General features: G+C 37.9%; 1 protein-coding gene across 1 annotated transcript; it reads left to right on the top strand.

Moving 5' to 3' along the window:
- Positions 1-17603: 17603 nt before the first annotated feature.
- On the top strand, positions 17604-68485 carry LOC128638257 (5-hydroxytryptamine receptor 3A). Its single transcript, XM_053690113.1, has 9 exons — positions 17604-17846; positions 22241-22401; positions 26676-26720; positions 33116-33225; positions 34223-34392; positions 55359-55504; positions 58890-59100; positions 60121-60348; positions 68176-68485. The coding sequence occupies exons 1-9, from the start codon at positions 17780-17782 to the stop codon at positions 68448-68450; spliced, it is 1413 nt and encodes a 470-aa protein (XP_053546088.1). The 5' UTR covers positions 17604-17779; the 3' UTR covers positions 68451-68485.
- Positions 68486-72089: the final 3604 nt, after the last annotated feature.

Below are 72089 nucleotides of genomic sequence, written 5' to 3'. Positions count from 1 at the left end.
GCTTCTTGCATTGTTATACTGCGTTAGACATGGTGCGCTTCTTGCATCTTTACACTGCGTTACATGTGGTGCGCTTCTTGCATTGTTATACTGCATTACACATGGTGCGCTTCTTGCATTGTTATATTGCGTTAGATATGGTGCGCTTATTGTATTGTTATACTGCGTTACACATTGTGCGCTTCTTGCATCGTTATACTGCGTAAGACATGGTGCGCTTCTTGCATTGTTATACTGCATTACACATGGTGCGCTTCTTGCATTGTTATACTGCGTTAGACATAGTGCGCTTCTTGCATCTTTATACTGTGTTACACGTGGTGCACTTCTTGCATCGTTATACTACGTTACACATGGTGCGCTTCTTGCATTGTTATACTGCGTTAGACATGGTGCGCTTCTTGCATCTTTATACTGCGTTACACGTGGTGCGCTTCTTGCATTGTTATACTGCATTACACATGGTGCGCTTCTTGCATTGTTATACTGCATTACACATGGTGCGCTTCTTGCATTGTTATACTGCATTACACATGGTGCGCTTCTTGCATTGTTATACTGCATTACACATGGTGTGCTTTTTGCATTGTTATACTGCGTTAGACATGGTGCGCTTCTTGCATTGTTATACTGCGTTAGACATGGTGCGCTTCTTGCATTATTATACTGCGTTAGACATGGTGCGCTTCTTGCATCGTTATACTGCATTACACATGGTGCACTTCTTGCATTGTTATACTGCATTACACATGGTGCGCTTCTTGCATTGTTATACTGCGTTAGACATGGTGCGCTTCTTGCATTGTTATACTACGTTACACATGGTGCGCTTCTTGTATTGTTATACTGCATTACACATGGTGCGCTTCTTGCATTGTTATACTGCGTTAGACATGGTGCGATTCTTGCATCGTTATACTGCATTACACGTGGTGCGCTTCTTGCATTGTTATACTGCATTACACATGGTGCGCTTCTTGCATTGTTATACTGCATTACACATGGTGCGCTTCTTGCATTGTTATACTACGTTACACATGGTGCGCTTCTTGCATCGTTATACTGCGTTACACGTGGTGCGCTTCTTGCATCGTTATACTGCATTACACACGGTGCGCTTCTTGCATCGTTATACTGCGTTAGACATGGTGCGCTTCTTGCATTGTTATACTGCGTTAGACATGGTGCGCTTCTTGCATCGTTATACTGCGTTAGACATGGTGCGCTTCTTGCATTGTTATACTGCATTACACATGGTGCGCTTTTTGCATTGTTATACTGCGTTACACATGGTGCGCTTCTTGCATCTTTATACTGCGTTACACGTGGTGCGCTTCTTGCATTGTTATACTGCATTACACATGGTGCGCTTCTTGCATTGTTATACTGCGTTACACATGGTGCGCTTCTTGCATCGTTATACTGCATTACACATGGTGCGCTTCTTGCATTGTTATACTGAATTACACATGGTGCGCTTCTTGCATTGTTATACTGCGTTAGACATGGTGCGCTTCTTGCATCTTTATACTGCGTTAGACATGGTGCGCTTCTTGCATTGTTATACTGCATTACACATGGTGCGCTTCTTGCATTGTTATACTGCGTAAGACATGGTGCGCTTCTTGCATCATTATACTGCGTTAGACATGGTGCGCTTCTTGCATTGTTATACTGCATTACACATGGTGCGCTTCTTGCATTGTTATATTGCGTTAGATATGGTGCGCTTATTGTATTGTTATACTGCGTTACACATTGTGCGCTTCTTGCATCGTTATACTGCGTAAGACATGGTGCGCTTCTTGCATTGTTATACTGCATTACACATGGTGCGCTTCTTGCATTGTTATACTGCGTTAGACATGGTGCGCTTCTTGCATCTTTATACTGCGTTACACGTGGTGCGCTTCTTGCATCGTTATACTACGTTACACATGGTGCGCTTCTTGCATAGTTATACTGCGTTAGACATAGTGCGCTTCTTGCATTGTTATACTGCATTACACATGGTGCGCTTCTTGCATTGTTATACTGCGTTACACGTGGTGCGGTTCTTGCATCATTATACTACGTTACACATGGTGCGCTTCTTGCATCGTTATACTGCGTTAGACATGGTGCGCTTCTTGCATCGTTATACTACGTTACACATGGTGCGCTTCTTGCATCGTTATACTGCGTTAGACATGGTGCGCTTCTTGCATCGTTATACTACGTTACACATGGTGCGCTTCTTGCATTGTTATACTGCATTACACATGGTGCGCTTCTTGCATTGTTATACTGCGTTAGACATGGTGCGCTTCTTGCATCTTTATACTGCATTACACATGGTGCGCTTCTTGCATTGTTATACTGCGTTAGACATGGTGCGCTTCTTGCATCCTTATACTGCATTACACATGGTGCGCTTCTTGCATTGTTATACTGCATTACACATGGTGCGCTTCTTGCATTGTTATACTGCGTTAGACATGGTGCGTTTCTTGCATCTTTATACTGCGTTACACGTGGTGCGCTTCTTGCATCGTTATACTACGTTACACATGGTGCGCTTCTTGCATCATTATACTGCGTTAGACATGGTGTGCTTCTTGCATCGATAAACTACGTTACACATGCTGCGCTTCTTGCATCGTTATACTGCGTTAGACATGGTGCGCTTCTTGCATCGTTATACTACGTTACACATGGTGCGCTTCTTGCATCGTTATACTGTGTTAGACATGGTGCGCTTCTTGCATCGTTATACTACGTTACACATGGTGCACTTCTTGCATCGTTATACTGCGTTAGACATGGTGCGCTTCTTGCATCGTTATACTACGTTACACATGGTGCGCTTCTTGCATCGTTATACTGCGTTAGACATGGTGCGCTTCTTGCATCGTTATACTACATTACACATGGTGCGCTTCTTGCATCGTTATACTGCGTTAGACATTGTGCACTTCTTGCATTTTTATACTGCGTTACACATGGTGTGCTTCTTGCATCGTTATACTACGTTACACATGGTGCGCTTCTTGCATCGTTATACTGCGCTAGACATTGTGCGCTTCTTGCATTGTTATACTGCGTTACACATGGTGCGCTTCTTGCATTATTATACTGTGTTAGACATGGTACGCTTCTTGCATTGTTATACTGCGTTACACATGGTGTGCTTCTTGCATTGTTATACTGCGTTACACATGGTGAGCTTTTTGCATTGTTATACTGCGTTAGACATGGTGCACTTCTTGCATTGTTAAACTGCGTTAGACATGGTGCGCTTCTTGCATTGTTATACTGCGTTAGATATGGTGCGCTTCTTGTATTGTTATACTGCGTTACACATGGTGCGCTTCTTGCATCGTTATACTGCGTTAGACATGGTGCGCTTCTTGCATCATTATACTGTGTTAGATATGGTGCGCTTCTTGTATTGTTATACTGCATTACACATGGTGCGCTTCTTGCATCGTTATACTGCGTTAGACATGGTGCGCTTCTTGCATCGTTATACTACGTTACACATGGTGCGCTTCTTGCATCGTTATACTGCGTTAGACATGGTACGCTTCTTGCATCGTTATACTACGTTACACATGGTGCGCTTCCTGCATTGTTATACTGCATTACACATGGTGCGCTTCTTGCATTGTTATACTGCGTTAGACATGGTGCGCTTCTTGCATCTTTATACTGCGTTACACGTGGTGCGCTTCTTGCATCGTTATACTACGTTACACATGGTGCGCTTCTTGCATAGTTATACTGCGTTAGACATGGTGCGCTTCTTGCATCGTTATACTACGTTACACATGGTGCGCTTCTTGCATCGTTATACTGCGTTACACATGGTGCGCTTCTTGCATAGTTATACTGCGTTACACATGGTGCGCTTCTTGCATCGTTATACTACGTTACACATGGTGCGCTTCTTGCATCGTTATACTGCGTTAGACATGGTGCGCTTCTTGCATCGTTATACTACGTTACACATGGTGCGCTTCTTGCATTGTTATACTGCATTACACATGGTGCGCTTCTTGCATCGTTATACTACGTTACACATGGTGCGCTTCTTGCATCGTTATACTGCGTTAGACATGGTGCGCTTCTTGCATCTTTATACTGCATTACACATGGTGCGCTTCTTACATTGTTATACTGCATTAGACATGGTGCGCTTCTTGCATCTTTATACTGCATTACACATGGTGCGCTTCTTGCATCTTTATACTGCGTTACACGTGGTGCGCTTCTTGCATTGTTATACTGCGTTAGACATGGTGCGCTTCTTGCATCTTTATACTGCGTTACACGTGGTGCGCTTCTTACATCGTTATACTACATTACACATGGTGCGCTTCTTGCATCGTTATACTGCGTTAGACATGGTGTGCTTCTTGCATCGATAAACTACGTTACACATGCTGCGCTTCTTGCATCGTTATACTGCGTTAGACATGGTGCGCTTCTTGCATCGTTATACTACGTTACACATGGTGCGCTTCTTGCATCGTTATACTGTGTTAGACATGGTGCGCTTCTTGCATCGTTATACTACGTTACACATGGTGCACTTCTTGCATCGTTATACTGCGTTAGCCATGGTGCGCTTCTTGCATCGTTATACTACGTTACACATGGTGCGCTTCTTGCATCGTAATACTGCGTTAGACATGGTGCGCTTCTTGCATCGTTATACTACATTACACATGGTGCGCTTCTTGCATCGTTATACTGCGTTAGACATTGTGCACTTCTTGCATTTTTATACTGCGTTACACATGGTGTGCTTCTTGCATCGTTATACTACGTTACACATGGTGCGCTTCTTGCATCGTTATACTGCGCTAGACATTGTGCGCTTCTTGCATTGTTATTCTGCGTTACACATGGTACGCTTCTTGCATTGTTATACTGCGTTACACATGGTGTGCTTCTTGCATTGTTATACTGCGTTAAACATGGTGAGCTTTTTGCATTGTTATACTGCGTTAGACATGGTGCACTTCTTGCATTGTTATACTGCGTTAGACATGGTGCGCTTCTTGCATTGTTAAACTGCGTTAGACATGGTGCGCTTCTTGCATTGTTATACTGCGTTAGACATGGTGCGCTTCTTGCATTGCTATACTGCGTTACACATGGTGCGCTTCTTGCATTGTTATACTGCATTACACATGGTGCGCTTCTTGCATCGTTATACTGCGTTAGACATGGTGCGCTTCTTGCATCATTATACTGTGTTAGATATGGTGCGCTTCTTGTATTGTTATACTGCGTTACACATGGTGCGCTTCTTGCATCGTTATACTGCGTTAGACATGGTGCGCTTCTTGCATCGTTATACTACGTTACACATGGTGCGCTTCTTGCATCGTTATACTGCGTTAGACATGGTGCGCTTCTTGCATCGTTATACTACGTTACACATGGTGCGCTTCTTGCATTGTTATACTGCATTACACATGGTGCGCTTCTTGCATTGTTATACTGCGTTAGACATGGTGCGCTTCTTGCATCTTTATACTGCGTTACACGTGGTGCGCTTCTTGCATCGTTATACTACTTTACACATGGTGCGCTTCTTGCATAGTTATACTGCGTTAGACATGGTGCGCTTCTTGCATCGTTATACTACGTTACACATGGTGCGCTTCTTGCATCGTTATACTGCGTTAGACATGGTGCGCTTCTTGCATCGTTATACTACGTTACACATGGTGCGCTTCTTGCATTGTTATACTGCATTACACATGGTGCGCTTCTTGCATTGTTATACTGCGTTAGACATGGTGCGCTTCTTGCATCTTTATACTACATTACACATGGTGCGCTTCTTGCATTGTTATACTGCATTACACATGGTGCGCTTCTTGCATCTTTATACTGCATTACACATGGTGCGCTTCTTGCATCTTTATACTGCGTTACACGTGGTGCGCTTCTTGCATCGTTATACTGCATTAGACATGGTGCGCTTCTTGCATTGTTATACTGCGTTAGACATGGTGCACTTCTTGCATTGTTATACTGCGTTAGACATGGTGCGCTTCTTGCATTGTTATACTGTGTTAGACATGGTGCACTTCTTGCATCGTTATACTGCGTTAGACATGGTATGCTTCTTGCATCGTTATACTGCGTTAGACATGGTACGCTTCTTGCATCGTTATACTGCGTTAGACATGGTGCGCTTCTTGCATCGTTATACTGCGTTAGACATGGTGCGCTTCTTGCATTGTTATACTGCGTTAGACATGGTGCACTTCTTGCATTGTTATACTGCGTTAGACATGGTGCGCTTCTTGCATTGTTATACTGTGTTAGACATGGTACGCTTCTTGCATCGTTATACTGCGTTAGACATGGTATGCTTCTTGCATCGTTATACTGCGTTAGACATGGTACGCTTCTTGCATCGTTATACTGTGTTAGACATGGTACGCTTCTTGCATCGTTATACTGCGTTAGACATGGTGCGCTTCTTGCATTGTTATACTGTGTTAGACATGGTACGCTTCGTGCATCGTTATACTGCGTTAGACATGGTTAGCTTCTTGCATCGTTATACTGCGTTAGACATGGTGCGCTTCTTGCATCGTTATACTGCGTTAGACATGGTGCGCTTCTTGCATCGTTATACTGCGTTAGACATGGTGCGCTTCTTGCATCGTTATACTGCGTTAGACATGGTGCGCTTCTTGCATCGTTATACTGCGTTAGACATGGTGCGCTTCTTGCATTGTTATACTGCGTTAGACCTAGGGGGGTAGTTATCATGCCGTCAACCTCAAATACGCTGGAATTCTGCAGCGTATTTGTGGCAAGGCTGATTCGCCTTAGTTATCAAAGGCTAGAGACCGTCAAAAGTAGAATTTTGTGACGTAAGCGTCGATCCACCGGACTCAGTCCGACACAGATCGATTCTTACGTCACTCCAGATGTTCCGCACACAAGTGCGGCACAATCTGACTACTTTTGCTAGTTATCAAAAAACTAGCAGGTACACTCGGCACTTTTCCGGCCCAGCATACCTGGTTTTCAAACTGCCACCCTGGAGGCGGCGGATCCCATAGGAATCAGTGGGAGTCTGACCATAGCGAAAGTACAAGTTCGCTGCTGCCAGACATCCCATTGATTCCTATGGGAAATGTCTACACCTAACACCCCTAATCTGCCCCCCTACACCACCGCAACTAAATAAAATGATTAACCCCTAAACCGCCGCTCCCGGGAGCCCACCGCAAGCTACTCTATACATATTAACCCCTAAACCGCCGCTCCCTGACCCCGCCGCAACTCTTATAAATGTATTAACCCCTAAACCGCCGCTCCCGGACACCACCGCAACCTACATTATACCTAGTAACCCCTATCCTGCCCCCCCTATACCGCCGCCCTCTATAATAAAGTTATTAACCCCTATCCTGCTGATCCCGCACCTCGCCGCAACTAAATAAATAGTTTAACCCCTAAACCGCCGCTCCCGGACCCCGCTGCAACCTATATTAAATTTATTAACCCCTAATCTGCCCCCCTACACCGTCGCCACCTATAATACATTTATTAACCCCTATCCTGCCCCCCACTACACTGCCGCCACTGTAAGAAATTTATTAACCCATAAACCTAAGTCTAACACTAACCCTAACACCCCGCTAACTTAAATATTAATTAAATAAATCTAAATAATATTTCTCTTATTAAATAAATTAATCCTATTTAAAACTAAATACTTACCTTTAAAATAAACCCTAATATAGCTACAATATAAATAATAATTATATTGTAGCTATCTTAGGATTTATTTTTATTTTATAGGTAACTTTCAATTTATTTTAACTAGGTACAATAGCTATTAAATAGTTATTAACTATTTAATATCTTACCTAGCTAAAATAAAGAGAAATTAACCTGTAAAATAAAAACTAACCTAAGTTACAATTACACCTAACACTACACTATACTTTAATAAATTATTCCTATTTAAAACTAAATACTTACCTATAAAATAAACCCTAAGATAGCTATAATGTAATTAATAATTACATTGTAGCTATTTTAGGATTTATATTTATTTTACAGGTAACTTTGTATTTATTTTAGCTAGTTAGAATAGTTATTAAATAGTTATTAACTATTTAATAACTACCTAGCTAAAAGAAATACAAAATTACCTGTAAAATAAATCCTAACCTAAGTTACAATTAAACCTAACACTACACTATCATTACATTAATTAAATAAATTAACTACAAATAACTACAATTAAATACAATTACATAAACTAACTAAAGTACAAAAAATAAAAAAGCTAAGTTACAAAAAATAAAAAAATAAGTTACAAACATTTAAAAAATATTACAACAATTTTAAGCTAATTACACCTAATCGGAATTAAGGTAGGAAAAATCTGATTGGCTGATTGAATCAGCCAATCGGATTGATCTTCAATCTGATTGGCTGATTCAACTGGACCGGTAGACATCTTCATCCAGGCGGCATCTTCTATCTTCTTCCATCCGGCGCGGAGCGGGACCATCTTGAAGCAGCCGACGCGGATCCTTCCTCTTCTTCCGGCGACTCCCGACGAATGAAGGTTCCTTTAAGTGACATCATCCAAGATGGCGTCCCTCGAATTCCGATTGGCTGATAGGATTCTATCAGCCAATCGGAATTAAGGTAAGAAAAATCTGATTGAATCAGCCAATCAGATTCAAGTTCAATCGGATTGGCTGATCCAATCAGCCAATCAGATTGAGCTCGCATTCTATTGGCTGTTCTGATCAGCCAATAGAATGCAAGCTCAATCTGATTGGCTGATTCAATCAGCCAATCAGATTTTTCCTACCTTAATTCCGATTGGCTGATAGAATCATATCAGCCAATCGGAATTGAAGGGACGCCATCTTGGATGACGTCCCTTAAAGGAGCCTTCATTCGTCGTTAGTCCGTCGGGGAAGAAGGATGTTCCGCGTCAGCGGGATGAAGATGGATCCTGAAGAAAGAAGATTGAAGACCCCGCTTGGAAGATGACATCGCCCGGATAGAAGACTTCTTCAGCGCCGCTTGGAAGATGACATCGCCCGGATGGAAGACTTCTTCAGCGCCGCTTGGAGGATCACTTCATCGGATGGAAGATTTCTTCAGCGCCCCTTGGAGGATCACTTCTGCCGCTCCGGGTCTCCTCTTCGGTTCCATCGCTGCTCGGCTGAGTGAAGACGACTAAAGGTAGGATGATCTTCAGGGGATTAGTGTTAGGTTATTTTAAAGGGGGTTTGGGTTAGATTAGGGGTATGTGGGTGGTAGGTTTTAATGTTGGGGGGGTTGTATTTTTCTTTTACAGGCAAAAGAGCAGTTTTATTTGGGGCATGCCCCACAAAAGGCCCTTTTAAGGGCTGGTAAGGTAAAAGAGCTTTGAACTTTTTTAATGTAGAATAGGGTAGGGAATTTTTTTTATTTTGGGGGGCTTTGTTATTTTATTAGGGGGCTTAGATTAGGTGTAATTAGCTTAAAATTGTTGTAAGATTTTTTAAATGTTTGTAACTTATTTTTTTTTATTTTTTGTAACTTAGCTTTTTTATTTTTTGTACTTTAGTTAGTTTATTTAATTGTATTTAATTGTAGTTATTTGTAGTTAATTTATTTAATTCATTTAATGATAGTGTAGTGTTAGGTTTAATTGTAACTTAGGTTAGGATTTATTTTACAGGTAATTTTGTATTTCTTTTAGCTAGGTAGTTATTAAATAGTTAATAACTATTTAATAACTATTATAACTAGCTAAAATAAATACAAAGTTACCTGTAAAATAAATATAAATCCTAAAATAGCTACAATGTAATTATTAATTACATTGTAGCTATCTTAGGGTTTATTTTATAGGTAAGTATTTAGTTTTAAATAGGAATAATTTATTAAAGTATAGTGTAGTGTTGGGTGTAATTGTAGCTTAGGTTAGTTTCTATTTTACAGGTAAATTTCTCTTTATTTTAGCTAGGTAGGTATTAAATAGTTAATAACTATTTAATAGCTATTGTACCTAGTTAAAATAAATTGAAAGTTACCTATAAAATAAAAATAAATCCTAAGATAGCTACAATATAATTATTATTTATATTGTAGCTATATTAGGGTTTATTTTAAAGGTAAGTATTTAGTTTTAAATAGGATTAATTTATTTAATAAGAGAAATATTATTTAGATTTATTTAATTAATATTTAAGTTAGCGGGGTGTTAGGGTTAGTGTTAGACTTAGGTTTAGGGGTTAATAAATTTCTTACAGTGGCGGCGGTGTAGTGGGGGGCAGGATAGTGGTTAATAAATGTATTATAGGGGGCGACGGTGTAGGGGGGGCAGATTAGGGGTTAATAAATTTAATATAGGTTGCGGCGGGGTCCGGGAGTGGCAGTTTAGGGGTTAAACTATTTATTTAGTTGCTGAGAGGTGCGGGATCAGCAGGATAGGGGTTAATAACTTTATTATAGGTGGCGGCGGTATGGGGGAGCAGGATAGGGGTTACTAGGTATAATGTAGGTTGCGGCGGTGTCCGGGAGCGGCGGTTTAGGGGTCAATACATTTATAAGAGTTGCGGCGGGGTCTAGGAGCGGCGGTTTAGGGGTTAATAACTTTATTTAGTTGCGGGGGCTCCGGGGGCGCCGGTATAGGGGGTAGAACAGTGTAGTTTAGTGTGAGTGCTTAGTGACAGGCTAGCAATAAAGCTGTCAAAAAGCCGAAGAGCAGCGAGATCGGATGAGTGATAACTATCACAGTCCGCTGCTCATCGCCCCGTACTTGGTGCGCGGCTTTTTGACAGATTTATTGATAACAGGCGAATTTTTTTAGGTCCGCGGCAGCGATGGTAGGCAAGCTTAGGTGGGCGTATTGGGCCGGCGAAGGCAGGAAAGTTGACACGTTGATAACTATCCCCCATGGTGCGCTTCTTGCATTGTTATACTCCGTTAGATATGTTGCGCTTCTTGCATTGTTATACTGCGTTAGACATGGTGCGCTTCTTGCATTGTTATACTGCGTTAGACATGGTGCGCTTCTTGCATTGTTATACTGCGTTAGACATGGTGCGCTTCTTGCATTGCTATACTGCGTTACACATGGTGCGCTTCTTGCATTGCTATACTGCGTTACACATGGTGCGCTTCTTGCATTGTTATACTCCGTTAGATATGTTGCGCTTCTTGCATTGTTATACTGCGTTAGATATGGTGCGCTTCTTGCATTGTTATACTCCGTTAGATATGTTGCGCTTCTTGCATTGTTATACTGCGTTAGACATGGTGCGCTTCTTGCATTGTTATACTGCGTTAGACATGGTGCGCTTCTTGCATTGTTATACTGCGTTAGACATGGTGCGCTTCTTGCATTGCTATACTGCGTTACACATGGTGCGCTTCTTGCATTGCTATACTGCGTTATACATGCTGCGCTTCTTGCTTCGCTATACTGCGTTACACATGGTGCGCTTCTTGCATTGTTATACTCCGTTAGATATGTTGCGCTTCTTGCATTGTTATACTGCATAAGACAGGGTGCGCTTCTTGCATTGTTATACTGCGTTAGACATGGTGCGCTTCTTGCATTGCTATACTGCGTTACACATGGTGCGCTTCTTGCATTGCTATACTGCGTTACACATGGTGCGCTTCTTGCATTGTTATACTCCATTAGATATGTTGCGCTTCTTGCATTGTTATACTGCGTTAGACATGGTGCGCTTCTTGCATTGTTATACTGCGTTATACATGGTGCGCTTTTTGCATTGTTATACTGCATTAGATATGTTGCGCTTCTTGCATTGTTATACTGCGTTACACATGGTGCGCTTCTTGCATTGTTATACTGCGTTATACATGGTGCGCTTCTTGCATTGTTATACTGCGTTAGACATGGTGAGCTTTTTGCATTGTTATACTGCATTAGATATGTTGCGCTTCTTGCATTGTTATACTGGGTTACACATGGTGCGCTTCTTGCATTGTTATACTGCGTTAGACATGGTGCGCTTCTTGCATTGTTATACTGCGTTACACATGGTGCGCTTCTTGCATTGTTATACTGCGTTACACATGGTGCGCTTCTTGCATTCTTATACTGCATTACACATGGTGCGCTTCTTGCATTGTTATACTGCGTTAGACATGGTACGCTTCTTGCATCTTTATACTGCGCTACACATGGTGCGCTTCTTGCATTGCTATACTGCGTTAGACATGGTGCGCTTCTTGCATTGCTATACTGCGTTACACATGGTGCGCTTCTTGCATTGCTATACTGCGTTACACATGGTGCGCTTCTTGCATTGCTATACTGCGTTAGACATGGTGCGCTTCTTGCATTGTTATACTGCGTTAGACATGGTACGCTTCTTGCATTGTTATACTGCGTTAGACATGGTACGCTTCTTGCATCTTTATACTGCGTTACACATGGTGCGCTTCTTGCATTGCTATACTGCGTTACACATGGTGCGCTTCTTGCATTGCTATACTGCGTTACACATGGTGCACTTCTTGCATTGTTATACTGCGTTAGACATGGTGCGCATCTTGCATTGTTATAGTGCGTTAGACATGGAGCGCTTCTTGCATTGTTATACTGCGTTACACATGGTGCGCTTCTTGCATTGTTATACTGCGTTACACATGGTGCGCTTCTTGCATTGTTATACTGCGTTACACATGGTGCGCTTCTTGCATTGTTATACTGCGTTAGACATGGTGCGCTTCTTGCATTGTTATACTGCGTTACACATGGTGCGCTTCTTGCATTGTTATACTGCGTTACACATGGTGCGCTTCTTGCATTGTTATACTGCGTTACACATGGTGCGCTTCTTGCATTGTTATACTGCGTTACACATGGTGCGCTTCTTGCATTGTTATACTGCGTTACACATGGTGCGCTTCTTGCATTGTTATACTGCATTACACATGGTGCGCTTCTTGCATCGTGCTTCTGACAATTTGAGGGTCAGTAACATTAGTCAGCCATAGCTGGGGCACCTTACGGCCACACATGGCTTTATTTACCTAGGTTTGTATTTCACATACTTCAGTGTCTGCTCACTTCAGTCCCCCCTCCCGAGGAACTTCACACAAATTTTGATGATAAATGTTATATGAAGATTTATATCCTGAGGAACTGTCTCTTCCTCACCTACAATTTGCCAGTTTTTGCCATTCTTAAAAAAAAAAAACTTGTCTACTGAGCTGAGTTTACAGCCACTTAACTTAGCAGTTTTAAGAGTTTCTTTAAAGGAAAATAACAGTGTAAAAAAGGGTTAAACAAATAAGTCCGGTCAAGGGTTGTACTGCGCTAGAGGTCTGGAGCTGAACAATGCATTGCTGTGTCAGAGCGACTTTAAATATATGATTAACCCTTTTGCAGGGGGTAAGCACATCTCTAGAGTTGCATAGCAGCAGAATTAGCGCCTAGATTTAGAGTTTTGCGTTAGAAGGGGTGCGTTAGCTACGCGTGTTTTTCCCCCCCGCACCTTTTAAACAACGCTGGTATTGAGAGTTCTCTGAAGGGCTGCGTTAGGCTTCAAAAAGGGAGCGTAGAGGCATATTTACCGCCACTGCAACTCTCAATACCAGCGTTGCTTACGGACGCGGCCAGCTTCAAAAATGTGCTCATGCACGATTCCCCCATAGGAAACAATGGGGCAGTTTGAGCTGGAAAAACACCTGCAAAAAAGCAGCGTACAGCTCCTAACGCAGCCCCATTGTTGTCTGCACCTAACACTTTAACATGAACCCCGAGTCTAAACACCCCTAACCTTACACTTATTAACCCCTTAATCTGCCCCCCCCGCTATCGCTGACCCCTGCATATTATTTTTAACCCCTAATCTGCCGCTCCGTACACCGCCGCAACCTACATTATCCCTATGTACCCCTAATCTGCTGCCCTTAACATCGCCGACCCCTATATTATATTTATTACCCCCTAATCTGCCCCCCCCCAACGTTGCCGCTACCTACCTACACTTATTAACCCCTAATCTGCCGACCGGACCTCACCGCTACTATAATAAATGTATTAACCCCTAAAGCTAAGTCTAACCCTAACCCTAACACCCCCTAAATTAAATATAATTTAAATCTAACGAAATAAATTAACTCTTATTAAATAAATTAATCCTATTTAAAGCTAAATACTTACCTGTAAAATAAACCCTAATATAGCTACAATATAACGAATAGTTATATTGTAGCTATTTTAGGATTTATATTTATTTTACAGGCAACTTTGTATTTATTTTAACTAGGTACAATAGCTATTAAATAGTTAATAACTATTTAATAGCTACCTAGTTAAAATAATTACAAAATTACCTGTAAAATAAATCCTAACCTAAGTTACAATTAAACCTAACACTACACTATCAATAAATTAATTAAATAAACTATCTACAATTATCTACAATTAAATCAACTAAACTAAATTACAAAAAAAACAAACACTAAATTACAAAAAATAAAAAAGATTACAAGAATTTTAAACTAATTACACCTACTCTAAGCCCCCTAAAAAAATAACAAAGCCCCCCAAAATAAAAAAATGCCCTACCCTATTCTAAAATAAAAAGTTAACAGCTCTTTTACCTTACCAGCCCTTAAAAGGGCCTTTTGCGGGGCATGCAGCAAAGAAAACAGCTCTTTTGCATTTAAATAAACATACAATACCCCCCCAACGAAGCCGGCAGAAGTGGTCCTCCAGATGGGCAGCAGTCTTCATCCAGACGGCATCTTCCATCTTCATCCTTCCGGCGCGGAGCGGGCCCATCTTCAAGACATCCGACACGGAGCATACTCTTCATCCGACGGACTAACGACGAATGAAGGTACTTTTAAATGACGTCATCCAATCAGCCAATCGGAATTAAGGTCGAAAAAATCCTATTGGCTGATGCAATCAGCCAATAGGATTGAGATTGCATTCTGCCGGCTTTGTTGAGGACATCTTGCCGCTTGGATGAAAACTTCTCCCGGTAAGTAAATCTTCGGGGGTTAGTGTTATGATTTTTTTAAGGGTGTATTGGGTGGGTTTATTTTTTAGGATAGGGCTTTGGGCCTGCAATAGAGCTAAATGCCCTTTTTAGGGCAATTCCCATCCAAATGCCTTTTTCAGGGCAATGGGGAGCTTAGGTTTTTTTAGTTAGGCTTTTATTTGGGGGGGTTGGTTGTGTGGGTGGTGGCTATTTATAGTTTAGTTTAGGCTAGGGGTTTTTTATTTGGGGGGGGGGCTTTTTTATTTTGTTAGGGCTATTAGATTAGGTGTAATTAGTTTAAATATCTTGTAATTTGTTTTTTTATTTTCTGTAATTTAGTGTTGTTTTTTTGTGATTTAGCTAATTTAATTTATTTAATTGTATTTAATGTAGGTAATTGATTTAATTGTAGTGTAGTGTTAGGTGTTAGTGTAACTTAGGTTAGGTTTTATTTTACAGGTAAATTTGTCTTTATTTTAGCTAGTTAGTTATTAAATAGTTAATAACTATTTAATAACTATTCTACCTAGTTAAAATAAATACAAATTTTCCTGTAAAATAAAAATAAACCCTAAGCTAGATACAATGTAACTATTAGTTATATTGTAGCTAGCTTAGGGTTTATTTTATAGGTAAGTATTTAGTTTTAAATAGGAATAATTTAGATAATAATTGTAGCTTTTATTTAGATTTATTTTAATTATATTTAAGTTAGGGGGTGTTAAGGTTAGGGTTAGACTTAGGTTTAGGGGTTAATAAATTTAGAATAGTGGCTGAAACTTTGGGGGCGGCAGATTAGGGGTTAATAAGTGTAGGTAGGTTGCAGCAACATTGGGGGCGGCAGATTAGGGGTTAATAAATATAATGCAGGTGTCAGCGATGTTGGGGGCAGCAGATTAGGGGTTAATACATATAATGTAGGTGGTGGCGATGTCCGGAGCTGCAGATTAGGGGTTAATAAGTATAATGTAGGTGGCGGCTATGTCGGGGTTGCAGATTAGGGGTTAATAAGTGTATGATTAGGGGTGTTTAGACTCGGGGTTCATGTTAGGGTGTTAGGTGTAAACATAACTTTTATTTCCCCATAGGAATCAAAAGGGCTATATGAAGCTGACACATTCAGACTAAACATATTTATTTACTCTTGTATATGACCCACTAGCTTATAGAGCTTATATAGATGACTAACCTCTATATATGAAGCTGACACATTCAGGCTAAACATATTTATTTACTCTTGTATATGACTCTAGCATGTAGAGCTTATATATAAGACTAACCTCTATATATGAAGCTGACACATTCAGGCTAAACATATTTATTTACTCTTGTATATGACCCACTAGCTTATAGAGCTTATATAGATGACTAACCTCTATATATGAAGCTGACACATTCAGGCTAAACATATTTATTTACTCTTGTATATGACTCTAGCATGTAGAGCTTATATATAAGACTAACCTCTATATATGAAGCTGACACATTCAGGCTAAACATATTTATTTACTCTTGTATATGACCCACTAGCTTATAGAGCTTATATAGATGACTAACCTCTATATATGAAGCTGACACGATCAGGCTAAACATATTTATTTACTCTTGTATATGACTCTAGCATGTAGAGCTTATATATAAGACTAACCTCTATATATGAAGCTGACACATTCAGGCTAAACATATTTATTTACTCTTGTATATGACTCACTAGCTTATAGAGCTTATATAGATGACTAACCTCTATATATGAAGCTGACACGATCAGACTAAACATATTTATTTACTCTTGTATATGACTCTAGCATGTAGACCTTATAGAGATGATTGCCCTGAAGTTGTATCTTTACTGCACCAGGCCCACGGCAGGAATCTTAACTCTTCGCCCACTCCCTGTTACTATCAGATAGTTTCCTTTATAGTGGCCTATGAAGATTCTCATCATGTGGCATAAAAACATGTTAACCTTTTCATTGCCACTAAGATGATTATAGTGGTCAGACCTGTCATCATAGTGTATCTTTGCTCCAACCACAAATATGCCCTTAAGTTGCCATCTAATGAGTCTGTTACATGCCCAGTGTTTTGCACAAGCACATAGGTAAAGGAGGGAGATTTAATAGAACTAGAGAAAGGAATAGTTAGCTAAAGGGGAGACCACTTGTCACACCTGTATGTTTGATATTTTGCTTTATGGTCTAGTGTTTGAACCACCATGTTGTTTTATCTAGAAGGGCCCCAGCTGTGCTGCATTGTTACACAAAGTTTAGTTTAGTATCTGAGGGTACCTTTGTAAGTTTTGTGCCCATCCCACCTTTAATGCAGGATAAAGTAGCTAAAAGATTCTCATAGAAAAAACAAGTGTAAGTAATTAGTGTGACTCTGATTTCACTAATGGACTGGGGGGAGCGGGGGAGCAGGAAGGAGGGAGAACACACTTACAGTACACATTACTGTGATAATACATCAAGAAGGAGGAGTTTCACAGGGGAGAGACGATTAATACAGGAAAACTGTATCTCATCTCAGTAAATGAACAGAGAAAAACAACTACAGATGGACACAGGAGAACAAAAGGACAGACAATGAAAAAGTAATCCTGATAAGGATAAGGACTGATAACTTTATGAGAAAACTTTGTTGCAGAGAAGGGGCTTTAAGTTAGGGGTTTGTTTGTGATGTTCTGAGTGTGAAGAATTCTGAGTTCAATAGAAAAAGAACTGTAAAGGGCTGCACTGCTGAGCGGTTACTGTGGTCTGAAGAATACAATGTCCTGGTTATACAAACAGGCTCCTCACATTCTGCACCTCCTAAGCTTCCTCATCACCTGCATAGGTGAGTTTTACCTCCCCCGTGGTACAGATCAGCATGCATACCAGGGCATATGTCAGGAGAGATGCTTTAAATCTATTAAAGGCATTTAATTGTTACTTTTTTAGCAAAATGTATTTTATAGTCCAGTAACAAACTCATCTAAAAGATTTCAGGATTTTTCATTTTAAAGTTCCTTTATATCTGAACTACTTTTAGTGACAATCAGAATGTTATATTGCATATTGATATGTTTAATTTATTTTCATATGTATATAGTAAAGAAATGGACATAAATATTTTTTTTAAATATTGTATGGCAGCTCCTTCAGGGTGTATTGTATTCAGAGCAGATGCAGGAACACCCTTTCAAATCATCTGAAGTTATTTAAATAGGTTTGGTTTTAACAGGCAACATTAGCTATCTCAAATGACAATAACAAGTTAAGGGAGCTGTTTATAAAAAAAAATAATACTGCAGGTAAAATGGATGACTTCAAATGGGACCAAGGTTTGCAGCTCCTGTGCAGACCTCTAGCTATGTGTTTAGCTTCTTTACATAGGTTAATTACATAGTGCTAGATTACAAGTGGCACGCTATTTAGTTTAGCTCTGTTTGAGTTTTAAGTTTACAAGAAGTAAGCTTTTTGCATGCGTGAAGATTTTTGAACGCAAGGGAAAACCTGACACGCAAAAAGAGTTTTACTTCAGATATTGCGACTGTGTAACGTTTTCTCCCCATAGATTTCAATACGGCGAGAGAACTGAAAAAAATGGGAGCCTGTAATTGTAAAAAAGTTATCAACACCTGATGTAAAGTTTACAGTAAAATGCTAATTTATTAATCATTTATGATAGGCCCAACCCCTAATATACAGAATGCTAAATGCTCCCTTCGTCGGGATGGATTTGCATCTGGAATATTTTCTACAAAAGTGAGACCTCTTTTTTAGTGAGTAGGGAAAGGGTCTAGATTAACTTATAACTAGTAGTATCAATAAAAAGTCTATGCAAAATGTTATTATCAATTGCAAAGTTAAAACTGGAATCTGATCTACCTGTCTGATGTTTGACTGTGTGTCCATCATACATGTCTTCAAAAAAAGGGCAGTAGGGAAGAATCTGGTAACTACAGGCCAGTTAGTTTAACTTCAGTAGTAGGGAAAGCCTCTTAAAAGAAAGAATTATAACTTACATAAAGACAAACAATTTAGAGGGACCAAAATCCACATGGTTTTACTTCAGGGAGATCATGTCAGACTAATCTAATTGACTTCTTTGATTATGTAACAAAAGTATTAGACCAGGGTGGAGCAGTTGATGTAGCATATCTAGATTTCAGCAAAGCATTTAACACCGTCCCACACAACAAACTTATTCACACACTGTATCCCCTTAGTTCAGACTAAAAAATTGTGAACTGGGTAGAATGCTGGAAACAGAGTGTCTTAGAAAATGGAGTACATTCAGCAGGGTGGGGCTGTTACTAGTGGTGTCCCTCAGGGGTCAGTTCTGGGGCCTGTTTTGTTTAACATATGTATCAGAGATATTAGCAAAGAGCTACAGGGTCTGTCTGTTTGCAAATGATACAAAAAATTATAATAGAGTCGATGTTCCAGGGGGAACATCGACTCTATTACAATTTTTTGTATCATTTGCAAACAGACAACAATGTACTAAAAAATAAAACTTACCAGGAAAGGCTCAATTACCTAAATATTTATAGCTTAGAGGAGAGAAGGGAAAGAAGAGATATTACAGCAACTTTCAAGTACGTTAAAGGGCTTAGTAAAGATGAGACTGTGATTAGTTTCCATAAAAAGCAAAATTCAAGAACAATGGATCATGATCTCAAGCTGAAGGGTAGTAGATTCAGGAGTAATTTGAGAAAGCTTCTTTACAGAAAGGGTTATTCATTCATGGAATAAGCTTCCACAAGAGGTGGTAATGACAATCACTGGGGGACTTTAAGAATGTCTGGGACAAGCATAAGTCTATCCTACACACTAATTAATGCCTGGGATAAGCATAAGGCTATCCTACACACTAATTACTTCCCAGGTTAAGCATAAGGTTATCCTAAGTATTAACTAATGCCTGGGGCAAGCATAAGGCTATCCTATGTACTAATTATTGCCTGGGATAAGCATAAGGGTATTCTATATACTAATTAATTCCTGGGATAAATATAAGGCTATCCTACATACTAATTAATGTCTGGGATAAGCATAAGGCTATACTGCATACCAATTAAAGCCTAGGATAAGCATAAAGTTATCCTATGTACTAATTAATGCCTGGGACAAGCATAAGGCTATAATACATTCTAATTAATGCCTGGGATAAGAATAAGGCTATCCTACATACTAAATAATGCCTGGGATAAGCATAAGACTATCCTACATACTAACTAATGCCTGAGATAAACATAAGGCTTACCTACGTACTAATTAATGCCTGGAATAAGCATAAGTCTATCCTATGAACTAATTAATGCCTGGGATAAGCATAAGGCTATCCTACGCAGTAATTAATGCCTGGGATAAGCATAAGGCTATCCTATGAACTAACTAATGCCTAGGATAAGCATAAGGCTACCCTACGTACAAATTAATGCCTGGGATAAGAATAAGGCTATCCTACGTACTAATTAATGCCTGGGATAAGCATAAGGCTATCCCACATACTAATTACTGCCTATGATAAGCATAAGGCTATCCTACATACTAATTAATGCCTGAGATAAGTATAAGGCTATCCTACGTACTAGCTAATGCCTGGGATAAGCATAAGGCTATCCTACACACTAATTAATGCATGGGATAAGCATAAGGCTATCCTATGAACTAATTAATGCCTAGGATAAGCATAAGCCTACCCTACATACAAATTAATGCCTGGGATAAGAATAAGGCTATCCTACATACTAATTAATGCCTGGTACAAGCATAAGGCTATCCTACGTACTAACTAATGCCTGGTATAAGCATAAGGCTATCCTACGTACTAGCTAATGCCTGAGATAAGCATAAGACTGCCCTACATACTAATTAATGCCTAAGATAAGCATAAGGCTATATTACATACTAATTAATGCCTGAGATAAGCATACAACTTAATGCCTTGGATAAATATAAGGCTATCCTACATACGAATTAATGCCTGGGATAAGCATAAGGCTATCCTACATACTAATTAATGCCTGAGATAAGAATAAGGCTATACTACATACTAATTAATGCCTGTGATAAACATATGGCTATCCTACATACTAATTAATTCCTGAGATAAGCATAAAGCTATCCTACATACTAATTAATGTCTGAGATAAGCATAAGGTTATCCTACATACTAATTAATGCCTGGGATGAACATAGGGCTATCCTACATACTAATTAATGTCTGAGATAAGCATAAGGCTATCCTACATACTAATTAATGCCTTAGATAAGAATAAGGCTATCATACAAACTAATTAATGTCTGAGATAAGCATAAGGCTATTCTACATACTAATTAATGCCTGAGATAAGAATAAGGCTATCCTACATACTAATTCATGCCTGGGATAAGCATAAGGATATCCTACATACTAATTAATGCCTGGGATAAACATAAGGATATCCTACATACTAATTACTGCCTGGGATAAGCATAGGGCTATCCTACATACTAATTAATGTCTGAGATAAGCATAAGGCTATCCTACATACTAATTAATGCCTTAGATAAGAATAAGGCTATCATACAAACTAATTAATGTCTGAGATAAGCATAAGGCTATCCTACATACTAATTAATGCCTGAGATAAGAATAAGGCTATCCTACATACTAATTAATGCCTGGGATAAGCATAAGGATATCCTACATACTAATTAATGCCTGGGATAAACATAAGGATATCCTACATACTAATTACTGCCTGGGATAAGCATAGGGCTATCCTACATACTAATTAATGCCTGGGATAAGCATAAGGCTATCCTACATACTAATTACTGCCTGTGATAAACATAAGGCTATCCTACATACTAATTACTGCCTGTGATAAGCATAAGTCTATCCTACATACTAATTACTGCCTGGGATAAACATAAGGCTATCCTACATACTAATTAATGGCTGGGATAAGCATAAGGCTATCCTACAAACTAATTAATGCCTGAGATAAGCATAAGGCTATCCTACATACTAATTAATGCCTGATATAAGCATAAGGCTACCCTGCAAACTAGATAAGCTTATTCTTTTAGGCAATATCAGGCAGACTTGCTGGGCCTATGGCTCTTATCTGCCATCAATATCTATGTTTCTATGTTAGATTAAAAATGTTTAACATGTTGCTAATACAGAAGTGTATTTAACAAAGTTACATTATGCTACAAATTCTAGTAAACTTACAGATTTTTTTGCCGTAGGAGCTCATGAGACGAGAGACATGACCTATCCCAAACCGACACTGATGAAACTGTCTGACCACTTGTTGCAGGGTTACAAAAAGTGGGTACGGCCGGTGTATGATTGGAGGCAGATGACCACTGTGTATTTAGAGATCAAAATTTACATGATCCTAGGGGTGGTAAGTAGCAAGAATCGGCATCTCCAAACACAGGCATTGAAGTTGTAAACTCAACCTATGACATTACACACACAGTACAAGTACAGGGTATTCATTTTATACCTATCAGAGGGAGACAGGGAGAGATTGTTGGATCAGAGTGAGATCTTTTGGATTTTTTTTCTCAATACCAGGTTCCCTTTAGGTCTCAATACACAAATAGATACTAATCTGTTTAATTAAACTGAAGCTTTACTGTTATAAGGATTAGCAATATCAATGTGATACATACAACCTTTCTTGTAATATAGTATACAAAAAGTTCAAGTAGTGCTTTGAAATACTGGATAATTGCTCAAAAATGCTGAGAGCAACAGAGTAGAAAAATAATGATTCTCCAGGCAACAAAATATAAAAATAAACGACTTTATTCCAAACTGATAAAAAGGACAAAACCAGGATGTCCTACGAAAAAGCCAGCAGTGACTCTAGCAATCAGGTAAGTGAGATGATCCCCATGCAGACATGTTTCGTGCGCATGCGCACTTGTTCACTGCTTTTCTTGTAATATAAGAAGGAAAAAAAATATTGATGGGAAATGACATTAAATTGATGTTTCATTGTTGTAAAGATTAGCAATATCAATGTGATACATATACTCGTTTTTTTGCTTATGAAAAAAATAGTAATGGGAAATAACATAAGTAAAGTATTTACAAGAAAGGTTTTATTGCAAAAAGCTGTAATTAAGTAATGCTGTATATTTAGGATTGGTCTCTTTAAGGAATTTAACAAGTTATTCAGCTAGTGAACAGAGCGCCCAAAACGTGTACAGCTTCTTTGCCGTTTGTCTTAATTCCTTTGTCATGTTGTAATTTTAGCATCCTGTGTATTTATTGATACTAAATAAAACATTTTGAACGTATACGTTTGGCTATCCGGATCCTGGATTTACTTTGAGTGCGGAGTTGCTTGTGTTTTACTTTTATAACTTTTATATGCACTGGTAAACTAAAATATTAGTGTCACTTTATTGTGATATTTGCTTTATTGTGGTCTGGAACCAAATGCTTAATATCTCAGAGATTCGCCTGTATGTATGTGTGTATATATATATATATAAATCATTTTTCACCACTACTAATAATAATTTAAGAAGAAATCTCAGTTTTCTACAAATTCTTGGTTTTAGTGTTGTCCAACCAAATAACAATATAAAAATCTAGAGGAACCAACTATAAGTAACAAACCAAAGAAACACGGCACATATATATATATTCATATAATTTAAAACAAAACACCTTTACTAGGGATTGTTTAAAGAATACTCAGCAGATACTATCCTGCATTTCACCTCCCTAGAATTTCTGGCTGATAATAGGAACCTCAAGATAGGGGTGAAGGCAACTGATAATAATGGTAAATTTTAATCTTAAAAAGAAAAGTTACATTTTATTCTCATTTCTTATATATGATTAAGAGTGAGTGTACTCTAACTTCTTTCTTATATATGATTAAGAGCGAGTGTACTCTAACTTATTTCTTATATATGATTAAGAGTGAGCGTACTCTAACTCATTTCTTATATATGATTAAGAGCGAGTGCACTCTAACTTATTTCTTATATATGATTAAGAGCGAGTGTACTCTAACTCATTTCTTATATATGATTAAGAGTGAGCGTACTCTAACTCATTTCTTATATATGATTAAGAGCGAGTGCATTCTAACTCATTTCTTATATATGATTAAGAGAGAGTGTACTCTAACTCATTTCTTATATATGATTAAGAGAGAGTGTACTCTAACTCATTTCTTATATATGATTAAGAGCGAGTGTACTCTAACTCATTTCTTATATATGATTAAGAGTGAGCGTACTCTAACTCATTTCTTATATATGATTAAGAGTGAGTGCATTCTAACTCATTTCTTATATATGATTAAGAGAGAGTGTACTCTAACTCATTTCTTATATATGATTAAGAGAGAGTGTACTCTAACTCATTTCTTATATATGATTAAGAGAGAGTGTAATCTAACTTATTTCTTATATATGATTAAGAGCGAGTGCACTCTAACTCATTTCTTATATATGATTAAGAGAGAGTGTACTCTAACTTATTTCTTATATATGATTAAGAGAGAGTGTACTCTAACTCATTTCTTATATATGATTAAGAGTGAATGCACTCTAACTCATTTCTTATATATGATTAAGAGAGAGTGTACTCTAACTCATTTCTTATATATGATTAAGAGCGAGTGTACTCTAACTCATTTCTTATATATGATTAAGAGAGAGTGTACTCTCACTCATTTCTTATATATGATTAAGAGTGAGTGCACTCTAACTTATTTCTTATATATACTCTAACTTATTTCTTATATATGATTAAGCGCATTTTAACTAACTTCTTATATATGATTAAGAGCGAGTGCACGCTAACTTATTTCTTATATATGATTAAGAGCGAGTGTACTCTAACTCATTTCTTATATATGATTAAGAGCGAGTGCACTCTAACTCATTTCTTATATATGATTAAGAGCGAGCGCACTCTAACTCATTTCTTATATATGATTAAGAGTGAGCGTACTCTAACTCATTTCTTATATATGATTAAGAGCGAGCGCACTCTAACTCATTTCTTATATATGATTAAGAGCGAGCCCATTTATGGTATTATAGTTAATAATTAGGAATTGTGGCACCAGGTTAAACCCTATACAGAGATGTTTTATTCTGTGCCAGATTTATATAATTTAATCTACTCAATTAAAGGGTGTAGGAGCAAAGGTGCCATGTTTGTAGATAGGCACAAAACAAACACATCAGGATAAACATAATGTGTGAAAAACAGATCTCATCATATAAAGCAGCGGTCTCCTCTGAGTACAGTGTACATTCTGTTTCTTTATATAATAAATGGGATTATTTGACCTTCCTTATTGATATTGTAAGAGATTTCTCTCTTTGCTTTGAATGTCATACAAGAGAAGACTTGGTTGGTTTGGTTCATATGTTGCTAGTGGAATCCTTAAGAATATTATATCATTTAATTCTTCCTCTTCAGGACATTGCATATGATTATTGTTTATATAATTCCCATGGCAATAAAATGCCATATTTATATTGCTGTATACCAGGTAATTCTTTGTTTTATTGTTCATTTTATGAAAATGTAATACAAATATTCAAATAAAAAAAAGCAAAGGTCACAAATCTATTAACAATCATTAATAAGGACACTGCAATTAACCTAACTAAAATCTCCATGACCTCAACTCTAACTAAAGGCTGACGCACACTCAAGTTTGCTAATGTTATCTCATTGACTCTAATAAAACAAAAACACCAATGAAAATACCCCTACATGACCCCCATGTGTCAAAACACCACAAAAGCCTCCACCCGTTTCCCCATTAGTAAAATTCTTCCTCCTCCCCCCCAAATACTCATCACTAAACCAATTCTGTACGTGCATCCACTGCTACGTGATCCGCTCTCCCATTGCAAATAGCAACTAACCTTCAAATTACACAAAAAACTAACAAAAAGAAATAACAAGAACAGTTCAACCTTTCCTAAACTCTGGCCTAAAGATTCTTCAGTCTTCGGCCTCTTATGGACAACAACAAAAATCTGTTTTATACAGATCCTCAGCACTGTTATTTGCTTCTCTTGTATAATAAACATTTTGCTATCCTGATTGGTTCATTAGGTTAGGATTCTTACCCATCCTATGCTCACTCTCTCTCCCATCTCCCTCTCTCATTTACTTTTATTTGTAATGTTTTTCCTTGATACTCTTGTTGGTATCATTAGGCATTTGGCATCGTCAGGGCAGATAGCACCTTTGAGGTCTCCGAGTGCTGTAGCAATGAAGAGGGGTGCGTTACATCTCCAGCACCTTCTAGAACCAACACTGAATTTAGTGGAAAATTGTTGCTATAGAAACCAGCTTTTCAATCAAAGAACAAAGACTGATTTCACAGAAATTTGACAGGAGTTGTATTATCTGTTGGGGGGTAACATTATGCTGTTTCTCTGTGTATTTAGTTGACTTCACTAAAACTCTACCTACAGTTTAGTACTGATAGAAAGAACAGTATAATCTGTTTCTAAAAACACACAGATGATACTGGGATAGATTAAAGCTAACCTGCACAGACATTTTGGCTTTGGAAAGACTGAGGTCTCCTTTTCAGCAGATAAAGATTTCTGAAAGCGACTGATATTGTTAATGTTTTCTCCAATGATCACATTTTCCTCTGTTTTCTTTTTTTTTTAGAATGAGAAACATCAGCAACTGACAACTTATATGTGGTGCACTCAGGTAATGCAACTGAACATGAAATCCCCCCCCCCCCCTGGATAATAAGAAAACGCAGCAATTTCACATATAGGTGTTGATCTTAACTCTTTAGAGAAACGTATCCAATGATTTGTCTACAAAAATCTCCATAGACTTTAACGGTGATTTCCTGTTGAAAATCATCAGACGTCTTTATAAAGGAATGTGAGTGACCCCATAATTATCCCCCAGGGCACTGAGACTAATGAGACCCTTGTAGTGATACCCCTGACTTGTGCCAGCCCCTATATAGTGTCTGATACAGCAAAGCCTCAGATTACAATATTACCACATAACCTGCCGTAAAGGACCATTAAACTCAGCATTACAACAACGCATAAAAGATTATTGAAATATACATTTATTATTTATTTTGCTTCCTTTTGCTGTAAAATACATCTCAAAATAGCAGTGAACGATCCACTCTCTCATCCTTTCCCGCCTCGATTACTGCAACTCTGTCATCTCTGGTCTCCCTAGCTGCCGCCTAGCTCCTTTACAATCCATAATGAATGCCTCTGCTAGACTCATCTTCCTTACACGTCGCTCTACATCTGCTGCACCTCTCTGCCAATCCCTTCACTGGCTTCCTCTTGCCTCTAGGATTAAACACAAAACTCTCACTCTGACACACAAATCCCTCAACTGCACTGCTCCCCCCTATATCTCAGACCTTGTCTCCAGATACTCTCCTTCCCGTCCCCTTCGCTCTGCTCATGACCTCCTCCTCTCCTCCTCTCTTGTTACCTCCTCACATTCCCGTTTACAGGACTTCTCAAGCCTGGCTCCCATCATGTGGAACTCTCTGCCTCGCTCCACAAGACTCTTCCCTAGTTTTGAAAGCTTCAAATACTCCCTAAAGACTCTACTGCTCAGGGATGCATACAACCTATGCTAACCTTTCTTTATACCAGTTCCTATCCTCCATCGCTATCCCCCTTTAGCATGTAAGCCTAAGAGTCCAGCTGTTTGTAGATCACCTCCTTAAGAGCTGACTACAACAGTGCAACTCTTGACAGGGCCCTCTACCCATTTGATCCATATAACTGTTTTGTTGTACTCCTCATTTGTTTATAGTGCTGCGGAATCTGTTGGCACTCTACAAATAACCGATAATAATAATAATATTAATAATAATAGTGGTGAAAATCTGTCAAAATGCATTCAGATTAGAGGCGGCCTTCAAGAAATTAGCATATGAACCTCCTAGGTTTTGCTTTCAAATAAGAATACCAAGAAAACAAAGCAAAATTGGTGATATAAGTAAATTGGAAAGTTGTTTAAAATCACATGCCCTAAAATCAGTCAATAGGATGATAGCTACTCATATCCTATTGGCTATTTAAATTAGCCAATAGCATGAGAGCAAGTGAAATTCTATTGGCTGATTTGAATAGCCAATAAAATTTCACTTGCTCTCATCCTATTGGCTAATTTAAACAGCCAATAGGATTTGAGAAGCTTTCAACCTATTGGCTGATTTGAATTGGAAGAATCAAATCAGCCAATAGGAATTCAAGGGACGCCATCTTTAATCGCGTACCTTGAATTCACTATTCAGTGTACGGCGGAGATCGTACAAAGAGGATCCTCCACTTTTCATGACTCCGTGGTCGCCGGTCTTCAGTTCCAGAGTCACCGGTCTTCAGCTCCGCGGTCTTCAGCTCCGCTCCACGCAGGATGTTCCTGGAAGAAGAAGAGGTTGCGCTTGGAAGACGACTTCACCGCCTGGAACAGGACCTTCTCCGCCGGACTTTAGGAACCATGAGTACTACCAACCTGGGGGTTAGACTTAGGATTTTTAAAGGGATTTTTGGGTGGATTTGTTTTATTTAGATTAGGGATGGACAGATAAAGAGCTAAATGCCCTTTTAAGGGCAATGCCCAAACAAATGCCCTTTTCAGGGCAATGGGTAGTTTAGGGTTTTTTATTTTATTTATTTTTTAAACTTTATTTATAGAAAAGAATCCAAGACATACATGACAAGTACAGTCACATTGGTATAATAGGTTTTGATGTTAACAAATGCATAGCAAGACATATAAAGTAGTGACCGAGTTACAGAGCCCGATATTTAAATGAAGTCTTCATGCATGCACTTGGACTCTCTTTTTCAAGAATGTTTAAGTATACAGACAAACAAAGGAAAAAGAAAAAGCATAATAACTAAGATAAAAAAAGAGAGAGGATAGCATAGAAGGAGAAACGAAAAGATCAACAAACAACAAACAACAATTATACTCATACTCACCTAGGGTACCTCCGGATCCCCCCCATCCAGCCAACACCACCTCCTTGCAAATGAAAGAATTCCTCAACAGTTTGAATCAGTGGAGAGACACCAATTACCCTTTAGATTTTCATTTAGGACTGTCTGTTTTTAAAGGGGAGGAGAACTCTATCCCTAACTATGTCCGGTAACTGCATCAAATATACCCCCCATTTAAGGAGAAACCTCTTCACTCTTTTCTCAGGGTCTCCCCTTGTGTCTGCTCAATTAGCATCTGATTATGTACTGCCCCAAGCAGCTGCTGAAATGGTGGGGTTCTTTCACCCACCCACTCCCTAAGAATAGCCTGTTTAGCTAACGTGAGGACCGTAATTATAAAATTATTCATGTGTCCGGTCTCTAGGCGTAAGAAAAATCACATACTGAGAGGGGTAGATTTTGTTTGGTTAATTTGCCCAGCCAAAACGAAATCTTCTGCCAAAACTTCTGCACTTTTGGTGGATCCAATCAGGGGAATCCCGGCTGCATTTACTGCATAGATCACGTGCCCCCCGAACCCACTAAGCCCGCATGCCAGGGGTAATATAAGCTTGGTGCAAGAACTTCAGGTGTGACTCTCTCAGTTTTGCAGAGATAGTACCTTGAATTGCCCTCTCAAAACTCAGAGTGATACAGCGTAGTGTCCACCTCTAAGTCCCCTAAATGTGACCATTTTGATACGATCCCACGCAAAGTGGAGTCCTCACAATGGTGAAGCAACAGATTGTATGTGTGTGAGAGTCTGTAAGGTCCCAACTTTGCCAAGGCACAAAGTTTATCTATATTGGAAGGTTCCCTAGACAACAATCCCCCTGAGATCAGTGTAGAGATATAATGCCTGCATTGGAAGTACGCGAACCTGTGAGTGCTCGGGAGGCCGTAACTCACCCGCAAGTCTTGAAAGGGTATTATGTCAAAAGTCAAGTGATGCTGAGGTTACCCTGTATTGGAAGATATTTACTAGTAGATTTCTGCAATCCCCAGAGTCTACAAATCTTGGCCCAGGCTCTCAAAGGATCCTTAAATAAGACATGGTTTTGTACAAACATGGGTAGCGATTTAAGATCTGCATGAGGCAAGAAAGCCAAGTGTTTAATGAAGTTGGACTCTAGATCAGGGACGGTGTAGAAGTCATTCCCTACCAGCCAATCTAATACAAATCTGGAAAGGGCAGTTTAGGTTTTTTAGTGTTAGGTTATTTTATTTGGGGGGGTTTGGTGGGTGGGTGGGGGGATTTACTGTTAGGGGGGGGCTTTGTGTATTTTTTTTTTAAAAAAAGAGCTGATTATCTTGGGGCAATGCCCTGCAAAAAGCCCTTTTAAGGGCTACTGGTAGTTAGAGTAGGGGGTGTTTTTATTTTGGTGGGGTCTTTTTTATTTTCATAGAGATTAGGTTTAATTTTGTTAAATTTGGTAATTTGATTTTGTTATTTTCTGTAATGTTAGCTTTTTTTATTTTTTGTAAACTTATTTTTTTTATTTTTTGTAACTTTAGAATATATTAGTTTAGGTAATTTGGGTTTATTTAATGGGGTGTTAGGTTAGGGGGTGTTAGGTTAGTGCACTGTACTTAGTTATTTAAATAGTTATTTGCGTTGTGGGTTTTGGCGGTTTAAAGGGTTAATAAGTTAAATAGGTTTATTGCGATGTAGGGGTTAATAGGGTAAATAGGTTTATTGCGATGTAGGTGTTTAGGGGTTAATAGGGTAAATAGGTTTATTGCGATGTAGGGGTTTTGTGGTTTAGAGGTTAATAGGGTAAATAGGTTTATTGTGATGTGGGGGGTTTGTGGTTTAGGGGTTAATAGGGTAAATAGGTTTATTGCGATGTAGGGGGTTTGTGGTTTAGAGGTTAATACAGTAAATAGGTTTATTGCGATGTAGGGGTTTTGTGGTTTAGGGGTTAATAGGGTAAATAGGTTTATTGTGATGTAGGGGGTTTGTGGTTTAGAGGTTTATACGGTAAATAGGTTTATTGCGATGTAGGGGTTTTGTGGTTTAGGGGTTAATAGGGTAAATAGGTTTATTGTGATGTGGGGGTTTTGCAGTTTAGGGGTTAATAGGGTAAATAGGTTTATTGTGATGTGGGGATTTTGCGGTTTAGGAGTTAATACTTTGTGTAGGATTTTTTTGTTATATTTAGTGCGGGTGGTGTTTTTTTTCAATACTTGATGCGGGCGGTTAGTTGTTTTCTTAAAGTACTTTAATGTGGGCGATTAGTTGTTGCTTTTGTAATTCTCCATTTTCCTTCGCTGCATCCCAGTGGATTGTCTAAAGTCTAAATTAAATGTTCATGAATCAGATAGAACATTATACTTTCCCTTTCACTTCTATTATCAATTTTATTTTGTTATCTTGGTATCCTTTGTTAAAGAGTAATCCAAGGTGAGCTCAGGAGAGTGCACGTGTCTTTAGCCATCTGGCAGTAGTGCATGTAACAAAGTTTCTAGCAATGTTATACATAGTTGCACACTCTGCTGCCATAGAGTCTTCTATGGCATCAGTGTTTGTAACCATGTATTACATTGTTATAAACACTGCTGCCAGATGGCTGTGGTCACATGCACACTCCTGAGCTTACCTAGGGTTACTGTTTAACAAAGCACACCAAAAGAACTAAGACAACTTAATGATAGAAGTCACTTGGAAAGTTGTTTAAAATGTTATGCTCTATCCATGCAAAGGGACAGTGAGGTCAAAACTAAACTCTAATGATTCAGATAGAGCAGCAATTTTCCAATTTACTTTTATCATCAAATTTACTTTGTTCTCTTGGTATTCTTTATTGAAAGTTAAAAACCTAGGTAGGCTTGTATGCTAATTTCTAAGCCCTTGAAGGCCACCCCTTATCTCAGTGCATTTTGACAGTTTTTAACAGCTAGGCAGTGTTAGTTCATGTGTGCCATATAGATAACATTGTGCTCACTCCCGTGTAGTTACTTATGAGAGGTCACCGATTGGCTAAAATGCAATTTGCCAAAAGAACTGAGATAAGGAGCAGTCTGCAGAGGCTTAGATACAAGGTAATAACATAGGTAACAAGTATATTAATATAACTGAGATAAGGAGCAGTCTGCAGAGGGTTAGATACAAGGTAATCACAGAGATAAAAGTATATTAATATAACTGAGATAAAGGGCAGTCTGCAGAGGCTTAGATACAGGGTAATCACAGAGGTAAAAAGTGTATTAATATAACTGAGATAAGGGGGTGTTCTGCAGAGGCTTAGATACAGGGTAATCACAGAGGTAAAAAGTATATTAATATAACTGAGATAAGGGGCAGTCTGCAGAGGCTTAGATACAAGGTAATCAGAGAGGTAAAAATTGTATTAATATAACTGAGATAAGGAGCAGTGTGCAGAGGCTTAGATACAAGGTAATCAGTGAGGTAAAACGTATATTAATATAACCGAGATAAGGAGCAGTGTGCAGAGGCTTAGATACAAGGTAATCAAAGAGGTAAAAAGTATATTAATATAACTGAGATAAGGGGCAGTCTGCAGAGGCTTAGATACAAGGTAATCACAGAGGTAAAAAGTATATTAATATAACTGAGATAAGGGGCAGTCTGCAGAGGCTTAGACACAAGGTTATCATAGAGGTAAAAAGTATATTAATATAACTGAGATAAGGGGCAGTCTGCAGAGGCTTAGATACAAGGTAATCACAGAGGTAAAAAGTATATTAATATAACTGAGATAAGGGGCAGTCTGCAGAGGCTTAGATACAAGGTAATCACAGAGGTAAAAAGTATATTAATATAACTGAGATAAGGGGCAGTCTGCAGAGGCTTAGACACAAGGTAATCATAGAGGTAAAAAGTATATTAATATAACTGAGATAAGGGGCAGTCTGCAGAGGCTTAGATACAAGGTAATCACAGAGGTAAAAAGTATATTATTATAACTGTGTTGGTTTTGCAAAACTGGGTAATGGGTAATAAAGGGATTATCTATCTTTTTAAACAATAACAATGTTGGAGTAGACTGTCCCTTTAAGTGTAATTTTGACTTTATCGCCTCTTTAAATTAGAAAAACAATAAAGAAATTCTCATTGTCAGGTTTTATAACTGAATTGATCATTCCTGTTTACATTTTCCCTTGTAGTACTGGACGGATGAATTTCTTACCTGGGATCCAGCTGAGTTTGATAATGTGACTAAAATTTCTATTCCTATACAGATGATCTGGGCCCCGGATGTAATGATTGTTGAGTTGTAAGTAACAGAATTAACAGTAACATGTAACCCTAAAAACTGAAAGAATAGCCTTTATTCAAGAGGCACAAGTCCTGATTTACTGCACTAATACCTCTGTGAATAAGTATTGGCACCTGAAAATGTTCCAAGAAAACTGTGAAATAGAAATGTTACCTGCAACAGATGTCAGTTTAGATTTAGCAATGACAGAGCTGATTACCAATGGGTTAATCATTACAAATAACATGTGACAAATATTAGACCTTACCAGGGGCGGATCTCCAGACCGTAACACTAGGGGCCCCATAAGGGACCCATAACAGTATACACTAAGGTTGTAGGGTACTGACTGCACCTTTTGTCCCTCAATACTTCCTATGCACAGAGCACTGGACAAGTAAAAAGGCAATAACTCTCACTTAGCATGTAGCCTATGAGCCCAGCTGTTTGCAGATCACCTTCATTAGAGCTAACTACAAAAGTGCAACTCTGATTTGATCCATATAAATGTTACTTGTATACCGCCTATGTTTATAGCGCTGCGGAATCTGTTGGCGATCTACAAATAACCGATAATAATAATACAGTACAAAATAAACTATGCAATAGACTTTCATTCTTCATTTTGAAGGCTTTACCTGTAATTTCTATCAGAAAAGTGTCGTTTTTCCTGTGATTCTAGAGAGGCTGGAATGTAATGATTTATATACAAAAAACACTCTGCAACATGCTACACAGAGATTGATTTATCAGTACAGAAGCTTACTTACATCTGTTCCTAGCTGACCACATTAAAGGAGATAAGATAAGAGACTAAAAAAGATGAACATATTAACAAAATAAACGTTGCTAATAAATTGGAGCCTAAATGCTTTTAAAACATTTATTTTTATGCAGATATTTTTTGTCGCAGAGTTTAATTTGCCTTTAATATGGGCTAAGATATGTTACTTATTTTTATTACATATATGAAGTGTGCTACATTCTTACAACAGTTGTTTTATTTTGTCACCAGTGTGGAGGCTGGGAAGACCCCAGATATCCCATATTTATACGTTAACTATAAAGGCATCGTGACCAATGACAAACCCATCCAGGTAGTGACATCTTGCAGTCTTAACATCTACATCTTCCCCTATGATATACAGAACTGCACCATATCCTTTACCTCCTGGGTTCACACAAGTAAGTTTCTATAAAGGGACATAGAAGCAGCTATATTAATTGGGGATAAGTAATATCATTTGGGGACAAATATTACCATAGTTTGCATTGTATTTATCTAAAGGGACCAACAAATTGCCCATAATTAATTATTTTATTTGCTTGGTTTTGCTGCAAAATACATCTGAAATTACTATAACAGCACAAGCACACAGAAGCACCACATGGCTTATGACATAGTAACAAAGTGACATAGTAATGTAGTGACATAGTAACATAGCGACATAGTGACATAGTAACATAGCGACATGGTGACATAGTAACATAGCGACATAGTGACATAGTAACATAGCGACATGGTGACATAGCGACATAGTGACATGGTGACATAGTAACATAGCGACATGGTGACATAGTAACATAGTGACATGGTGACATAGCGACATAGTGACAGAGTGACATAGTAACATAGCGACATAGTGACATGGTGACATAGCGACATAGTGACAGAGTGACATAGTAACATAGCGACATAGTGACATGGTGACATAGCGACATAGTGACATGGTGACATAGCGACATAGTGACAGAGTGACATAGTAACATAGCGACATAGTGACATGGTGACATAGTAACATAGTGACATAGTGACATAGTAACATAGCAACATAGTGACATGGTGACATAGTAACATAGTGACATAGTAACATAGCGACATAGTGACATGGTGACATAGTAACATAGTGACATAGTAACATAGCGACATAGTGACATGGTGACATAGTAACATAGTGACATAGCAACATAGTGACATAGTAACATAGCAACATAGTGACATGGTGACATAGTAACATAGTGACATAGTAACATAGCGACATAGTGACATGGTGACATAGTGACATAGTGACAGAGTGACATAGTAACATAGCGACATAGTGACATGGTGACATAGTAACATAGTGACATAGTGACATAGTAACATAGCAACATAGTGACATGGTGACATAGTAACATAGTGACATAGCGACATAGTGACATAGTAACATAGTGACATAGTAACATAGCGACATAGTGACATGGTGACATAGTAACATAGTGACATAGCAACATAGTGACATAGTGACATATATTGACATAGTAACATAGTGACATAGTGATATAGTAACAGTGACATAGCGACATAGCGACATAGTGACATAGCGACACAGGGACACAGTGACACAGTGACACAGTAACACAGTGAGATAGTGACATAGTGAGATAGTGAAATAGTGACATAGCGACAAAGTGACATAGCGACATAGGGACACAGTGACACAGTGAGATAGTGACATAGCGACATAGCGACACAGGGACACAGGGACACAGTGAGATACTAACATAGTGAGATAGTAACATGGTGAAATAGTGACATAGTGACATAGCGACAAAGTGACATAGCGACACAGTGACACAGTGACACAGTGAGATAGTGAGATAGTAACATAGTGACATAGTGACATAGCTACATAGTGACAAAGTGACATAGCGACATAGCGACACAGTGACACAGTGAGATAGTGACATAGTGACATAGTGACATAGCGACACAGTAAAACAGTGAGATAGTGAGATAGTAACATAGTGACATAGTGACATAGTGACATAGCGACAAAGTGACATAGCGACATAGCGACACAGTGAGATAGTGAGATAATAACATAGTGACATAGTGACATAGCTACATAGTGACAAAGTGACATAGCGACATAGCGACACAGTGACACAGTGACACAGTGAGATAGTGAGATAGTGACATAGCGACATAGTGACATAGCGACACAGTAAAACAGTGAGATAGTGAGATAGTAACATAGTGACATAGCGACATAGCGACACAGTGACATAGTGACACAGTAACACAGTGAGATAGTATTGTAACATAGTGACATAGTAACATAGTGACATAGTAACAAAATAACATATTACATAGTGACATAGTACCATAGTAACTTAATAACATAGTGACATAGTAGCATAGTAACATAGTAACTTAATAACATAGCGAATTAGTAACATAGTAACATAGTAACATAGTGACATAGTAACATAGTACCATAGTAACTTAATAACATAGTGACATAGTAACATAGTAACTTAATAACATAGTGACATAGTAACATAGTACCATAGTAACTTAATAACATAGTGACATAGTAACATAGTGACATAGTAACATAGTACCATATTAACTTAATAACATAGTGACATAGTAACATAGTACCATAGTAACTTAATAACATAGTGACATAGTAACATAGTAACATAGTGACATAATAACATACACCTAGATTACGAGTTTTGCGTTAGAGGCTGTCCGGTGATAACGAGCAGTTTTCCCTCACCGCTCACTTACCTACAGTGCTGATATTACGAGTTTTTACAAACCCGTCGTTAAAAGACAAGAAGTGAGCATTGAGCAAAATTTTGCTCATTACCGCACTCCAATACAAGCGCTGCTTAAGTCAGCGGTGAGCTAGTGTAATGTGCTTGTGCACGATTTCCCCATAGGAATCAACGGGGAGAGCCGGCTGAAAAAAAAGTCTAACACCTGCCAAAAAGCAGCATAAAACTCCCTAACGCAGCCCCATTGATTCCTATGGGGAAATAAAATTTATGTTTACACCTAACACCCTAACATGAACCCCGAGTCTAAACACCCCTAATCTTACACTTATTAACCCCTAATCTGCTGCCCCGCCACCGCCGCCACCTACATTATACTTATGAACCCCTAATCTGCTGCCCCCAACATCGCCGACACCTACATTATATTTATTAACCCCTAATCTGCCCCCCCAATGTCGTCGCTACCTACCTACACTTATTAACCCCTAATCTGCCATCCCCAACGTCGCTGCCACTATACTAAAGTTATTAACCCCTAAACCTAAGTCTAACCCTAACACCCCCTAATTTAAATATAATTTAAATAAATCTAAATAAAATTCCTATCATTAACTAAATTATTCCTATTTAAAACGAAATACCTGTAAAATAAACCCTAAGCTAGCTACAATATTACTAATAGTTACATTGTAGCTATTTTAGGATTTATTTTTATTTTACAGGCAAGTTTGTATTTATTTTAACTAGGTAGAATAGTTACTAAATAGTTAAAACTGTTTACTAACTACCTAGCTAAAATAAATACAAAATTACCTGTAAAATAAAACCTAACCTAAGTTACAATAACACCTAACACTACACTATAATTAAATAAATTAACTAAATTAAATAAATTACATACGATTACCTGAATTAAATTAAATTAGCTAAAGTACAAAAAAACAACAACACTCAATTACAGAAAATAATAAACAAATTACAGAAATTTACACTAATTACACATAATCTAATAGCCCTATTAAAATAAAAAAGCCCCCCCAAAATAAAATAAATCCCTAGCCTAAACTAAACTACCAATAGCCCTTAAAATAGCCCTTTTCAATAGCCCTTTTTATTTGGGGGGTTGGTTGTGTGGGTGGTGGGTTTTACTGTTGGGGGGGTGTTTGTATTTTTTTTTACAGATAAAAGAGCTAATTACTTTGGGGCAATGCCCTGCAAAAGGCCATTTTAGGGTTTTATTTTAATAGGACTATTAGATTAGGTGTAATTAGTTTAAATGTCTGTAATTTGTTTATTATTTTCTGTTATTTAATTTTTTTTGTACTTTAGCTAATTTTATTTAATTTAGGTAATTGTATTTAATTTAGTTAATTTATTTAATTATAGTGTAGTGTTAGGTGCTATTGTAACTTAGGTTAGGTTTTATTTTACAGGTACTTTTGTATTTATTTTAGCTAGGTAGTTATTAAATAGTTAATCACTATTTAATAACTATTGTACTTAGTTAAAATAAATACAAAGTTGCCTGTAAAATAAAAATAAATCCTAAGATAGCTACAATGTAACTATTAGTTATATTGTAGCTATCTTATGGTTTATTTTACAGGTAAGTATTTAGTTTTAAATAGGATTAATTTAGTTAATGATAGGAATTTTAAGTTAGATTTCTTTTAATTATATTTAAGTTAGGGGGTGTTAGGGTTAGACTTAGATTTAGGGGTTAACAACTTTAATATAGTGGCGGCGACGTTGGGGCGGCAGATTAGGGGTTAATAAATGTAGGTAGGTAGGTGGCGGCGATGTTAGGGATGGCAGATTAGGGGTTAATAATATTTAACTAGTGTTTGTGAGGCAGGAGTGTGGCGGTTTACTGGTTAATATATTTATTATAGTGGCGGTGATGTCCGGTTCAGCAGATTAGGGGTTAAAATTTTTCTTTTAGTGTTTGTGATGTGGGAGGGCCTCGGTTTAGGGGTTAATAGGTAGTTTATGGGTGTTAGTGTACTTTTTAGCACTTTAGTTAAGAGTTTTATGCTACAGCGTTGTAGTGTAAAACTCTTAATTACTGACTTTAAAATGCGGTACCAGTCTTGACAGGAGAGGGTCTAGCGCTCAATTTTTTGCAGATTCGTAATACCGGCGCTATGCAAGTCCCATTGAAAAAAGAGGATACGCAATTTACGTAAGTGGATTTGCGGTATTTCCAAGTCTGGCCAAAAAAGTGAGCGGTACACCTGTACCTGCAAGACTCGTAATACCAGCGGGCATTAAAAAGCAGCGTTAGGACCGGCTAACGCTGCTTTTTAAGCCTATTGCAAAACTCATAATCTAGCCGATAGTAACCTAATAACATAGCGACATAGTAACAAAGTGACATAGTAACATATTAACAAAGTGACATAGTAACATATTAACATAGTGACATAGTAACTTATTAACATAGTGACATAGTAACACAATAACATATTACATAGTGACATAGTAACATAGTAACATTAACATAATAACATAGTAACATAGAAGCATAGTGACATAGTAACATAGTGACATAGTAACATAGTAACATAGTGACATAGTGACATACGGCTAGATTACGAGTTTTGCGGTATGAGTGAAAAAGCAGCGCTATGGCTCTTATTGACTACCGCTGGTATTACGAGTCTTGCAGGTTTATCTGCACCGCACACTTTTTTGGTCGTAATGCAAAAGTCCTTTTTCAATGGGACTTCCTTTGCGCTGGTATTACGAGTTTGCCTGGGAGGCCAAAAAGTGAGCGGTACAGCCAATACCGTCAAGATCCATACCGTAACCTGAAAGTCAGTAGTTATGGGTTTTATGCTACAACGCCGTAACATAAAACTCATAACTAAAGTGCTAAAAAGTACACTAACACTGATAAACTACCTATTAACCCCTAAACCGAGGCCCTCCCACATCGCTAACACTAAAATAAAATTATTAACCCCTAATCTGCCGCTCCGGACAGCGCCACCACTATAATAAACATATTAACCCCTAAACCGCAGCACTCCCGCATCGTAAACACTAGTTAAATATTATTAACCCCTAATCTGCTGTCCCTAACATCGCCACAACCTACATTACTGTTATTAACCCCTAATCTGCTGTCCCTAACATCACCACCACTATTCTAAAGTTATTAACCCCTAAACCTAACCCTAAGTCTAACCCTAACACCCCTAACTTTAATATAATTAAAATAAATCTAAATAAAAATTACAATTAATACCTAAATAATTCATATTTAATACTAAAATACTTACCTATAAAATAAACCCTAAGCTAGCTTCAATATAACTAATAGTTGCATTGTAGCTATCTTAGGTTTTATTTTTATTTTACAGCTAAGTTTGTATTTATTTTAACTAGGTAGACTAGTTAGTTAATAGTTATTAACTATTTACTAACTACCTAGTTAAAATAAATACAAAGTTACCTGTAAAATAAAACCTAACCTGAGTTACACTAACACCTAACCTTACGCTACAATTAAATAAATTACATTAATTAAATACAATTAACTAAATTACAAAAAAACAACACTAAATTACACAAAATAAAAAATAAATGATAAAATATTTAAACTAATTACACCTAATCTAATAGCCCTATCAAAATAAAAAGCCCCCCAAAAATAAAACCCCCTCTAGCCTAAACTAAAAAAGGGCCTTTTGTGGGGCATTGCCCTGAAGAAATCAGCTCTTTTACCTGTAAAAAAAATTACAAACGACCCCCCAACAGTAAAACCCACCACCCAACCAATCAACCCCCCAAATAAAATCCTAACTAAAAAACTTAAGCTCCCCATTGCCCTGAAAAGGGCATTTGGATGGGCATTGCCCTTAAAAGGGCATTTAGCTCTTTTTCCACCCAAACCCTAAGCTAAAAATAAAACCCACCCAATAAACCCTTAAAAAAACCTAACACTAACCCCTGAAGATCCACTTACAGTTTTTGAAGACCTGACATCCATCCTCAACGAAGCGGCAGAAGTCCTCATCGAAGCCATCAGAAGTCTTAATCCAAGCAGCCATATTACGAGTTTTGGCCATATTACGAGTTTTGCGGTAAGAGGGGTGCGGTACTAATTTGCACATTATTGTCACCGCTCACTTACCTACAGCGCTGGTATTACAGGTTTTTATAAACCTGGCGTTAAAAGGCAAGAAGTGAGCGTAGCACAAAATTGAGCTCCATACCGCACTCCAATACCAGCGCTGCTTAAGTCAGCGGTGAGCTGGTTGTACGTGCTTGTGCACGATTTCCCCATAGACATCAATGGGGAGAGCTGGCTGAGAAAAGTCTAACACCTGCGTAAAGCAGCGTAAAACTCAGTAACACAGCCCCATTGATTCCTATGGGGAACCAAATTTTATGTTTACACCTAACACCCTAACATGAACCCCGAATCTAAACACCCCTAATCTTACACTTATTAACCTCTAATCTGCCGCCCCCGACATCACCGACACCTACATTATACTTATTAACCCCTAATCTGCCGCTCTGTACATCGCCGACTCCTACATTATACTTATTAACCCATAATATGCCGCTCCATACATTGCCGACACCTACATTATACTTATTAACCCCTAATCTGCCGCTCCATACATCGCCGACACCTACATTATAATTATTAACCCCCTAATCTGCCACTCCCGAAATCACTGCCACTATAATAAACATATTAACCCCTAAACTGCCGTACTCCCGCCTCGCAAAGTTATTAACCCCTAACCCTAACACCCCCTAACTTAAATATAATTAAATAAAATCTAAATCAAACCTACTATTAATAACTAAATAATTCCTATTTAAAACTAAAAGGATTTTTTTTAGTGGCACTACCTGTATAGTTTAGAAGCCTACACCTTCCTTTTGTTTATTAGCTTCGTAGCTATATATAGGGGTGAGTGGTGCTGTGTATTGAATTGTCAGAACCAAAATATGATGGGTTGAGAGCCCATCTTAGAATACACTATTAGCACTCTTTGTAGGCATGTAAAGTAAAGGGTAACTGTGTTCAAAGTAAACTCCAAATGGTTAAAGAGGTCTCATTGAAATTAATAAAACAAAAAACTCTTGGTAGGGTGATGAGATAAGTAATTTATTCCTCAATTGTGGAATTAAGTAGCAAATTATAAACGTATGCTAGGTATACCGATACCTGGGTATTCAATATTCTGAATACATATAAGCACATAATCAATCAGATGATTCTAAGTTTCCACTGCTAGAGGTTAATTATTAGTTCTCTAATAGAGGCAATAATATACCTATATGAGGTTACACTATTTTAGCAGTGTCTAGTGATACGTGGATTTAGAGAATCAGCATAATGAATTTCGTATTGATTTGGTGCTAAATTGGTAATTATTTATTGAACCCGGTACCAAAACTTAGCGGTCTCCAATTATTTATTGTATGTTCCAAAAATGGTAAGATGTCATCACTGTATTTGGATGCATCCTGTGAATTTAAAGATAGTTACAAAATACCATAACAAATTTACCAGTCAGTGTGTTTGGTGCATACTTGGATATCTTAACATCAAATATTTGAGTAATATCTCATAGTCTTATCGTATTGTTTCTCCACTGTACTGTTATCCTTGTACCCATGGGCAGCGCTGCGGAATCTGTTGGCGCTTTATAAATAAAGAATAATAATAATAATAGGGTTAATGACAGTTTGAAATTTGCATACTTAAGTATCTTATCATCAGATATTATCTCATAAGGTTAGTAACAGTTTGGAATATATATCTGATTTGTCAACCAAATTAATTTGTAGTTTCCAAAATGTTTTTGTATGTGTTATGGTTGAAATCACCTTTCACTCCACAGCAAGCACAATGTTTTTGCAAGTCTGCTATCCAGCTGTTTTTGAGGAACTATTGTGACAACTCTTATAGGATTGGTCACTGAAGGGGAACAGAAACCAAAAACCAATTGCTATTTGGCTTTGATCTATTGTCAGCCGTAAAGGACCAGCTCAGGATTCAACCCAACTGCTAGCGTGAAAAGTAAAAAACACACGCTAGCACACTGAGAAATATCCTGGACGTGACCCACTCAGGATTGAAGAAAGCAAATGTCCTTTTAAGAAGATAAATAAACTAAGTGAAATTCCTTTAGCAAGTAATAAAGCAAATGTCCCTTTAAGCAGGTTAGTAAATAAACAAGGATTCCTTTTAGCAGGTTTGGATAAGCAAGTGTCCCTTAAAGCAGTTTTAGTAAACAAACTGAGATTCCTTTTAGCAGGTTTGGATAAAGTAAATGTCCCTTTAAGCAGGTTAGTAAATAAACAAAGATTCCTTTTAGCAGGTTTGGATAAAGCAAATGTCCCTTTAAGCAGGTTTAGTAAACAAACTGAGGTTCCTTTTTGCAGGTTTGGATAAAGTAAATGTCCCTTTAAGCAGGTTAGTAAATAAACAAAGATTCCTTTTAGCAGGTTTGGATAAAGCAAATGTCCCTTTATGCAGGTTAGTAAACAAACATAAAATCCATATTAGCAGGTTAGGCAAACTGGCAGAGAGTATTCAGGCAAGGATTCAGGCAAGGGAGACAAAAGAATTACTCACACAGGTCCGGTCCGGGAGAATGAACAGAGAAAACAAACGGGCGCCAATTCAGATCTCCCGCCGAGATTTGAAGGCAGGGAGACTCTGACGTCAGGAGGAGAGCCAGATACCGCGTCACGTTGCTAGGCAACGTGACGTGATACAGAGGGGATCTGTGAGCCGCGGCGACACGGCAATGAGCAGATCCAATTCATGACAGCACCCCCCTCTCAAGGACCCCTCCGGGGGACAGGACCAGGCCTAGCAGGATAAGCTTTGTGAAAGGCTTTAATCAAGGCAGGGGCGTGAACATGCCGGGCTGGTTCCCAAGTCCGTTCCGTGACCGGATAACCCTTCCAATGGATGAGATAGTATAGTTTCTTGCCACGAAGTTTGGAATCCAGAATGTGAGCAATCTCAAACTCAGGCTGTCCCTGTACCAAGAGAGGCGGAGGTTTGGGCAGAGATTTAGAAAATCTATTAGATTTCACCGGTTTCAGGAGAGAAACATGGAACACAGGGTGAGCTTTGAGAGTCTTGGGAAGAGCAACTCGATATGCAGTAGAACAAACTTGACCCAGTATACGGAAAGGACCCACATATCGAGGCCCCAATTTGATAGAAGGTTGTTTGAGATGAAGGTGACGAGTAGAAATCCACACCTTGTCTCCAGGACGAAAATTAGGAGCCTTCTTCCGTCTGCGATCAGCAAAAAACTTGTATCTTTTAGAAGCTTTGGAAAGAAGATCACGTATTTTACGCCAATGTCGAGTTAATCTCCGAGCAGTTTGATCAGAAGCAGGATTTTCAGAAGAGGAAGTATACAGAGGAAATGTTCTGGGTTGAAATCCATAAGCTGCAAAAAAGGGAGAAGACTGAAGAGATGAATTGTAACGAGCATTATGGGCCAACTCCGCTAAAGGAAGATAACGAGTCCAATTAGAATGATGATGGTCCACATAATGTCTAAGGTAAGTCTCCAGACATTGGTTTACTCTCTCGGTTTGACCATTAGACTGTGGATGATGAGAGGTTGATAAAGAGATTGTAGTGCCAAAATGTTTGCAGAGCCATTTCCAGAACCGAGAAACAAATTGTACCCCTCTATCGGAGACGATGTCCAAAGGAAAACCATGTAATCTCACGATATGCAAAAGGAAAAGCTCAGAAAGTCCCTTGGCAGATGGAAGACCAGGCAAAGGAATGAAATGGGCAGACTTCGTAAACCTGTCAACCACCACTAAAATAGTGTTGTTTCCGGCAGAAAGAGGAAGGTCTGTAATAAAATCCATAGATAGATGGGTCCAAGGCTGGTGAGGAATGGGTAAAGGTTGAAGTAAACCAGAAGGGAGTTGACGAGGAGCTTTATTTGTAGCACATTGAGTGCAAACTGAGACATAATCTTTAACATCTTGAGAGAGAGTAGGCCACCAGACATACTGTTTAAGATTCCGAGTCGTGTTACTGACGCCAGGATGTCCAGAGAGAGGACTATCATGAGCCCAATGGAGAATCTTAGGACGGAGACGTTCAGGAACAAATAATAAACCGTCAGGAGATTTAAAGGAAGAAGGAAGATCCTTTTGAGCAGACTGTAACTCCTGTAAACAAGAGGTTGATAATTGAGCTATGACTTCTTGTGGATGAAGTATGGTACCAGATTCTGGAGTAGAGGTAGATTGAAACTGCCTGGATAAGGCATCCGCTTTTATATTCTTAGAACCAGGTATATAGGAAAGATTGTAATTAAAACGTGAAAAGAATAAAGACCAACGAGCTTGTCTGGAATTCAATCGTTTGGCAGTTTGGAGATAAAGAAGATTTTTATGATCCGTGAGTATGGAAAATGGAAAGGTAGTACCCTCCAACCAATGCCTCCATTCGTCCAGAGCCATCTTGATGGCTAATAATTCCTTATTGCCAACGTCATAATTTAATTCAGAAGAAGTAAATTTCTTGGAAAAGAAACCTACAGGATGAATCTTACCCGTGTCAGGTATTCGTTGGGAAAGAACAGCACCAGCAGCAACAGAAGAAGCATCCACTTCTAGGATAAATTGAAAATCCGGATTTGGGTGACGGAGTATGGGTGCAGAAGAAAAGGCCTTTTTGAGAGACTCAAAGGCCTTAATAGCCTCTGGGGACCACTCTTTACAATCTTGCCCCTTTCTAGTGAGTGACGTGAGAGGAGAAGTAATAGTAGCAAATCCTTTGATAAATTTCCTGTAATAATTGGCGAAGCCAAGAAACCGTTGTAGAGCCTTAAGAGAATCAGGTCTAGGCCAATCCAAAATGGAAGAAAGTTTATTCGGATCCATTTCAAATCCAGATTCAGATATTACATAACCCAAGAAGGGTATGGATTTTTGATGAAATGAACATTTCTCCAATTTGGCGAATAGATGATTGTCTCGTAACCGTTGCAAAACCTTCCTGACATGGTGTACATGATCTTGATAATTGTGAGAAAAAATTAAAATATCGTCAAGGTAGATAATGACGAAGGAGTTCAAAAAATCCCGAAAGATCTCATTGACGAAGTGTTGAAAAACAGCAGGGGCATTACACAGCCCAAAAGGCATAACCAGATATTCATAATGCCCAAATCGAGTGTTAAAGGCTGTCTTCCATTCGTCTCCTTTGCGCATGCGAATAAGGTTATAAGCACCACGAAGGTCTAGTTTGGTAAATATTGTAGCTCCTTGAAGATAAGTGAACAGTTCAGGAATAAGAGGCAGAGGGTAACTATTCTTGACTGTGATTTGATTCAAACCCCGATAATCAATACAAGGTCGCAGTCCTCCATCCTTCTTTCCCACAAAAAAGAAACCAGCCCCAAGAGGAGAAGAGGAAGGTCGAATAAAACCTCTAGCCAAACTATCTTGGATATATTCCTCTAAGGCAACATTCTCTGGCCTTGAGAGCGGATACGTCTTGCCACGAGGGTAGGTTGCCCCAGGAAGTAGATCAATGGGGCAATCAAAAGTACGATGTGGGGGAAGACGTTCTGCTTCTTTCTTGGAAAAAACATCAACGTAATCTTGATAAGGTGTGGGTAACGACCCAGAGGTGTCAAAAGTGAGAGCAATGGTGAGAGGCACTTTCGTGGGAATCTGAAGACACCTATTTTGACAAGAATATCCCCAGGAAATGAGTTCGCCTTGAGTCCAGGAGAATACAGGATTATGTAACTGGAGCCAGGGAAGACCCAATATTATGGGAAATTGAGGAGTCGAGATTACATCAAAACATATTGTCTCTGAATGAAGAATTCCAACAGAAAAGAGAATGGGTCTAGTAGCAAACTGGATAAGTCCGGGACCCAAAGGATCTCCACTAACAGTGGAGACTGGAATAGAATATTCCTTTTTGCTTAATGGAATAGAGTGAGTAGTTACAAATGTGGAATCGATGAAGACTCCTCCAGCACCAGAGTCAATAAGAGCTTGAGTATGAATCCTGTCTCCTCCAATTTGAAGAGTAACCGGAACAAAAAGTTTATTATTGAGGGAATGAGATCCTATTTGGCTTAACTTAGTTCCCTGGACAGAAGTTAAGCCCTGGCTTTTACCGGTCTGGTAGGACAATCTTTTAATAAATGTCCTTTAAGGCCACAGTATAAACACAGTCCAAGAGATCGTCTCCTCAGACGTTCAGTTTCAGTTAATCTAATGGTGCCAATTTCCATTGGTTCAGTCTGATCGGAAGGTGGAGAAGCGGGAGTTAAAGGGTTAGAGATACGAGGTACCAGACGAAAAGGACGATTAGAAGCTTTCTGATTTCTCTCTCTTTCTTGTTGGCGTTCGCGGTATCTGGAATCGAGACAAATACAAAGATTTATCAGAGCCTCTAGAGATTCTGGGATTTCACGATAGACCAACTCATCTTTAAGACGTTCAGAGAGTCCTTTGCGAAAAGCTGCTCTAAGAGCTCCCTGATTCCAGGTAGTCTCAGAAGCTAGAGTGCGAAATTCAATGGCATATTGAGATACAGGTTGACCACCTTGTCGTAAGTCTAGAAGAGAAGCTTCAGCCGCGGCAGACCTCCCTGGCTTATCGAAGACATTTGAAAAGACAGAGAGAAATGTTTCCACATCCTGGAGTATTGGATCATTCTTTTCAAGCAAAGGTGATACCCAGGCTAAGGCTCTACCTTTCATTAAGGATATAAGGAAAGTGATTCTAGAGGAGGGAGTTGCAAAGAGAACTGGACTATTCCGAAAATGAAGGCGACACTGATTCAAAAAACCCCTACAATCCTCAGGATTCCCATCATATTTGTCCGGAAGAGGTATCCTGGGACTGAGCTGAGCTTGTGTCTGATTGGTAGGATTCGTAGGGGGAGAGGGATCCAAAGGAATAGGATTAGGAGGTATAGGAGCAGCCATATTCTGAAGTAAAATAGTTATCTGATCCAACTTTGCGTCCAAGGATTGTAAGTGGGTAGCATGAGATCCCAATAACTGTCCCTGGTGGGTCACGGCCATGGATAATTCAGTGGGGTCCATTTTTATGGCCCGTTTGTAATGTCAGCCGTAAAGGACCAGCTCAGGATTCAACCCAACTGCTAGCGTGAAAAGTAAAAAACACACGCTAGCACACTGAGAAATATCCTGGACGTGACCCACTCAGGATTGAAGAAAGCAAATGTCCTTTTAAGAAGATAAATAAACTAAGTGAAATTCCTTTAGCAAGTAATAAAGCAAATGTCCCTTTAAGCAGGTTAGTAAATAAACAAGGATTCCTTTTAGCAGGTTTGGATAAGCAAGTGTCCCTTAAAGCAGTTTTAGTAAACAAACTGAGATTCCTTTTAGCAGGTTTGGATAAAGTAAATGTCCCTTTAAGCAGGTTAGTAAATAAACAAAGATTCCTTTTAGCAGGTTTGGATAAAGCAAATGTCCCTTTAAGCAGGTTTAGTAAACAAACTGAGGTTCCTTTTTGCAGGTTTGGATAAAGTAAATGTCCCTTTAAGCAGGTTAGTAAATAAACAAAGATTCCTTTTAGCAGGTTTGGATAAAGCAAATGTCCCTTTATGCAGGTTAGTAAACAAACATAAAATCCATATTAGCAGGTTAGGCAAACTGGCAGAGAGTATTCAGGCAAGGATTCAGGCAAGGGAGACAAAAGAATTACTCACACAGGTCCGGTCCGGGAGAATGAACAGAGAAAACAAACGGGCGCCAATTCAGATCTCCCGCCGAGATTTGAAGGCAGGGAGACTCTGACGTCAAGAGGAGAGCCAGATACCGCGTCACGTTGCTAGGCAACGTGACGTGATACAGAGGGGATCTGTGAGCCGCGGCGACACGGCAATGAGCAGATCCAATTCATGACATCTATAGTCATGTGGTTAAGTTGTATTTCCAAATGAACTCGTGACTGAAACAAGTTGTATTGTGACACCCTGTAAGGTATGTCTGGAGTAGTACAGCTACAGTCAGTTGATTTGTTACACATTAACCACCAGTGGCTACATCGAGGTTCACCTCAAAAGACGTATGAGGGACTATTTATGCCTTAATTATTCAATGATATTATAATCTAATAGGTATTACTTACAGAGCAGTTTGAATTTAAGTACCGGTGCAAACAATTTGCTAGCGTTTGGCACCACAACTGATAATAACTTGTTACTAGTTTTTACCTAGTGTCACTGACTCACTATATGTATACCACGCTTATGATCGTACCTATTTATAAAGCTGGCTATATAATTATAATAACTTAGGTGTCACAATACATGTGGATACTTTGAATAATTAAGGCATAAGTAGTCCCTCATACGTCTTTTGAGGTGAACCTCGATGTAGCCACTGGTGGTTAATGTGTAACAAATCAACTGACTGTAGCTGTACTACTCCAGACATACCTTACAGGGTGTCACAATACAACTTGTTTCAGTCACTAGTTCATTTGGAAATACAACTTAACCACATGACTATAGATCATCATGGTTTTTGGTTTCTGTTCCCCTTCAGTGACCAATCCTATAAGAGTTGTCACAATAGTTCCTCAAAAACAGCTGGATAGCAGACTTGCAAAAACATTGTGCTTGCTGTGGAGTGAAAGGTGATTTCAACCATAACACATACAAAAACATTTTGGAAACTACAAATTAATTTGGTTGACAAATCAGATATATATTCCAAACTGTTACTAACCTTATGAGATAATATCTGATGATAAGATACTTAAGTATGCAAATTTCAAACTGTCATTAACCCTATGAGATATTACTCAAATATTTGATGTTAAGATATCCAAGTATGCACCAAACACACTGACTGGTAAATTTGTTATGGTATTTTGTAACTATCTTTAAATTCACAGGGTGCATCCAAATACAGTGATGACATCTTACCATTTTTAGAACATACAATAAATAATTGGAGACCGCTAAGTTTTGGTACCGGGTTCAATAAATAATTACCAATTTAGCACCAAATCAATACGAAATTCATTATGCTGATTCTCTAAATCCACGTATCACTAGACACTGCTATAATAGTGTAACCTCATATAGGTATATTATTGCCTCTATTAGAGAACTAATAATTAACCTCTAGCAGTGGAAACTTAGAATCATCTGATTGATTGTGTGCTTATATGTATTCAGAATACTGAATATTGAATACCGAGGTATCGGTATACCTAGCATACGTTTATAATTTGCTACTTAATTCCACAATTGAGGAATAAATTACTTATCTCATCACCCTACCAAGAGTTTTTGTTTTTAATTTGCACATCCCTATATTTTAACTCTGTTTTTATGTGTATATAATAAAAGTTATGTTTTATTAATTTCAATGAGACCTCTCTAACCATTTGGAGTTTACTTTGAACACAGTTACCCTATACTTTACATGCCTACAAAGAGTGCTAATAGTGTATTCTAAGATGGGCTCTCAACCCATCATATTTTGGTTCTAAACTACCAATAGCCCTTAAAAAGGCCTTTTGTGGGGCATTGCCCCAAAGAAATCAGCTCTTTTATTTGTGAAAAAAATACAAACAACCCCCCAACAGTAAAACCCACCATCCACACAACCAACCTCCCAATTAAAACCCTAACTAAAAAAACCTAAACTCCCCATTGCCCTGAAAAAGGCATTTGGATGGGCATTGCCTTTAAAAAGGGCATTTAGCTCTTTTGCAACCCAAACCCTAATCTAAAAATAAAACCCACCCAATACACCCTTAAAAAATCCTAACGCTAATCCCCGAAGATTCACTTACAGTTTTGAAGAGCCGACACCCATCGTCAACGAAGCCGGGAGAAGTCTTCATCCAAGCTGGCAGAAGTCTTCATCCAGACAGCATCTTCTATCTTCATCCATCCGGCACAAAGCGCTTCCATCTTCAAGACATCTTCAATCGACGGCTTCTTCTACAATGAAGGTTCCTTTAAATTATGTCATCCAAGATGGCGTCCCTTAGATTCCGATTGGCTGATAGAATTCTATCAGCCAATCGGAATTAAGGTTGAAAAAATCCTATTGGCTGATGCAATCAGCCAATAGGATTGAGCTTGCATACTATTGGCTGATTGGAACATAGTGACATAGTGCCGTGACATAGTGACATAGTAACATTGAAAACATATTAAGATAGTAACATAGTGCCATAGTGCCATAGTAACACGGTAACTTAGTAACATAGTAACATTGTAACATAGTGACATAGTAACATAGTAACGTAGTGACATAGTAACGTAGTGACATAGTAACATAGTAACATTGTAACATAGTGACAAAGTAACATTGTAACATATTAAGATAGTAACATAGTGACATAGTAACACAGTAACACAGTAACATAGTAACATAGTGACATAGTGACATAGTAACAGAGTAACATTGTAACATATTAAGATAGTAACATAGTGCCATAGTAACATAGGGACATAGTAACACAGAAACATAGTAACATTGTAACATAGTGACACAGTGACATAGTAATATAGTAACGTAGTGACATAGTGACATAGTAACATATTAATATAATAACATAGTAACATAGTGACATAGTAACACAGTAACATAGTAACATAGTAACACAGTGACATAGTGACATATTAACATAGTAACATAGTAACATATTAAGATAGTGACATAGTAACATAGTATCATAGTGACATAGTAACATAGTAACATAGGGACATAGTAACACAGTAACATAGTAACATTGTAACATAGTGACACAGTGACATAGTAACATAGTAACGTAGTGACATAGTGACATAGTAACATATTAATATAATAACATAGTAACATAGTGACATAGTAACACAGTAACATAGTAACATAGTAACACAGTGACATAGTGACATATTAACATAGTAACATATTAAGATAGTGACATAGTAACATAGTATCATAGTGACATAGTAACATAGTAACATAGGGACATAGTAACACAGTAACATAGTAACATTGTAACATAGTGACACAGTGACATAGTAACATAGTAACATAGTGACATGGTGACATAGTAACATAGTGACATAGTAACATAGCGACATGGTGACATAGTAACATAGTGACATAGTAACATAGCGACATAGTAACATAGTGACATAGTGACATAGTAACATAGTGACATAGTAACATAGTGACATAGTAACATAGTTACATAGTGACATAGTAACATAGCAACATAGTGACATGGTGACATAGTAACATAGTGACATAGTAACATAGCAACATAGTGACATAGTATCATAGTGACATAGTGACATAGTAACATAGTGACATAGTAACATAGTAACATTTTAAGATAGTGACATAGTAGCAAAGTAATATATTAACAGCTAGATTGCGAGTTTTGAGCGCTATAGGAATTTTAACGACCGCCACAAAAGCTGCGTTATTTCACCTCCCTATAGCGCTGCTATTACAAGTTTAAAAAAAGCATGCTTGTGCGGGCGATATGGTGGCGTTGAGCTCCATACCGCACCGAAATCAAATGCTGCTTTGACGTGCTCGTGCACTATTTCCCTTTGTGCTTTGATAAAATTATAGGATTGTTCTTTTTTTATGCATTTCTTTCTATTTTGTAAAGAAAAAGATGACATCACTATTATTCTTTAATTGTATTCTGAAAATATGAGGTTCATTTTTTTTCCAAACTATCCTGTGATGCAACAGGTATGATTGTATAATATTTTCTCAAGACAATTGATATGATTTTCTTTCTGTACCAACATATTATCTGAAGTATTGCTTGTCTGTTATTGCATAGTAAACCTTAATAAAAAATTTTTTTTAAAAAGCCCCCTCAAAATAAAAAAACCCTAGCCTACAATAAACTACCAATGGCTCTTAAAAAGGCCTTTTGTGGGGCATTGCCCCAAATATATCAGCTCTTTTACCTGTAAAAAAAATACAAACACCCCAACAGTAAAACCCACCAACCCCCCCAAAATAATATAACTATCTTAAAAAAACTAAGCTCCCCATTGTCCTGAAAAGGGAATTTGTATGGGCATTGCCCTTAAATGGGCATTTAGCTCTTTTACATGCCCAGACCCTAAACTAAAAATAAAACTCACCCAAAAAACCCTTAAAAAACATAACACTAACCCCCAACAATCCACTTACAGTTCTTGAAGTCCCGCTTGAAGGATCCATCCAGCCGGCGACGTCCTCATCCATGCGGCAAGAAGTCTTCATCCGGGCAGCCTCTTCCATCTTTATCCAGCCGGCGAAGTCCTCATCCACGCGGCAAGAAGTCTTCATCCAGACGGCATCTTCTATCTTCATAATGGAACGAGTCCATCCTGAAGACATCCAGCATGGAGCATGCTCTTCATATGGTCGACGCTGTAAACTGGAACTTCAATGCAAGTGACGTCTTCCAAGATGGCGTCCCTTGCATTCCTATTGGCTGAAAGATTTCAATCAGCCAATAGAATTTGAGCTGCTAAAATCCTATTGGCTGTTCCAATCAGCCAATAGGATTTGAGCAGCTCTCATTCTATTGGCTGTTCTAATCAGCCAATAGGATGAGAGCTCAATCTCAAATCTTTCAGCCAATAGGAATGCAAGGGACGCCATCTTGGATGACGTCACTTAAATTGAAGTTCTAGTTTATAGTGGCGACCATATGAAGAGGATGCTCCACGCCGGATGGATGAAGATAGAATATGCTGTCTGGATGAAGTCTTCTTGCCGCATGGATGAAGACTTCTTGCTGGCTGGATGGATCCTTCAAGCGGGACTTCAAGAACTGTAAGTGGATCATCAGGGCTAGTGTTAGGTTTATTTAAGGGTTTATTGGGTGGGTTTTATTTTTAGATTAGGGTCTGGGCAGTAAAAGAGCTAAATGCCCTTTTAAAGGCAATGCCTATTCAAATGCCCTTATCAGGGCAATAGGGAGCTTAGTTTTTTTTTAGATAGTTATTTTATTTGGGGAGGTTGGTTGTGGGGGTGGTGGGTTTTACTGTTGGGGGATAGTTTGTATTCTTTTTACAGGTAAAAGAGCTGAATTCTTTGGGCCAATGCCCCACAAAAGGCCATTTTAAGAGCCGTTGATAGTTTATTGTAAGCTAGGTTTTTTTTTATTTTGGGGGGGATTTTTTATTTTGATAAGGTTATTAGATTAGGTTTAATTCTTTTTTATTTTTGATCATTTGTTTCTTTTTTTCACAATTTAGTGTTTGTTTGTTTTTGTAATTTAGTTATTTAATTTTTTTTTGTAATTAGATTTTTTAATCTTTAGAGTAGTGTTAGGATTTTTTTAATGTGTAGTTTAGTTTAATTTATAATTGGTAGTTAGTTTAATTGTAGTTTAATAATTATCTTAGTTTAATTGTTAGTTTAAAATGAATTTATTTAATTTGACAGGTAAGTTTTAATTTAATTTAAGATAGGGAAATTGTAAATTTAATATAAAGTTAGGGGGTCGTTAGGTTTAGGGGTTAATGGTTTATTTTAGTATATTTCATTGTGGGGGACTTTCTGTTTAGGGGTTAATAGTTTATTTAAGTATATTTCGTTGTGAGGGGCTTGCGATTTAGGGGTTAATAGGTTTATTATAGCGGCGGTGTGGGTGGACGGCAGATTAGGGGTTAATAATATTTAAATAGTGTTTGCAATGCGGGAGGGTGGCGGTTAGGGGTTAATAAGTTTATTACAGTGGTGACGATGTCGGGGAGCGGCGGAATAGGGGTTAATAAATTTTAATAGTGGCGGCGATGTCCGGAGCGGCAGATTAGGGGTTAATATATTTATTTTAGTGTTTGCGATGCAGGAGGGCCTCGGATTAGGGGTTAATAGGTAGTTTATGGGTGTTAGCATACTTTTTAACACTTTAGTTATGAGTGTTATGTTACAGCTTTGTAACGTAATACTCATAACTACTGACATTAGATGGCGGTACGTATCTTGTCAGTATAGGGTGTAACGCTCACTTTTTGGCCTCCCAGGCAAACTCGTAATACCGGCGCTATGGGAGTCCCATTGAAAAATGACTTTTTTAAAAGTGCGGTACTGACGTTGGGTGTACACCTATACCGGCAAGACTTGTAATAGCAGTGTTAGGGGAAAAACTGCGTTATGGCCATAACGCTGCTTTTTCAATCATAATGCCAAACTCGTAATCTAGCTGTAAGATAGTAACGTGGTGGATGAGGTTGAAAGATGACAGAAGTTCAACAATTTCAACTTATACAAATTCTACTTCATTTAACAAAAGTAATGATATCCATGAATTCTGTTTTTAGCCACAAATGTATCTAAGCCATTTTTAAACGTATCTAACATATTGGCATTCGCTACCTCTTTAGGCTTTGAGTTGCACAATTTGATTGCTCTTACAGTTTATGTTGCTGGAGATTAAATTGTCTTTCCTCTAGCCTTAAATAGTGATCTTTTGTCACTTCTTGCCTTGCATGTATTTATATAAATGAATCACATAAACTGTTTAAGAGCCTTTACTCTAGAGTAAACAGACTGCTTTGCAAACATCTCTTTATGGTCTAAATCATCCATATATATATTTATTTCCGCTAGTTGAAGATATCAACCTATCAGAATGGGCATCTGCAGGTATCTTCTCTATATTCAGGAATAACGGGGAATGGGAGCTTCTGAATGTCTTGACTGAACACGTAAAGGAACATGATCATGGCGATACTTATTCAGTGCTTAAGTATCATGTAAGTTATGTACAGCAATGCGCTTGTTTCAATATGATTATCAGACTGTTTCACTCATGCGCATCTTTGCTAATGATTTGATTTTAATAAGTGTAAATTGGGATTTTTAACAAAAGATACCTTTAAAGTCAACTCTTCAAGCTATTGGTTGCAAAAAGTATTTTGGGAAAAGTTGTGAATCTTTAGCAGAGTTTTTCTTTATCTTCACCTTTATGAAAACCTTTCTTGCAATTCTCTATATATTGTGCAAAGCTCACTTCTGCTTACATATCCTTGCTAATATCTTGCACAAAGGCCTTTACTCTGTCAGAAATAAATAAATAGGACATCACTACCACTTTGTGTCTTCACATATCCCTGACCACATCTAGATCTACTCTTCCTATGATAATGACATTTTTTGGCAGTTACTTGTGTGTCACATGTTGTATGTAGCCAAAAAGAAATAATAATACATTTTGTAGATTGAGGTTTTTGAGGCATTAAAGGGACAGTAAAGTCCAAATTAAACTTTAATGATTTAGATAGAAAAGTAATTTTAAACAACTTTCTAATTTACTTTTATCATCAAATTTGCTTTGTTTTCTTGGTATTCTTAGTTAAAAGCTAAACCTAGGGATGCTCATATGCTAATTTCTAAGCCCTTGAAAGCAGCCCCTTATCTGAATGCATTTGACAGTTTTTCACAGCTAGGGGGCGTTAGTGCGTGTGTTTCATATAAATAACATTGTGCTCACTCTAGTGGAGTTACTTATGAGAGGGCACTGATTGGCTAAAATGCAAGTCTGTCAAAAGATCTGAGATAAGGAGGCTGTCTGCAGAGCCTTAGATACAAGGTTATTACTGAGGTAAAAAGTATATTTTGATATATTGAGCTATAATGCACCTTTGGATTCAGTCGATAAATGAAATAGCTTCCAACAGCATATTTTACGGTTTGTGACCTTGCGCAAAGTTAATTACGGCTCAATGGAAATGAGCCCTTAGTGTCTCCCTCTTTTGTATAAATAGAGGAGTTCATTTCTATATAATAATTGGTTTAGCTTTGTATTCATATTATAGAAGAGGTATAGACGGTAATACATGACGTTCATTAATAAAGCGCAGGTAATATTATGGCACATATAGTATATTAGTGACTGTGTTGGTAATATTATGGCACATATAGTATATTAGTGACTGTTGGTAATATTATTGCACATATAGTATATTAGTGACTGTGTTGGTAATATTATGGCACATATAGTATATTAGTGACTGTGTTGGTAATATTATGGCACATATAGTATATTAGTGACTGTTGGTAATATTATTGCACATATAGTATATTAGTGACTGTGTTGGTAATATTATGGCACATATAGTATATTAGTGACTGTGTTGGTAATATTATGGCACATATAGTATATTAGTGACTGTTGGTAATATTATTGCACATATAGTATATTAGTGACTGTGTTGGTAATATTATGGCACATATAGTATATTAGTGACTGTGTTGGTAATATTATGGCACATATAGTATATTAGTGACTGTTGGTAATATTATGGCACATATAGTATATTAGTGACTGTGTTGGTAATATTATTGCACATATAGTATATTAGTGACTGTTGGTAATATTATGGTACATATAGTATATTAGTGACTGTGTTGGTAATATTATGGCACATATAGTATATTAGTGACTGTGTTGGTAATATTATGGCACATATAGTATATTAGTGACTGTGATGGTAATATTATTGCACATATAGTATATTAGTGACTGTGTTGGTAATATTATGGCACATATAGTATATTAGTGACTGTGTTGGTAATATTATTGCACATATAGTATATTAGTGACTGTGTTGGTAATATTATTGCACATATAGCATATTAGTGACTGTGTTGGTCATATTATTGCACATATAGTATATTAGTGACTGTGTTGGTAATATTATGGCACATATAGTATATTAGTGACTGTGTTGGTAATATTATTGCACATATAGTATATTAGTGACTGTGTTGGTAATATTATTGCACATATAGCATATTAGTGACTGTGTTGGTAATATTATTGCACATATAGTATATTAGTGACTGTGTTGGTAATATTATGGCACATATAGTATATTAGTGACTGTGTTGGTAATATTATTGCACATATAGTATATTAGTGACTGTGTTGGTAATATTATTGCACATATAGCATATTAGTGACTGTGTTGGTAATATTATTGCACATATAGTATATTAGTGACTGTGTTGGTAATATTATGGCACATATAGTATATTAGTGACTGTGTTGGTAACATTATGGCACATATAGTATATTAGTGACTGTGTTGGTAATATTATGGTACATGTAGCATATTAGTGACTGTGTTGGTAATATTATGGTACATATAGCATATTAGTGACTGTGTTGGTAATATTATGGTACATATAGCATATTAGTGACTGTGTTGGTAATATTATGGTACATATAGTATATTAGTGACTGTGTTGGTAATATTATGGCAGATATAGTATATTAGTGACTGTGTTGGTAATATTATGGCAGATATAGTATATTAGTGACTGTGTTGGTAATATTATGGCACATATAGTATATTAGTGACTGTGTTGGTAATATTATTGCAGATATAGCATATTAGTGACTGTGTTGGTAATATTATGGCACATATAGCATATTAGTGACTGTGTTGGTAATATTATGGCACATATAGTATATTAGTGACTGTGTTGGTAATATTATGGTACATATAGTATATTAGTGACTGTGTTGGTAATATTATGGCACATATAGCATATTAGTGACTGTGTTGGTAATATTATGGCACATATAGTATATTAGTGACTGTGTTGGTAATATTATGGCACATATAGTATATTAGTGACTGTGTTGGTAATATTATGGCACATATAGTATATCAGTGACTGTGTTGGTAATATTATGGTACATATAGCATATTAGTGACTGTGTTGGTAATATTATGGCACATATAGTATATTAGTGACTGTTGGTAATATTATGGTACATCAAGTATATTAGTGACTGTTGGTAATATTTTAGTACTATGCATAGACTATTTGCTTACTCTTCTTCTTAGAGGAATGGTTTGCTGTGGCGCAAGTAATATATAAATAAATAAGATATATATATATAAAAGATATAAAATAAGTAATAGTAAGAGTTGGGTAGATATACAAGTATGGTAAGGTATAAAGAAACGTACTGGCAGGAGCAAGTGGTAGGATTTTATTTTGTTGATCCGGTGCTGGAGGAAAACACATCATATCAATAAGAAAATAGGCTAATTTACTTCTGTGTTTGTCAATTGGGTTAACTAAACAAACACTGATATTGAGCCACTTCTCTTCTTTTTATTACAGGTGGTTATTAAAAGACGACCTCTTTTCTATGAGGTAAATTTGCTCCTACCCAGTACATTTCTTATGATCTTGGATATCTTCGGCTTTTATTTGCCCCCAGACTGCGGTGAGAGAGTATCTTTCAAGATCACCCTGTTACTGGGCTACTCTGTCTTTCTTCTCATTGTAACAGACATGTTACCTGCTACATCAGTAGGCACTCCAATAATAGGTAACTGCTAGCTCAGTTTGTACAACATTATTTCATTATATATATGAAACTAAGTCACTTTCTATATTGCTATTTTTAAAAATTCTAAATATTAAGATTCCCACTCTTTATAAAAGCTAATGGTCTACACAGAAATGTTGCACTAAGATTAACCTATAAATTCCAGTGAAGAAAGTGTAATATTTAGCTCTGCGGAATCTGTTGGCGCTCTACAAATACCTGATAATAATAAAATTAGACATGCACAGCGGAAAAAATTGTTTCAGCTCGTTTGGGACTGATTCAGATTTTTTCGAATTTCGTTTCGTATCGATTCGGATACCTTTTTAAAGTATTAATTTCGGATTTAAATAAATTCGGATGTATTCGTTTTGAATTTGATTCGTAAATTTGGAAGTTTGGTATGTGTCATGTTGATTCAGATGGTTCCAAGTTACACAAACGGAATAATTTTACTGTTCAATCCCACAAAATTTAATTTTTATACTGAATTGTGATTAGCCCATGGCCATTCGACTGTAACGAATAAATCCGAACTAATTTGGATTTATTAGTTACAAATACATTCGGATTAGTTTAGTTGCTAGGGTAATTCGGAAATTCGAATCAATTAGAATCTCCAATTTTGGTGAGTTTGTCCACATTTTGATTTGTAACGAAACGAAATGCACATGTCTAAATAAAATGCTTAGGTGCAAAAGGCTGAGAATGATATAGGCAGCAGTTAATGAAGTAATCAGGATTACACTTCTGAGCACAAAGGAGATTAGCAACTAAAACGTTACACTTTTTTCTTTAATATTTGAATAACTAATATCAAAATTCATATAATTAAAAACAAATATATCTGTCACTAATTAGCTACAGAACATAGTTTCTACCAGGCATTTCAAGATGTGTACCCATGAGTTGCTCTTGATGTGTAAAACCTTATCTTTTGTACATGACAGTGTTATATGATTGTGCAATACAGAGCTGATATACACTATAGTCTGTTACCTAACTCGTTCTTCCTCTCAGGTATCTTTTATTCAGTGTGTTTGGGACTCCTGGTTATCAGCATGGCAGAGACCATTATTATCATCAGAATAGTAAACAAGAAAAATTTCCAGCCTCAAGTTCCCAAATGGTTGAAAAAGCTACTCCTAAAGGTCACAGCCTTGTGTTGTATTAAAGGGCAGGCAAAACTGAGCATGGCAGATACCCACAGCCTGGATATATCACTGCAGAGTGGGAGCAGCAGTGCTGGTAAGATCACCGTGTTTCCTATGCACCCCTCATACACGTTTGAAAGTGAGAAAACAAGTAACAAAGAATATTAGAAGCTTGTATCTGTTTTCAACAACAAAGCCAGTAAAATGCCAGTTTCTTAGAATCTATACAGAGAGAGAAGGGTTTACTGCATGTGAGGCTGTACATACACATATATGTAGCATGATGAACAATTTACTGCATGTGAGGCTGTACATGCACATATATGTAGCATGATGAATAATTTACTGCATGTGAGGCTGTACATACACATATATGTAGCATGATGAATAATTTACTGCATGTGAGGCTGTACATGCACATATATGTAGCATGATGAATAATTTACTGCATGTGAGGCTGTACACGCACATATATGTAGCATGATGAATAATTTACTGCATGTGAGGCTGTACATGCACATATATGTAGCATGATGAATAATTTACTGCATGTGAGGCTGTACACGCACATATATGTAGCATGATGAATAATTACTGCATGTGAGGCTGTACATGCACATATATGTAGCATGATGAATAATTTACTGCATGTGAGGCTGTACATACACATATATGTAGCATGATGAATAATTTACTGCATGTGAGGCTGTACACGCACATATATGTAGCATGATAAATAATTTACTACATGTGAGGCTGTACACGCACATATATGTAGCATGATGAATAATTTACTGCATGTGAGGCTGTACACGCACATATATGTAGCATGATGAATAATTTACTGCATGTGAGGCTGTACACACACATATATGTAGCATGATGAATAATTTACTGCATGTGAGGCTGTACTCGCACATATATGTAGCATGATGAATAATTTACTGCATGTGAGGCTGTACACACACATATATGTAGCATGATGAATAATTTACTGCATGTGAGGCTGTACACACACATATATGTAGCATGATGAATAATTTACTGCATGTGAGGCTGTACACACACATATATGTAGCATGATGAATAATTTACTGCATGTGAGGCTGTACACACACATATATGTAGCATGATGAATAATTTACTGCATGTGAGGCTGTACATACACATATATGTAGCATGATAAATAATTTACTGCATGTGAGGCTGTACATACACATATATGTAGCATGATGAATAATTTACTGCATGTGAGGCTGTACATACACATATATGTAGCATGATGAATAATTTACTGCATGTGAGGCTGTACATGCACATATATGTAGCATGATGAATAATTTACTGCATGTGAGGCTGTACACGCACATATATGTAGCATGATGAATAATTTACTGCATGTGAGGCTGTACACGCACATATATGTAGCATGATGAATAATTTACTGCATGTGAGGCTGTACACGCACATATATGTAGCATGATGAATAATTTACTGCATGTGAGGCTGTACACGCACATATATGTAGCATGATGAATAATTTACTGCATGTGAGGCTGTACACGCACATATATGTAGCATGATGAATAATTTACTGCATGTGAGGCTGTACACGCACATATATGTAGCATGATGAATAATTTACTGCATGTGAGGCTTTACATACACATATATGTAGCATGATGAATAATTTACTGCATGTGAGGCTGTACATACACATATATGTAGCATGATGAATAATTTACTGCATGTGAGGCTGTAAATACACATATATGTAGCATGATGAATAATTTACTGCATGTGAGGCTGTACATACACATATATGTAGCATGATGAATAATTTACTGCATGTGAGGCTGTACATACACATATATGTAGCATGATGAATAATTTACTGCATGTGAGGCTGTACATACACATATATGTAGCATGATGAATAATTTACTGCATGTGAGGCTGTACATACACATATATGTAGCATGATGAATAATTTACTGCATGTGAGGCTGTACATACACATATATGTAGCATGATGAATATTTACTGCATGTGAGGCTGTACACACACATATATGTAGCATAATGAATAATTTACTGCATGTGAGGCTGTACATACACATATATGTAGCATGATGAATAATTTACTGCATGTGAGGCTGTACACACACATATATGTAGCATGATGAATAATTTACTGCATGTTAGGCTGTACATACACATATATGTAGCATGATGAATAATTTACTGCATGTGAGGCTGTACATACACATATATGTAGCATGATGAATAATTTACTGCATGTGAGGCTGTACACACACATATATGTAGCATGATGAATAATTTACTGCATGTGAGGCTGTACATACACATATATGTAGCATGATGAATAATTTACTGCATGTGAGGCTGTACACACACATATATGTAGCATGATGAATAATTTACTGCATGTGAGGCTGTACACGCACATATATGTAGCATGATGAATAATTTACTGCATGTGAGGCTGTACACGCACATATATGTAGCATGATGAATAATTTACTGCATGTGAGGCTGTACACGCACATATATGTAGCATGATGAATAATTTACTGCATGTGAGGCTGTACATGCACATATATGTAGCATGATGAATAATTTACTGCATGTGAGGCTGTACACGCACATATATGTAGCATGATGAATAATTTACTGCATGTGAGGCTGTACACTCACATATATGTAGCATGATGAATAATTTACTGCATGTGAGGCTGTACACACACATATATGTAGCATGATAAATAATTTACTGCATGTGAGGCTGTACATACACATATATGTAGCATGATGAATAATTTACTGCATGTGAGGCTGTACATACACATATATGTAGCATGATGAATAATTTACTGCATGTGAGGCTGTACATACACATATATGTAGCATGATGAATAATTTACTGCATGTGAGGCTGTACATACACATATATGTAGCATGATGAATAATTTACTGCATGTGAGGCTGTACACACACATATATGTAGCATGATGAATAATTTACTGCATGTGAGGCTGTACACACACATATATGTAGCATGATGAATAATTTACTGCATGTGAGGCTGTACACACACATATATGTAGCATGATGAATAATTTACTGCATGTGAGGCTGTACACACACATATATGTAGCATGATGAATAATTTACTGCATGTGAGGCTGTACACACACATATATGTAGCATGATGAATAATTTACTGCATGTGAGGCTGTACATACACATATATGTAGCATGATGAATAATTTACTGCATGTGAGGCTGTACACACACATATATGTAGCATGATGAATAATTCATTAAAGGGATATGAACCCCAATTTATTTATTTCCTGATTCAGATATTCACCATTTTAAGCAACTTTCTAATTTACTCCTATTATCATTTTTTATTTAATATTATCAAAAGTATCCACCAATCAGCAAGCACTATCCAGGGTGCTGACCAAAAATGAGCCTGCTCCTAAGCTTAGATTCTTGCTTTTTCAAATAAAGATAGCAAGAGAACGAAGAAAAAATTATAATAGGAGTAAATAGAAAGTTGCTTAAAATTGCTGCTCTAGCTGAATCATGAAAGAAACAATTTGGGTTTACTATCCCTTTAATGATGGCAGCTTAATGTATCTATAGATAATGAGCTACGGTTGGGTTTTTATCACCTAGGTTACGAGTTTTGAGCGCTATAGGGAAAGTAAAGAACACCACAAAAGTGGCATAATTTAATTCCCTATAGTGCTGCTATTACAAGTTTTCAAAAACACGACTTGCACGTGCAATATGGAGATTTTGAGAATCATACCGCACAAAAAAGCAGCGCTGTGTTTGATGTGCTGGTGCACGCTTTCCCCATAGACATCAATGGGGAGAGCCGGCAAAAAAAAGTTTAACACCTGCGATCGCAGAAACAAAAGCTCCGTAACGCAGCCCTATTGATGTCTATGGGAAAAAAAAATACAGTTTAAACCCCTAACATAAACCCTACATCTAAACACCCCTAATCTGCTGCCCCCAACATCGCCGACGCCAGCCTACAGTTATTAACCCCTAATCTGCCGCTCCCGATATCGCCGCCACCGAAATAAAATTATTAACCCCTAATCTGCTGCTCCCAATATCGCCGCCACTATACTAAAGTTATTAACCCTTATTTTGCTGCACCCCAAAATCGCTGCAACTATATTAAAGTTATTAACCCCTATTCCACCACTCCCGATATCGTCGCCACCTAACTAAAGCTATTAACTTCTAAAAATCTGGCCTCCCACATCATTACCACTAAATACACCTATTAACCCCTAAACCGCCAACCCCCCCACATCCCAACAACCTAAATTAAACTATTAACCCCTAAGCCTAACGTAACCCTAAACCTAACCCTAACACCCCCTAACTTTAACATAATGAAATTAGATCTAAATTAAATTTACAATTATTAACTAAATAATATCTATTTAAAACTAAATACTTACCTGTAAAATAAAACTTAAGATAGCTACAATATAACTAATAGTTACATTGTAGCTAGCTTACGGTTTATTTTTATTTCACAGGTAAGTTTGTATTTATTTTAACTAGGTAGATTAGTTAGTAAATAGTTATTAACTATTTACTAACTACCTAGTTAAAATAAATACAAATTTACCTGTAAAATAAAACCTAACCTGTCTTACACTAAAACTTACCAAAAAAAAATAAAAAAAATACCATTACAAAAAAAAAAAAAATTATCCAAAAAAATAAAGATTATTCCTATTCTAATACCCTTTTAAAAATAAAAAAGTCACCCCAAAATAAAAAAGCCTAATCTAGAATAAACTACTAAGAGCCCTTAAAAGGGCCTTTTGGGGGGGCTTTAAAAGGGCCTTTTGTAGGGCATTGCCCTAAGTTAAACAGATCTTTTGCTACAAAAAAAACCCCTAATAAATACATTACACAAAATAACAAACAAATTATAAAAAATAAAAAAAATATTCCTATTCTAATACCCATAAAAAAACACCCCAAAATAAAAAAAACCAATCTAGAATAAACTACCAATGGCCCTTAAAAGGACCTTTTGTAGGGCATTGCCCTAAAGATAGCTGCTCTTTTAGTGAAAAAAAAGTACAAAAAACCTAAGCTACCCATTGCCCTGAAAAGGGCATTTGTATGGGCATTGCTCTTAAAAGGGCATTTAGCTCTTTTACTGCCCAGACCCTAAACTAAAAAAAAAACACCCAAAAAAACCTCAAAAAAGCCTAACACTAAGACCAGAAGACGTCCAGCGTGGAGCATCCTCTTCATACGGTCGCCGACATACACTGAATCTTCAATGCAAGGTACGCAATCCAAGATGGCGTCCTTTGCATTCCTATTGGCTTAAAAATTTGAATCAGCCAATAGGAATTAGAGCTGCTAAAATCCTATTGGCTGTTAAAATCAGCCAATAGGATTTAAGCAGCTCTCATTCTATTGGCTAATTCGAATTAGCCAATAGAATGAGAGCTGCTTAAATTCTATTGGCTGATTTGAATAGCCAATAGGATTTTAGCAGCCCTAAGAGATGTCTTCAGGATGGACCCGCTCCACACCTCCAGGATCAAGATAGAATATGCCGCCTGGATGAAGATTGAAGAGGCCGTCTGGATGAAGACTTCTCACCGCTTGGATCAGGACTTCAACTCCGGGATGAAGATCGTTCAAGCAGGACTTTAAAAACTGTAAGTGGATCGTCAGGGGGTTAGTGTTAGGCTTTTTTAAAGGTTTTTGGGGTGTTTTTTTTTTTTTTAGTTTAAGGTCTGGGCAGTAAAAGAGCTAAATGCACTTTTAAGGGTGATGCCCATACAAATGCCCTTTTGAGGGCAATGGGTACCTTAGTTTTTTTTAAGAATTAGGTTTTTTATTTTGAGGGGTTGGTTGGGTGGTGGGTTTTACAGGTAAAAGAGTTGTTATCTTTGGGGCAATGCCCCAAAAAAGGCCCTTTTAAGGGTCATTAGTAGTTTATTGTAGCCTATGTTTTTTATCTTGGGTAGGCTTTTTTATTTTGATTGTGCTATTAGATTAGGTGTAATTCTTTTTTATTTTTGATAATTTCGTTTGTTATTTTCTGTAATTTAGTGTTTATTATTTTTTGTAACTTAGTATTTTTTATTTTTTTGTAATTAGATACTTTGTCATTTTTAGAGTAGTGTTAGTTTTTTTTAATGTGTAGTTTAGTTTAATTTAATTGGTAGTTAGTTTAATTTTAGTTTAATAATTATATTAGTTTAATTGTTAGTTTAAACGTAGTTTTTTAATTTGACAGGTAAGTTTTAATTTAAGTTAGGGAAATTGTAATTTTAATATAAAGTTAGGGGGGCGTTAGGTTTAGGGGTTACTAGTTTAAATTAGTTTATTGTGATGTTAGGGGCTTTCGGTTAAGGGTTTAATAGTTTAGTTTAGTATATTTCGTTGTGGGGAGGCTTGCGGTTTAGGGGTTAATAGGTTTATTATAGTGGCGGCGGTGTAGGGCTTAATAACTTTAGTATAGTGGGGGCGATGTGGGCGGACGGCAGATTAGGGGTTAATAATATTTAAATAGAGTTTGCGATATGGGAGGGTGGCAGTTTAGGGATTCATAACTTTGGTGAGGATGTCAGGGAGTGGTGGAATAGGGGTTAATAATTTTTTTTAAGTGGCAGCGAAATTGGGAGTGGCAGATTAGGGGTTAAAAACTTTAAAATAGTGTTTGCGATGCGAGAGAGCATCAGTTTAGGGGTTAATAGGTAGTTTATGGGTGTTTAGTGCACTTTTTAACACTTTAGTTATGAGTTTTATGTTACAGCTTTGTAGCGTAAAACCCATAACTACTGACTTTAGATGGCGTTACGGATCTTGTCATTTTAGGCTGTAACGCTCGATTTTTAGCCTCACCGAAAAACTGGAAATACCGGCGCTATTGGAATCCCATGAAAAAACATAATTGTTAGGAGTGCGGTACTGACATTGCGGTACAGGCTAAAAGGCTTGCGGTAAACCTATACCGACAAGACTTGTAATGGCTGCGTTAGGGAAAATGATGCGTTATGGGCTACAACGCTGCTATTTGACTCATAACGCAAAACTCGTAATCTAGGTGATAGTGAGATTAGGAGGTTCTAGAAATAAAAATGTGGGGATTAAACACTGATCATACAAAACAAGTCTGGAGAACGGGCTAAAGGTCGCACCTCAGTATCTATTCTCTATAAATGTTTCTAGGTCTTGCAATCTGGAAGGTGTTTTCTCTTGTTCCATATTCGCTATCCACGTGAATGCGCTTCTTGCCTTCCTAGTGTTCAGCACTATAGAATACTTTGCTTATGCACTTATACAGTTAACCTGTTGCTAGTCACACCACTTAACCTTTATAAGTAACATCTTTGCGCTGCTTGTCTATTTGGCCAGTTTCCAGCAACCTGGAACTTATTTCCTGGCCTGCCCTGACCTTGGGTTGTTTAATGACTTTGCATTACCAGCTGCCTGCCCAGATTTCAGATTATTTAATGACTTTGCCTTGATTGCGCCTGCTCTTCCCTTGACTCTTGTATATCTGGCCCCTGCTGTTTCCAAATATACTTTTGTCACAGCCACTCCCTTTAAGGAATCCTTCCACCTGACTGCGACTTGCGGCCAAGAACAGGAGGGTTGAACTTGAACGTGGATGTTGTCAGTTGTGTTCCTGACAGGAGGTCTGTATGTGGAGTTAGGACTGGCAGGGACTCATAACGACTGAAGTTCCATTGCACACCTGTACACCCCTGTACAACTGGTACTTCCTCCACAGTACTTCACAATGGAATCCTGATGGGTTTGAATGGGGGACATGATTAAAAACAGGTATTAAATATAAGATAATTGTGTTTCTGTCTGCCCCACAGATAAATTGACCAAAGACAACAAGGAACATGGAAATGAGTATGAGATACTGGAAGAGGTGACTGCAAATAAAGCTCCTGAAACGATTGAGCGTATACTCCAAGAGATTTCAACCATACGAAAATATCTTCTGAGAAGAGAGGAGTGTGAGACTGCTGATGAATGGCTTCAAGTTGGATATGTTCTTGACAGTCTTCTCTTCCGTGTATATTTACTAGTGATATTAGCATATGCCGTTACCTTGGCAACTATGTGGATCTATTGGAGACAGAACTGATTTGTCTAAACATCTGGCACATAGAAAGAGAATGTTTTGTGCATTATGTATTTTATATATAAGGGTCTGCACCTGTCTTTTTATATAAGGGTCTGCACCTGTCTTCTTATATAAGGGTCTGCACCAGTCTTCTCAAATAAGGGTCTGCTCTTGTCTTCTTATATAAGGGTCTGCACCTGTCTTCTTATATAAGGGTCTGCACCTGTCTTTTTATATAAGGGTCTGCACCAGTCTTCTTATATAAGGGTCTGCACCAGTCTTCTTATATAAGGGTCTGCACCAGTCTTCTTATATAAGGGTCTGCACCAGTCTTCTTATATAAGGGTCTGCACCAGTCTTCTTATATAAGGGTCTGCACCAGTCTTCTTATATAAGGGTCTGCACCAGTCTTCTCAAATAAGGGTCTGCTCTTGTCTTCTTATATAAGGGTCTGCACCTGTCTTCTTATATAAGGGTCTGCACCTGTCTTCTTATATAAGGGTCTGCACCAGTCTTCTTATATAAGGGTCTGCACCAGTCTTCTTATATAAGGGTCTGCACCAGTCTTCTTATATAAGGGTCTGCACCAGTCTTCTTATATAAGGGTCTGCACCAGTCTTCTTATATAAGGGTCTGCACCAGTCTTCTTATATAAGGGTCTGCACCTGTCTTCTTATATAAGGGTCTGCACCAGTCTTCTCAAATAAGGGTCTGCTCTTGTCTTCTTATATAAGGGTCTGCACCTGTCTTCTTATATAAGGGTCTGCACCAGTCTTCTTATATAAGGGTCTGCACCAGTCTTCTTATATAAGGGTCTGCACCTGTCTTCTTATATAAGGGTCTGCACCTGTCTTTTTATATAAGGGTCTGCACCTGTCTTCTTATATAAGGGTCTGCACCAGTCTTCTCAAATAAGGGTCTGCTCTTGTCTTCTTATATAAGGGTCTGCACCGGTCTTCTTATATAAGGGTCTGCACCAGTCTTCTTATATAAGGGTCTGCACCAGTCTTCTTATATAAGGGTCTGCACCTGTCTTCTTATATAAGGGTCTTCACCAGTCTTCTTATATAAGGGTCTGCACCAGTCTTCTCAAATAAGGGTCTGCACCTGTCTTCTTATATAAGGGTCTGCACCTGTCTTCTTATATAAGGGTCTGCACCAGTCTTCTTATATAAGGGTCTGCACCTGTCTTCTTATATAAGGGTCTGCACCTGTCTTCTTATATAAGGGTCTGCACCAGTCTTCTTATATAAGGGTCTGCACCTGTCTTCTTATATAAGGGTCTGCACCAGTCTTCTTATATAAGGGTCTGCTCTTGTCTTCTTATATAAGGGTCTTCACCAGTCTTCTTATATAAGGGTCTGCACCAGTCTTCTCAAATAAGGGTCTGCACCTGTCTTCTTATATAAGGGTCTGCACCTGTCTTCTTATATAAGGGTCTGCACCAGTCTTCTTATATAAGGGTCTGCTCTTGTCTTCTTATATAAGGGTCTGCACCAGTCTTCTTAAATAAGGGTCTGCTCTTGTCTTCTCAAATAAGGGTCTGCTCTTGTCTTCTTATATAAGGGTCTGCACCTGTCTTCTTATATAAGGGTCTGCACCAGTCTTCTTATATAAGGGTCTGCACCTGTCTTCTTATATAAGGGTCTGCACCAGTCTTCTTATATAAGGGTCTGCACCTGTCTTCTTATATAAGGGTCTGCACCTGTCTTCTTATATAAGGGTCTGCACCAGTCTTCTCAAATAAGGGTCTGCTCTTGTCTTCTTATATAAGGGTCTGCACCTGTCTTCTTATATAAGGGTCTGCACCAGTCTTCTTATATAAGGGTCTGCACCAGTCTTCTTATATAAGGGTCTGCACCTGTCTTCTTATATAAGGGTCTGCACCTGTCTTTTTATATAAGGGTCTGCACCTGTCTTCTTATATAAGGGTCTGCACCAGTCTTCTTATATAAGGGTCTGCACCAGTCTTCTTATATAAGGGTCTGCACCTGTCTTCTTATATAAGGGTCTGCACCAGTCTTCTTATATAAGGGTCTGCACCTGTCTTCTTATATAAGGGTCTGCACCTGTCTTCTTATATAAGGGTCTGCACCTGTCTTCTTATATAAGGGTCTGCACCAGTCTTCTCAAATAAGGGTCTGCTCTTGTCTTCTTATATAAGGGTCTGCACCTGTCTTCTTATATAAGGGTCTGCACCAGTCTTCTTATATAAGGGTCTGCACCAGTCTTCTTATATAAGGGTCTGCACCTGTCTTCTTATATAAGGGTCTACACCTGTCTTCTTATATAAGGGTCTGCACCAGTCTTCTCAAATAAGGGTCTGCTCTTGTCTTCTTATATAAGGGTCTGCACCTGTCTTCTTATATAAGGGTCTGCACCAGTCTTCTTATATAAGGGTCTGCACCAGTCTTCTTATATAAGGGTCTGCACCTGTCTTCTTATATAAGGGTCTGCACCTGTCTTTTTATATAAGGGTCTGCACCAGTCTTCTTATATAAGGGTCTGCACCAGTCTTCTTATATAAGGGTCTGCACCTGTCTTCTTATATAAGGGTCTTCACCAGTCTTCTTATATAAGGGTCTGCACCAGTCTTCTCAAATAAGGGTCTGCTCTTGTCTTCTTATATAAGGGTCTGCACCTGTCTTCTTATATAAGGGTCTGCACCAGTCTTCTTATATAAGGGTCTGCACCTGTCTTCTTATATAAGGGTCTGCACCAGTCTTCTTATATAAGGGCCTGCACCAGTCTTCTTATATAAGGGTCTGCATCTGTCTTCTTATATAAGGGTCTTCACCAGTCTTCTTATATAAGGGTCTGCACCAGTCTTCTTGAACAAGGGTCTGCACCTGTCTTCTTATATAAGGGTCTGCACCAGTCTTCTTATATAAGGGTCTGCACCAGTCTTCTCAAATAAGGGTCTGCTCTTGTCTTCTTATATAAGGGTCTGCACCTGTCTTCTTATATAAGGGTCTGCACCAGTCTTCTTATATAAGGGTCTGCACCAGTCTTCTTATATAAGGGCCTGCACCAGTCTTCTTATATAAGGGTCTGCATCTGTCTTCTTATATAAGGGTCTTCACCAGTCTTCTTATATAAGGGTCTGCACCAGTCTTCTTGAACAAGGGTCTGCACCTGTCTTCTTATATAAGGGCCTGCACCCAGGGCCGTTGCTAGGATTTTTTGTTACACAGGCGAAAATATAATTTGCTGCCCCCCCCCCCCCAAAAAAAAATGTTTTTAGAAAAGCTAATTATACAACATGTTATTGCTAGACAGCATCTCACACAACTGTACATCATGTCTCATATTGTGTTACACCTATAGAGTATGTTTTAAATAGGAAGTGGAGTGCAATATAGACAGGCAGCCAAGCACAGCGCCACATGACTTGACAGATTGACACACTATGAACAACAAAACAACATGGGGTCTACACAATAACACATTTTTACATCAAGGTAGAAAACATGTCACAGTTTACAAGTAACAGCTACACAAATAGGAGCAGAATTACATACAGTTTTACATAGCTGTTCTATTGTCCCACTGGCATTGCCCAAACTGAAATTTACTTTAACCCCTGGCCTGCTGCCTGCAAACAGATGAAAAAAAACCAGAAGTGAAGTACTGTACTACATACACCTCACTGGCAGTGGC

This window comes from Bombina bombina, chromosome 8, assembly GCF_027579735.1.
Source record: "Bombina bombina isolate aBomBom1 chromosome 8, aBomBom1.pri, whole genome shotgun sequence".
In the NCBI taxonomy this organism is placed as follows: Eukaryota; Metazoa; Chordata; class Amphibia; order Anura; family Bombinatoridae; genus Bombina; species Bombina bombina.
Note: the sequence above shows the minus strand (reverse complement) of the source record. Positions and strands in the feature narration are given on the sequence as shown.

What these genes read in the sequence shown, in the direction of transcription:
- LOC128638257 (XM_053690113.1), top strand. Translation starts at nt 17,780, where the DNA reads ATGTCCTGGTTATACAAACAGGCTCCTCACATTCTGCACCTCCTAAGC. An exon ending in GATGTAATGATTGTTGAGTT is followed by an intron (nt 33,226 to 34,222) that starts GTAAGTAACAGA and finishes TTTTGTCACCAG; the next exon opens with TGTGGAGGCTGGGAAGACCC. An exon ending in GAGTGGGAGCAGCAGTGCTG is followed by an intron (nt 60,349 to 68,175) that starts GTAAGATCACCG and finishes TCTGCCCCACAG; the next exon opens with ATAAATTGACCAAAGACAAC.